A 71,779-nucleotide genomic window follows, 5' to 3' on the forward strand; every position below is an offset into this window, starting at 1 on the left:
GTTTTCCCTCAGAAAGAAACCAAGGTTTATCGAACCAGGAGGAGCCAAGAAGCACGTTGAAGGTTGATGGTGGTGAAATGTGATGCGGCGCAACACCAGGGATTCCGGCGCCAACGTGGAACCTGCACAACACAACCAAAGTACTTTGCCCCAACGAAACAGTGAGGTTGTCAATCTCACCGGCTTGCTGTAACAAAGGATTAACCGTATTGTGTGGAAGATGATTGTTTGCGAATAAAATAGTAAAACAAGTATTGCAGTAGATTGTATGCGATGTAAAGAATAGGACCGGGGTCCACAGTTCACTAGAGGTGTCTCTCCCATAAGATAAAAGCATGTTGGGTGAACAAATTACAGTCGGGCAATTGACAAATAGAAAAGGGCATAACAATGCATATACATGATATGATAAATATAGTGAGATTTAATTGGGCATTACGACAAAGTACATAGACCGCCATCCAACTGCATCTATGCCTAAAAAGTCCACCTTCAGGTTATCATCCGAACCCCTTTCAGTATTAAGTTGCAAAGCAACAGACAATTGCATTAAGTATGGTGCGTAATATAATCGACAACTACATCCTTAGACATAGAATCAATGTTTTATCCCTAGAGGCAACAGCACATCACAACCTTAGAACTTTCTGTCACTGTCCCAGGTGTCAATGAAGGCATGAACCCACTATCGAGCATAAATACTCCCTCTTGGAGTTAAGAGTAAAAACTTGGCCAGAGCCTCTACTAATAACGGAGAGCATGCAAGATCATAAACAACACACAAGTAATAGATTGATAATCACCATAACATAGTATTCTCTATCCATCGGATCCCGACAAACACAACATATAGTATTACAGATAGATGATCTTGATCATGTTAGGCAGCTCACAAGATCCAACAATGAAGCACAATTAGGAGAAGACGATCATCTAGCTACTGCTATGGACCCATAGTCCAGGGGTGAACTACTCACTCATCACTCCGGAGGCGATCATGGCGATGAAGAGTCCTCCGGGAGATGAATCCCCTCTCCGGCAGGGTGTCGGAGGCGATCTCCTGAATCCCCCGAGATGGGATTCGCGGCGGCGGCGTCTCCGGAAGGTTTTCCGTATCGTGGCTCTCGGTACTGGGGGTTTCGCGACGGAGGCTTTAAGTAGGCGAAAGGGCAAGTCAAGGGGCGGCACGAGGGCCCCACACACCAGGGCGGCGCGGGCCCAGCCCTGGCCGCGCGGCCCTGGCGTGGCGGCGCCTCGTCGCCCCACTTCGTTATCCTTTCGGTCTTCTGGAAGCTTCGTGCAAAAATAGGACCCTGGGCGTTGATTTCGTCCAATTCCGAGAATATTTCCTTACTAGGATTTCTGAAACCAAAAACAGCAGAAAACAAAGAATCGGCTCTTCGGCATCTTGTTAATAGGTTAGTTCCAGAAAATGCGTAAATACGACATATAATGTGCATAAAACATGTAGATATCATCAATAATGTAGCATGGAACATAAGAAAATATCGATACGTTGGAGACGTGTCACAAGCCCGTGAAAGACAGAGGCGGGAAGACAGAGGCGGGAAGAAATGGCGGGAAGACAGAGGCGGGAAGAACTGGCGAGAAGAGGGGGCGGGAAGACAGAGGCGGCCGAGAATTTGTATTATTAAGATTTTCAAATGAATTAGTTTTATTTTTCTGAATTTTTTGATATACTATTTGTATTTTTAAGATTTTAAAATGAATTAGTATTAATTTTCTGAATTTTTTGATATATTATTTGTATTTTTAAAATTTTGAAATGAATTAGTTTTAGTTTTTGAATTTTTTGATATATTATTTGTATTTTTAAGATTTTGAAATGAATTAGTTTTATTTTTCTGAATTTTTTGATATATTATTTGTATTTTTAAGATTCTGAAATGAATTAGTTTTATTTTTCTAAATTTATTGATATATTATTTGTATTTTTAAGATTTTGAAATGAATTAGTTTTATTTTTCTGAATTTTTTGATATATTATTTGTATTTTTAAGATTTTGAAATGAATTAGTTTTATTTTTTGAATTTTTTGATATATTATTTGTATTTTTATATTTTGAAATGAAAAGTATTTGGAAAAACACGCCAACCGTGACTAAAGGGTCCTTCCGCGCGGGAACCAATATTCCGGCGAAAAAAACCTTTAGTCGCGGTTGGTCTGGCGAACCGCGACTAAAGGTACCCCTTTAGTCGTGGTTGGTGACACCAACCGCGACTAAAGGTCGCCAACTATAAAAGGTCGCGGCGCAGAACCGCCGCGCATTCTTCTCCATCGCGCCGAACTCTTCGAAGACACAGACGCCTGACACCCTCCCTCGACGACGTCAGGCTGCCCTCGCCGCCCGCCCTCGACGACGACGACCGCGCCCTCGACGCCCTCCCTCGACGCCGCGAGCCCTCGTACGTCGCCGCCGTCGGCCGCCGTCCCTTCTTCTCACGCGTGCGCGTGTGCCGGTCGGCCGCGCGCCACCATGTGTCGCGCCGTCGTCGCCGGCACCGCTCTGCTCGCGGCCGCTCGCCGCGCTAAGATAGACAGGAGAGGGAGAGAGAGCGCGCCGCCGCCGCGCGCGCCGCACCGGCCGGCCAAGAGAGGGCGGCGGGATCACAGAGAGAGAGATGGGAAGGAGAGAGGCGTCGGCCGATTTTTTTCTTTTTTTTGTGTTTTTTGTTTTTGTTAATTTTAACTACTTAACAAAAAAATAACCTAATTAACAACAAAAATTAACTTAATTAACAACAAAAATTAACCTAAAAAAATTTGAATTAAAAAATTTGACTTCAAAAATTTGACTTAACAATTTTGACTTAAAAATTTTGACTTAACAATTTTGACTTGAATTTTTTGACTTAACAAAATTTTAAATTAAATTTTTTGACTTAACCACCGCGCGTATACGGAGGGGGCGGCGCACAACTTGGTGCGCCGCGCCCCCGGCCTCGTCGCCCCCTCCGTATACTCGCGGTGTTTTTTTTTATCGAGAGGGGGCGGCGAGGGAGGACCTGATGTTCCATGCTAGTTTTATGACAATACTTACATGTTTTGTTCACACTTTATATCATTTTTATGCATTTTCTGGAACTAACCTATTAACAAGATGCCAAAGTGTCAGTTCCTGTTTTCTGCTGTTTTTGGTTCCAGAAATCTTACACAGGAAATATTCTTGGAATTGGACGAAACGAATGCCCAAGGCCTTATTTTCCACGGAAGGTTCCAGAGCACCGAAGAGGGGCCAGAGGGGAGCCAAGGGGGCCCCACCCCACATGGCGGCGCGGCTAAGGGGGGGGGGCGCGCCCCCTATGGTGTTGGTCCCTCGGGACCCCTCCGAGGCTGCCCTTCCGCCTATATATATCCCCGTCGCGAAAACCCTAAATCAACCAGTCATATTCCACGAAGAGTTCCGTAGCCGCCGCCATCGCGAAGACAAGTTTCGGGGGACAGAATCTCTGTTCCGGCACGCCGCCGGGACGGGGAATTGCCCCCGGAGTCATCTCCATCGACACCACCGCCATCTTCATTGCCGTTGCTGTCTCCTATGATGAGGAGGGAGTAGTTCTCCCCCGAGGCTGAGGGCTCTACCGGTAGCTATGTGGTTCATCTCTCTCTCCCATGGTGTGATCTTTATGTGATCATGAGCTTTGTATCACTATTAATCTATGTGCTACTCTAGTGATGTTATTAAAGTAGTCTATTCCTCCTCCATGATGTAAAGTTGACAGTGTGTGCATCATGTAGTACTTGGCGTAGGTTATGATTGTGATCTCTTGTAGATTATGAAGTTAACTATTACTATGATAGTATTGATGCGATCTATTCCCCCTTTCATAGCTATTGTTGACAGTGTGTATGCTATGTTAGTACTCGGTCTAAATTGCAACGGTCTATTATGCACTCTAGAGGTTACTTTAATATGAACTCCGGATGTTGTGGAGCCTGTTTACTCCGGCTTGAGGTGTGCTCTTGTAGCCCTACACAATGAATGGTGTTTGTTATCCAACAAGAGAGTGTTTGAAAGTAGCACAAGTGAGGAGAAGTTATTTATTTATTATGTGATCATTGTTGAGAGTGTCCACTAGTGAAAGTATGATCCCTAGGCCTTGTTTCTAAACATTGAAACACCGTTTCCAACATGTTCTGCTACATGTTTGCTTGCTGCCATGTTTATTTCAGATTGTAATTACTACTTACAATCATCCATATTACTTGTATTTCACTATCTCTTCGCCGAACTAGTGCACCTATACATCTGACAAGTGTATTAGGTATGTTGGGGACACAAGAGACTTCTTGTATCTTAATTGCAGGGTTGCTTGAGAGGAATATCTTTGACCTCTACCTCCCTGAGAGTTCGATAAACCTTGGGTGATTCACTTAAGGGAAACTTGCTGCTGTTCTACAAACCTCTGCTCTTGGAGGCCCAACACTGTCTACAGGAATAGAAGCGTGCGTAGACATCAAGCTATTTTTCTGGCGCCGTTGCCGGGGAGGTAAGGTAAAAGGTATTCACATCCTCCGACTACTAAGCTATTTCCTAGCACTGTTGCTGGTGTGTGAGTGCTCGAAGCTATTTCCTTTAGATCCTGCAATTATATCTTTTTGTTTCTTGTTTTTATTTTCACTAGTTAGGCTTAATGGAAAACAACAACAAAATTAGAGATCTTTATGAACTTTATCTTGTATTAGGACATGATGTGTTTGAAGAGAGAATTAAAAAACCCATGGAACTTTGTTTGCAAAATAGTTGTAGCAATGTTATTAGCATGAACTCTTTGAACACTATTATTGCTAATGCTATGGAAGAATTTAAGCTTGGGGAGGTCGGTTTTGATGAAAATGATCTTTTTAGTCCCCCAAGTTTTGAGGAGAAAATTTACTTTGATGATACCTTGCCTCCCATTTATGATGATTATAATGATAGTGGTATTTTGGTGCCACCTACTATGGAGGATAAAGTTTATTATGATTATACCATGCCTGCAATTTATGAATATGATATTTTCAGTCCACCTACTAGGAGAAAATTAATTATGATTACAATTTGCCTCCTATATATGATGATTATGGTGATGAGAATAATAATGATGGCTATCTTATTGAATTTGCTCCCACTACAATTAATAGTAATGACTATGCTTATGTGGAGAGTAATAATTTTATGCATGTAGCTCGTGATAAGAATGTTTCATGTGATAGTTATATTGTCGAGTTTGTTCATGATGCTACTGAAAGTTATTATGAGAGAGGGAAACATGGTTATATGCATCTTAATAATATTAAGTTTCCCCTCTTTATGTTGAGAATATTGAAGTTGCGCTTGTGTTGCCTTTCTATGCTTGTTGCATTATGCTTACATGACTTGTTTATTTACAAGATTCCTTTTCATAGGAAGTGGGTTAGGCTTAAATGTGTTTTGAATTTGCTTCTTGATGCTCTCTTTTGCTTCAACTCTTATTTCTTGCAAGAGCATCATTAAAATTATTGAGCCCATCTTAATGGCTATAAAAAGAAAGCACTTCTTGGGAGATAACCCATGTTTTTATTTTGCTACTGTTTTGTTGTGTCTTGGAAGTTGTTACTACTGTAGCAACATCTCCTTATATTTATTTTATTGCATTATTGTGCCAAGTAAAGTCTCTAATAGAAGGTTGATACTAGATTTGGATTTCTGCGCAGAAACAGATTTGCTGTCTGTCACAAATCCGTGTTTTTATCTCTGTAGAAGAATCAAAAAAATCAGCCAAAAATCATGAATGATCCTCAGATATGTACGCAACTTTCATTAGTTTTGAGTTTTTCCATCTGAGCAAGTTAAGTGCCTCGGAAAAATTCGCCTTTACGGACTGTTCTGTTTTGACAGATTCTTCCTTTTATTTCACATTGCCTCTTTTACTGTGTTGAGTGGATTTCTTTGTTCCATTAACTTTCAGTAGCTTTGGAAAATGTCCAAAAGTGTTAAGAATGATTGTGTCCTCTCTGAACATGTGAATTTTTGATTATGCACTAACCCTCTAATGAGTTTATTTTGAGTTTGGCGTGGAGGAAGTTTTCAAGGGTCAAGAGAGGAGGATGATATAATGTGATCAAGAAGAGTGAAAAGTCTAAGCTTGGGGATGCCCCCGTGGTTCATCACTGCATATTTCAAGAAGACTCAAGCATCTAAGCTTGGGGATGCCCAAGGCATCCCCTTCTTCATCGACAACTTATCAGGTCACCTCTAGTGAAACTATATTTTTATTCCGTCACATCTTATGTACTTTACTTGGAGCGTCTGTTTGCTTTTATTTTTGTTTCTATTTGAATAAATTCAGATCCTAGCAATCCATGTGTGGGAGAGAGACACACTCCGCTTTTTCATTTGAACACTAGTGTTCTTCGCTTTTACTTTTAATGTTCAATGGCGAAAGTTGATCGCTTCACTTATTGTTATTTGGTTGGAAACAGAAAATGCTTCATATTGTCTTGAATAATTTGATACTTGGCAATTGTTTTGAGCTCTCATAGATCATGTTTAAGCTCTTGCATCATGTAGTTTAAATCTATTAGTGGAGAACTACTGTAGAGCTTGTTGAAATTTGGTTTGCATGATTGGTCTCTCTAAGGTCTAGATATTTTCTGGTAAAAGTGTTTGAACAACAAGGAAGACAGTGTAGAGTCTTATAATGCTTGCAATATGTTCTTATGTAAGTTTTGCTGTACCGGTTTATACTTGTGTTTTCTTCAAACAACCTTGCTAGCCAAAGCCTTGTACTGAGAGGGAATGCTTCTCATGCATCCAAACACCTTGAGCCAAAACCCATGCCATTTGTGTCCACCATAACTACCTATATGTGGTATTTTTCTGCCATTCCAAAGTAAATTGCTTGCGTGCTACCTTTAAAATGTCATTCCTTTGTCTTTACAATACATAGCTCATGGGAAAGTAGCCTAAAAAACTATTGTGGTGATGAATATGTTGCTATGTATCTTAGTTCCTATAAGTTGCTTGTTGAGCGGTAACCATGTTTCTGGGGACGCCATCAACTTTTTACTTTGTTGAATATCATGTGAGTTGCTATGCATGTTCGTCTTGTCTGAAGTAAGGGTGGGTTATCATGATTAAATGGTTTGAGTATGCATATTGTTAGAGAAGAACATTGGGCCGCCAACCAAAGCCATGTATAATGGTGGAAGTTTCAGCTTGGACATTAATCCTCAATCTCTTATGAGAATATTATCTGTTGTTGAATGCTTCAAGCATTAAAGAGGAGTCCATTATCTGTTTTCTATGTTGTCCCGGTATGGATGTCCTCAAGTTGAGATCTATCAAAACTGAGAAATCAAATGCGATCTATCTCCTAGGACCTTTTTACAGGTGGCATAGAGGTACCCCTTTGTGACACTTGGTTGAAACATATGTAATGTAATGATAATCCATGGAAATCCAAGCTAATTAGGACAAGGTGCGAGCACTATTGGTATTCGATGCATGAGGCTTGCAACTTATAAGAGGTTTTATGCATAACACATATGAATTATTACTACCGTTGACAAAATTGTTTTCAAGTTTTCAAAATAAAAAACTCTAGCACATGAGTAATCCCTGCTTCCCTCTGCGAAGGGCCTTTCTTTTACTTTATGTTGAGTCAGTTTACCTACTTCTATCTATCTTAGAAGCAAACACTTGTGTCAACTGTGTGCATTGATTCCTACATGTTTACTTATTGCACTTGTTATATTACTTTATGTTGACAACTATCCATGAGATATACATGTTACAATTTGAAAGCAACTGCTGAAACTTAATCATCCTTTGTGTTGCTTCGAAACCTCTTACTTTGAATCTATTGCTTTATGAGTTAGCTCTTATGCAAGTCTTTTTGATACTTGTATTGAAAGTACTATTCATGAAAAGTCTTTGCTATATGATTCAGTTGTTTAATCATCATCTTTACCATTGCTTTGAATCACTTCATTCATCTCATATGCTTTACAATAGTGTTGATCAAGATTATGTTGGTAGCATGTTGATACGTCTCCAACGTATCGATAATTTCTTATGTTCCATGCTACTTTATTGATGATACCTACATGTTTTATGCACATTATATGTCATATTTATGCATTTTCTGGAACTAACCTATTAACAAGATGCCGAAGAGCCGCTTGTCAAGTTTTCTGTTTTTGGTTTCAGAAATCCTAGTAAAGAAATATTCTCGGAATTGGACGAAACTTTCGCCCAGGGTCCTATTTTTGCACGAAGCTTCCAGAAGACCGAAGACCTAACGAAGTGGGGCCACGAGGAGGCCAGGGGGGTGGCCGGCGCGGCCCAGGCCCTGGCCGCGCCGACCTATCCCCTGGGCCCCTCGTGTGGCCCCTCGCGTTGACCCTCCGCCTACTTAAAGCTTCCGTCGCGAAACCCCCAGTACCGAGAGCCACGATACGGAAAACCTTACAGAGACGCCGCCGCCGCGAATCCCATCTCGGGGGATTCTGGAGATCGCCTCCGGCACCCTGCCGGAGAGGGGATTCATCTCCCGGAGGACTCTACACCGCCATGGTCGCCTCCGGAGTGATGAGTGAGTAGTTCACCCCTGGACCATGGGTCCATAGCAGTAGCTAGATGGTCGTCTTCTCCTTGTTGTGCTTCATTGTTGGATCTTGTGAGCTGCCTAACATGATCAAGATCATCTATCTGTAATACTATATGTTGTGTTTGTCGGGATCCGATGGATAGAGAGTACTATGATTATGGTGATTATCAATCTATTGTTCATGTGTTGTTTATGATCTTGCATGCTCTCCGTTATTAGTAGAGGCTCTGGCCAAGTTTTTACTCTTAACTCCAAGAGGGAGTATTTATGCTCGATAGTGGGTTCATGCCTCCATTGAATCTGGGACAGTGACAGAAAGTTCTAAGGTTGTGGATGTGCTGTTGCCACTAGGGATAAAACATTGATGCTATGTCTAAGGATGTAGTTGTTGATTACATTACGCACCATACTTAATGCAATTGTCTGTTGCTTTGCAACTTAATACTGGAGGGGGTTCGGACGATAACCTGAAGGTGGACTTTTTAGGCATAGATGCAGTTGGATGGCGGTCTATGTTCTTTGTCGTAATGCCCGGATTAAATCTCACTATATTTACCATATCATGTATATGCATTGTTATGCCTTTCTCTATTTGTCAATTGCCCGACTGTAATTTGTTCACCCAACATGCTTTATCTTATGGGAGAGACACCTCTAGTGAACTGTGGACCCCGGTCCTATTCTTTACATAGCATACAATCTAATTGTTTTACTGTTTTCTTTGCAAACATCTTCCACTCGATACGTTTAATCCTTTGTTACAGCAAGCCGGTGAGATTGACAACCTCACTGTTTCGTTGGGACAAAGTATTTGGGTTGTGTTGTGCAGGTTCCTAGTTGGCGCCGGAATCCCTGGTGTTGCGCCGCATCACATTTCGCGACCATCAACCTTCAACGTGCTTCTTGGCTCCTCCTGGTTCGATTAAACCTTGGTTTCTTTCTGAGGGAAAACTTGCTACTGTGCGCATCATACCTTCCTCTTGGGGTTCCCAACGAACGTGTGAGTTACACGCCATCAAGCTCTTTTTCTGGCGCCGTTGCCGGGGAGATCAAGACACGCTGCAAGGGGAGTCTCCACTTCTCAATCTCTTTACTTTGTTTTTGTCTTGCTTTATTTTATTTACTACTTTGTTTGCTGCACTAAATCAAAATACAAAAAAATTAGTTGCTAGTTTTACTTTATTTACTGTCTTGCTCTCTGTATCGAAAACACAAAAAAATTAGTTACTTGCATTTACTTTATCTAGTTTGTTTTATTTACCGTTGCTAAAATGGCCAACCCTGAAAATACTAAATTGTGTGACTTCACAAATGCAAATAATAATGATTTCCTATGCACACCTATTGCTCCACCTGCTACTACAGCAGAATTCTTTGAAATAAAACCTGCTTTACTGAATTTGGTTATGAGAGAACAATTTTCTGGTGCTAGTTCTGATGATGCTGCTGCCCATCTCAATAATTTTGTTGAACTTTGTGAAATGCAAAAGTATAAAGATGTAGATGGTGATATTATTAAATTGAAAGTGTTTCCTTTCTCATTAAGAGGAAGAGCTAAAGATTGGTTGCTATCTTTGCCTAAGAATAGTATTGATTCATGGACTAAATGCAAGGATGCTTTTATTGGTAGATATTATCCTCCCGCTAAAATTATATCTTTGAGAAGTAGCATAATGAATTTTAAACAATTAGATACTGAACATGTTGCTCAAGCTTGGGAGAGAATGAAAACTTTGGTAAAGAATTGCCCAACCCATGGACTGACTACTTGGATGATTATCCAAACCTTCTATGCAGGACTAAATTTTTCTTCGCGGAATTTATTGGATTCAGCTGCTGGAGGTACCTTTATGTCCATCACATTGGGGGCGGCTACAAAACTTCTTGATGATATGATGATAAATTACTCTGAGTGGCACACGGAAAGAGCTCCACAAGGTAAGAAGGTAAATTCTGTTGAGGAAACCTCTTCCTTGAGTGATAAGATTGATGTGATTATGTCTATGCTTGTGAATGGTAGATCTAATGTTGATCCAAATAATGTTCCTTTAGCTTCATTAGTTGCTCAAGAAGAAAATGTTGATGTGAATTTCATTAAAAATAATAATTTCAACAACAATGCTTATAGGAACAACTCTGGTAATAACTATAGGCCATATCCTTCTGCTAATGGTAATGGTTATGGTAATTCTTATGGGAATTCTTACAATAATAATAGGAATGTACCCTCTGGTCTTGAAGCCATGCTTAAAGAATTTATTAGTACACAAACTGCTTTTAACAAATCTGTTGAGGAAAAGCTTGATAAAATTGATACTATTGCTTCTAGAGTTGATAGACTTGCCTCTGATGTTAATCTTTTAAAATTGAAAGTTATGCCTAATAATGATATTGATAATAAGATTACTACTACAGCAAATGCCATCCAAGTTAGAATTAATGAGAATATAAGATTAATGGCTGAACTACGTGCTAGGTGGGATAGAGAAGAAAATGAAAAACTAGCTAAAGAGAATAATGTAGCTAAAGTTTGGACTATTACCACCACTAGTAATGCTAATTCTTCACATGTTGCTGCACCTCCTACTATCAATGGTAAAATAATTGGTGTTGGCAATGTTTCTACTCCTAGTGCAAAGCGCACAAAACTGCCTGAAATTGCTAAAACTGCTGAAACTGCTTGTGATAAAACTGCTGAAATTTTTTCCAACCTTGGGAACAATGATCCCATTGCTGTAGCTCATAATGATTTAGATTTTGATGATTGCCACATCTCTGAAGTTATAAAGTTCTTGCAAAAACTTGCTAAAAGTCCTAATGCTAGTGCTATAAATTTAGCCTTTACAAAACATATTACAAATGCTCTCATAAAAGCTAGAGAGGATAAACTAAAACTTGAAACTTCTATTCCTAGAAAGTTAGAAGATGGTTGGGAGCCCATCATTAAAATGAAATTCAATGACTTTGAATGTAATGCTTTATGTGATCTTGGTGCAAGTATTTCTGTTATGCCTAAAAAGATTTATGATATGCTTGACTTGCCACCATTGAAGAATTGTTATTTGGATGTTAATCTTGCCGATAATGTTAAAAAGAAACCTTTGGGGAGGATTGATAATGTGCATATTACGGTTAACAATAACCTTGTCCCCGTTGATTTTGTTGTCTTGGATATTGAATGCAATGCATCTTGTCCTATTGTGTTGGGAAGACCTTTTCTTCGAACTGTTGGTGCTGTTATTGATATGAGGGAAGGTAATATTAAATATCAATTTCCTCTCAAGAAAGGTATGGAACACTTCCCTAGAAAGAGAATGAAGTTGCCTTTTGATTCTATTATTAGAACAAGCTATGATGTTGATGCTTCTACTCTCGATGTTACTTGATTTGCACTTTCTGCGCCTAGCTGAAAGGCGTTAAAGAAAAGCGCTTATGGGAGACAACCCATGTTTTTACCAACAGCAATTTTTTGTTTTGTTGAGTCTTGGAAGTTGTTTACTACTGTAGCAACCTCTCCTTATCATGTTTTTGTGCCAAGTAAAGTTTCTATGTCAAAGTTGATGTTATATTTGGGATCGCTGCGCAGAAACAGCATTGCTGTCTGTCACGAATCTGGGCATAATTCTCTGTAGAAAATTCGAAAAAACCTGCCAATTTACGAGCGTGATCCTCAGATATGTACGCAACTTTCATTAGTTTTGAGTTTTTCCATTTGAGCAAGTCTGGTGCCATTTATAAATTCGTCTTTACGGACTGTTCTGTTTTGACAGATTCTGCCTTTTATTTCGCATTGCCTCTTTTGCTATGTTGGATTTATTTCTTTGATCCATTAATGTCCAGTAGCATTATGCAATGTCCAGAAGTGAAAATAATGATTGTGTCACCTCTGAATGAGTGAATTATTAATGATGCACTAACCCTCTAATGAGTTTGCTTGAAGTTTGGTGTGAAGGAAGTTTTCAAGGGTCAAGAGAGGAGTATGATATACTATGATCAAGAGGAGTGAAAGCTCTAAGCTTGGGGATGCCCCCGTGGTTCACCCCTGCATATTTTAAGAAGACTCAAGCGTCTAAGCTTGGGGATGCCCAAGGCATCCCCTTCTTCATCGACAACATCATCAGGTTCCTCCCCTGAAACTATATTTTTATTCAGTCACATCTGGTGTTCTTTACTTGGAGCGTCGGTTTGTTTTCGTTTTTGTTTTTGTTTGAATAAGATGGATCCTAGCATTCACTTTGTGGGAGAGAGACACGCTCCGCTGTTGCATATGGACACATGTGTCCTTAGGCTTTACTCATAATGTTCAAGGCGAAGTTTCTTCTTCGTTAATTTGTTATATGGTTGGAATTGGAAAATGCTACATGTAGTAATTCTAAAATGTCTTGGATAATGTGATACTTTGCAATTGTTGTGCTCATGTTTAAGCTCTTGCATCATATGCTTTGCACCCATTAATGAAGAAATACATAGAGCTTGCTAAAATTTGATTTGCATATTTGGTTTCTCTAAGGTCTAGATAATATCTAGTATTGAGTTTTGAACAACAAGGAAGACAGTGTGGAGTCTTATAATGTTTACAATATGTCTTTTATGTGAGTTTTGCTGCACTTGTTCATCCTTGAGTTTGCTTCAAATAACCTTGCTAGCCTAAACCTTGTATCGAGAGGGAATACTTCTCATGCATCCAAAATCCTTGAGCCAACTACTATGCCATTTGTGTCCACCATACCTACCTACTACATGGTATTTCTCCGCCATTCCAAAGTAAATTGCTTGAGTGCTACCTTTAAAATTCCATCATTCACCTTTGCAATATATAGCTCATGGGACAAAATAGCCTTAAAAACTATCGTAGTATTGAATATGTACTTATGCACTTTATATTTTATTAAGTTGCCTGTTGTGCGATAACCATGCTTCTGGGGAACGCCATCAACTATTGTTGAATATCATGTGAGTTGCTATGCATGTCCGTCTTGTCTGAAGGTCTATCATTTTAGTGGTTGGAGCATGCAAAATTGTTAGAGAAGAACATTGGGCCGCTAACTAAAGCCATGAACCATGGTGGAAGTTTCAGTTTTGGACATATATCCTCAATCTCATATGAGAATAATAACTTTGCTACATGCTTATGCATTTAAGAGGAGTCCATTATCTGTTGTCCATGTTGTCCCGGTATGGATGTCTAAGTTGAGAATAATCAAAAGCGAGAAATCCGAAATGCGAGCATTCTCCTTGGACCTTTGTACAGGCGGCATGGAGGTACCCCTTTGTGACACTTGGTTGAAACATGGCATGCGAAGACCCGGTAGTCCAAGTTAAGTAGGACGAGGTGCGGGCACTATTAGTATACTATGCGTGAGGCTTGCAACTTGTAAGATATAATTTTCATAACTCATATGCTTTATTACTACCGTTGACAAAATTGTTTCATGTTTTCAAAATAAAAGCTCTAGCACAAATACAGCAATCGATGCTTTCCTCTTTGAAGGACCTTTCTTTTACTTTTATTGTTGAGTCAGTTTACCTATCTCCTTCCACCTTAAGAAGCAAACACTTGTGTGAACTGTGCATTGATTCCTACATACTTGCATATTGCACTTATTATATTACTTTATGTTGACAATATCCATGAGATATACATGTTACAAGTTGAAAGCAACCGCTGAAACTTAATCTTCTTATGTGTTGCTTCAACACCTTTACTTTGATTTATTGCTTTATGAGTTAACTCTTATGCAAGACTTATTGATGCTTGTTTTGAAGTACTATTCATGAAAAGTCTTTGCTATATGATTCAGTTGTTTACTCATGTCATTACCTTTGCTTTGATCGCTGCATTCATTACATATGTTTACAAATAGTATGATCAAGATTATGATGGCATGTCACTTCAGAAATTATCTTTGTTATCGTTTTACCTGCTCGGGACGAGCAGAACTAAGCTTGGGGATGCTGATACGTCTCCAACGTATCGATAATTTCTTATGTTCCATGCTACTTTATTGATGATACCTACATGTTTTATGCACATTATATGTCATATTTATGCATTTTCTGGAACTAACCTATTAACAAGATGCCGAAGAGCCGATTCTGTTGTTTCTGCTGTTTTTGGTTTCAGAAATCCTAGTAACGAAATATTCTCGGAATTGGACGAAACTTTCGCCTGTGGTCCTATTTTGGCACGAAGCTTCCAGAAGACCGAAGACCTAACGAAGTGGGGCCACGAGGAGGCCAGGGGGGTGGCCGGCGCGGCCCAGGCCCTGGCCGCGCCGACCTATCCCCTGGGCCCCTCGTGTGGCCCCTCGCGTTGACCCTCCGCCTACTTAAAGCTTCCGTCGCGAAACCCCCAGTACCGAGAGCCACGATACGGAAAACCTTACAGAGACGCCGCCGCCGCGAATCCCATCTCGGGGGATTCTGGAGATCGCCTCCGGCACCCTGCCGGAGAGGGGATTCATCTCCCGGAGGACTCTACACCGCCATGGTCGCCTCCGGAGTGATGAGTGAGTAGTTCACCCCTGGACCATGGGTCCATAGCAGTAGCTAGATGGTCGTCTTCTCCTTGTTGTGCTTCATTGTTGGATCTTGTGAGCTGCCTAACATGATCAAGATCATCTATCTGTAATACTATATGTTGTGTTTGTCGGGATCCGATGGATAGAGAGTACTATGATTATGGTGATTATCAATCTATTGTTCATGTGTTGTTTATGATCTTGCATGCTCTCCGTTATTAGTAGAGGCTCTGGCCAAGTTTTTACTCTTAACTCCAAGAGGGAGTATTTATGCTCGATAGTGGGTTCATGCCTCCATTGAATCTGGGACAGTGACAGAAAGTTCTAAGGTTGTGGATGTGCTGTTGCCACTAGGGATAAAACATTGATGCTATGTCTAAGGATGTAGTTGTTGATTACATTACGCACCATACTTAATGCAATTGTCTGTTGCTTTGCAACTTAATACTGGAGGGGGTTCGGACGATAACCTGAAGGTGGACTTTTTAGGCATAGATGCAGTTGGATGGCGGTCTATGTTCTTTGTCGTAATGCCCGGATTAAATCTCACTATATTTACCATATCATGTATATGCATTGTTATGCCTTTCTCTATTTGTCAATTGCCCGACTGTAATTTGTTCACCCAACATGCTTTATCTTATGGGAGAGACACCTCTAGTGAACTGTGGACCCTGGTCCTATTCTTTACATAGCATACAATCTACTTGTTTTACTGTTTTCTTTGCAAACATCTTCCACTCGATACGTTTAATCCTTTGTTACAGCAAGCCGGTGATATTGACAACCTCACTGTTTCGTTGGGACAAAGTATTTGGGTTGTGTTGTGCAGGTTCCTAGTTGGCGCCGGAATCCCTGGTGTTGCGCCGCATCACATTTCGCGACCATCAACCTTCAACGTGCTTCTTGGCTCCTCCTGGTTCGATTAAACCTTGGTTTCTTTCTGAGGGAAAACTTGCTACTGTGCGCATCATACCTTCCTCTTGGGGTTCCCAACGAACGTGTGAGTTACACGCCATCACATGTCACTTCAGAAATTATCCTTGTTATCGTTTACCTACTCGAGGGCGAGTAGGAACTAAGCTTGGGGATGCTTGATACGTCTCCAACGTATCTATAATTTCTGATGTTCCATGCTAGTTTTATGACAATACTTACATGTTTTGTTCACACTTTATATCATTTTTATGCATTTTCCGGAACTAACCTATTAACAAGATGCCGAAGTGCCAGTTCCTGTTTTCTGTTGTTTTTGGTTCCAGAAATCTTACACAGGAAATATTCTCGGAATTGGACGAAACGAAAGCCCAAGTCCTTATTTTCCACGGAAGGTTCCAGAGCACCGAAGAGGGGCCAGAGGGGAACCAAGGGGGCCCCACCCCACATGGCGGCGCGGCCAAGGGGGTGCCCTTCCGCCTATATATACTCCCCGTCGCGAAAACCCTAAATCAACCAGTCATATTCCACGAAGAGTTCCATAGCCGCCGCCATCGCGAAGACAAGTTTCGGGGGACAGAATCTCTGTTCCGGCACGCTGCCGGGACGGGGAATTTCCCCCGGAGTCATCTCCATCGACACCACCGCCATCTTCATCACCGTTGCTGTCTCCTATGATGAGGAGGGAGTAGTTCTCCCCCGAGGCTGAGGGCTCTACCGGTAGCTATGTGGTTCATCTCTCTCTCCCATGGTGTGATCTTTATGTGATCATGAGCTTTGTATCACTATTAATCTATGTGCTACTCTAGTGATGTTATTAAAGTAGTCTATTCCTCCTCCATGATGTAAAGTTGACAGTGTGTGCATCATGTAGTACTTGGCGTAGGTTATGATTGTGATCTCTTGTAGATTATGAAGTTAACTATTACTATGATAGTATTGATGCGATCTATTCCCCCTTTCATAGCTATTGTTGACAGTGTGTATGCTATGTTAGTACTCGGTCTAAATTGCAACGGTCTATTATGCACTCTAGAGGTTACTTTAATATGAACTCCGGATGTTGTGGAGCTTGTTTACTCCGGCTTGAGGTGTGCTCTTGTAGCCCTACACAATGAATGGTGTTTGTTATCCAACAAGAGAGTGTTTGAAAGTAGCAGAAGTGAGGAGAAGTTATTTATTTATTATGTGATCATTGTTGAGAGTGTCCACTAGTGAAAGTATGATCCCTAGGCCTTGTTTCTAAATATTGAAACACCGTTTCCAACAAGTTCTGCTACATGTTTGCTTGCTGCCATCTTTATTTCAGATTGCAATTACTACTTACAATCATCCATATTACTTGTATTTCACTATCTCTTCGCCGAACTAGTGCACCTATACATCTGACAAGTGTATTAGGTGTGTTGGGGACACAAGAGACTTCTTGTATCTTAATTGCAGGGTTGCTTAAGAGGAATATCTTTGACCTCTACCTCCCTGAGTTTCATAAACCTTGGGTGATTCACTTAAGGGAAACTTGTTGCTGTTCTACAAACCTCTGCTCTTGGAGGCCCAACACTGTCTACAAGAATAGAAGCGTGCGTAGACATCAGGCCCCTATGTGTGTTGTCCTCGGCACCGCCACCGCCCTTTCGCCACCGCCCCCTTTCACCACCGCCCTTTCGCCATCGCCCCCTTTCGCCACCGCCACCGCCCCCTTCTTTACTTAATTAATTAGTTTTTACTACATGTTTTCAGGAGTGACATATGGCGGACGATAGAGCCGACCCGATTAGGGCAAACTATGATGTGGATGCTGAAGAACATATAATGGGCATCATAAACTGCGATATTCCTTATGTGCCGGCCGAAGAAGATGAAGAAGAGGATGTCTCTTCTTATCTGAACCTTGACGATGAAGGTGAAGGTCATCAACAAGGTGATGACGAAGGAACGAACATTGTCGATGGAGATCAACCGTCGACAAACGACGATCTCGAATTGGAAGTAGCAACCACCTCCGGCGAGGTATATATATACATTGAGCCTCTGGTGATACAAACTTACTGATTTGAATAAATATGTATTAACGCGCGCGACTCTCTTTCTTTTTTTAGCCCTCGGCCGGATCGTCCAAAAATTCGAGTACGACAAAGCGTGGCAAAACAAAGACGATGAAATAAGGAGAAACATATACCATCGATGTTGTCAGTGCAACCGGCAGGCCGCTGGAGCCCAAAGAGCATTATACAAATTTTATCAACCAATGCGGAGTCGTTGTTAGAGACAACGTCCCGATCACCGTCCAGGAATGGAATGAGCCAAAGAAGGCACGTGTTGGTTTCAGTTTTGTCCACAAGAGAACGAAAAAGGATTGCTGGAGAAAGCTTATGGACCATTTCATTCTACCTCCGGAATTCAACAAAGTCGATGAATTCGGTAACGAGATTCCGGATGGACGTAAGAGGAGGAGGCTAGTCAAAGAGTTCGCTCTTCAGAAGATGGCCGAAGCATTCTGGAACTACAAGAAAAATTTAGCCCGTGACTATGTCAACCAGAACAAGAATCCGGATTTCAATGGACAATATGAGAAACTGAAAGATGATTGGCCAGAATTTGTGAGGCAAAAGAAATCGGAGCATTTCAAGGAAATATCAAAAAAAATAAGGAAAATGCGGCTAAGAAAGAGTACAATCATATTATGGGGCCAGGAGGATACCGCCTTTCGGAGCCTAAGTGGGAGAAGATGGAGAACGACCTGAGGGGGCGAGGAATCCCTCTAGGTACAGAGGGATGGGACCCACGGGCCAAAAGCTGGTGGTACGGGCATGGGGGATCGCTAGACCCGGAAACAGGGGTGTGTGTTCACCGAAAGAAATCGTTTAAACCCACCCAAGACCTTATTGACGCAATGACCAAAGCTCAAGAGGGGAAGATCAAGTTCAACAGAGAGAACGATGCGCTGACATATGTCCTCGAGAATCGTGAACACCCATGACGTGTACGAGGCAAAGGCGCCATTCCGTGGTCCGTCGGGTTTTCCCAGGACGATGACCCGTACGGTTACAGAAGCCATAAGAGAAAGACGGATCGGGAAGCAGATCATGTGGAGCAGTTGGCATCGGAACTCCATGAGGTGAAGCAGATGGTGTATGAACTAGCAAAAGAAAGATCGGATGCAGGGCCGCATGAAGATCATGCAAAGGATGTCGGAAGCCAGCAGCGGAGAAGCAGCGTGGCTTCCACGGATGCCCCGGCTGGTGCTAATGCACTCTTGCTGGCCCCGGCTGATGCTAATGCACCCTTCACCTCGGCTGGTGCTACGGAGCCTCACTACCCCGTGGATGATGTAAAGGCGATGAAAGAATGTGATTTGCATTATCCAGTGGGGAACATTTCCACGAATGTAGCTATCGGTAGTGCTTTACCCTGTACACCTGGAGCACTCCACCACAACAACCCCATTCAAGATGGCTATGCTCGTGTCACGGTGGAAAACATAGTCCAAGGGTTTGAGGACCTGGAGATTTACTATGCTACACCCGAAGGGGAGAAAAGACTTGGAGATGTCAAACGCCAGTTCATTCAATGGAAAAAGAAGTACATAGTGTTTCCAGGCGAGGCGCCAAGGCAAACAAGTCCACCCCCCCTCCGGTGGTGGTGGTGGTGGCGGTGGTGGTGGTGGTGGTTGTTCACCTACACCTCCTTCACGTCAGCCGACGCCGCCACCCAATCCACCTCCGGCGGGTAAGCAGCCGCCGCCCCCAGTCCGCCTCTGGCGGGTACGCCGCCCCCAATCCACCTCCGGCGAAGAAGCAGAAGCAGTCGGGCAGCAAGGCAACCTCCTCCTGGACTATTAACCCGGACCCTTATGTACCTAAGACCACAAAGGTACCGGAGCCATCACTGAAGCCTCTCATCCCGAGACCTTGGGAACGTAGTGTCGAGGAAACCAACGCGGCCGCGGCTGCTCACCATGAGAAATAAAAGGTGGATATGAAGGCGAAAAGAGAGCCTGAGCCCAAGTCAGTATTTACTGAGAAGGAAAAGAAGTGGGCTAAGTCATTTTTGACGACACCGTCCCAAGTCGAGAAGAATATGCCTGACGACTATGGACGTGAACTTCGTAGGCAAGCAGAAATATTGGCAGAGAAGAAAGCCTTGGCGGAGAAGGAGAAGAAAGCCTTGGAGGAGAAGAAAGAAGAAAGTAAAAAAAGCGGGAAACAAGTTGCCCAGCTCGGGGAACAGAATAAACAATCGATCCCCCCGCTCATAGTGAAAGCCGCCGATCCGGATGCTATGACATTGTCCTTCAGAGCCGATATGGATATGGACCTTGAACTAATGGACCCCACTATCATAGCAGTTGCGGCAGAACAGGGAATGACTGTAACGGGTGCCAAAGAAAAAGCGGCCGAGTTCTGTATGACTCTTCGTGCAGTGTTAGGCCTTGAGGATGCGCCAATGAGTGAGGTAGCATTTACATATGTGCCGAATGGGCCTCTCGTCGAGCCTGTGCAGGAAGAGGATCTACCAGCACAAATGCGAAATCTGCTACGTTGGTACAATGGTTTCATAAAAAATAAGGCCGGTAAAGAATATATTTATGCGGAAGTTAGACATGAGCATCACTTCAAATATTACTATGTACAAGTTCATATGTGTGAATTGTTCCAGCTGTTCAATCTGCGCGAGCTCGACAAATCTATCCTGAGTTGCTACGTTCTGTAAGTGATTTATTTCTACCTCATCTCGTTCATTGCCTGCACTATATATATTGTCCTAACTATATTGTTGTGTACGCTATTATGCAGAATGAAGATTGGGGAATGCAAAAAAAGGAACATCCATGATGTTGTGTTCATTGACCCACATATCGTTAATGGATATGTGTTAGAAAGATTCCCCCGCGACGTGGACAAAGACCTGTGGGATTTTCTTACAAAGCAGCAACTCAAAAGTCAAATTCTATTTCCTTACCATTTTGGGTGAGTGTTTCTGTCTTGAGCACATTCTCTTTTGTTTACTCCATGCATGGTATGTCTAATCGATGACTTATGCATGACTGTGCATGTATCGTGTCCGCAGGTTCCACTGGATTCTGCTAATAATTGAATTTCACACCTCCAGAGTTCTCATCATGAACTCTCTGAATATGGATTCAAAGCTTTGGGTCAACATGAGAAATATGCTGCAGAAGTAATTATTTTCAATCATTTGAGCTTTATATCGATCGGTCTCTTTCGTTCATTTCCTAATATCAAGTAACTAATAACTCCTTTGTTCCTTTAATTTTCTTTGCCCTGTAGGGTTTGGAGACGGTTCTCATATGAAATGGTCGGTGAATTCAAACATAAGCTAGAATTTAGAAGGTTACTTAATGTGGATATTCAGCCACCGGGGACCAATCTATGTGAATACTATGTTTGTGAGTTCATCCGGAGACACACCTCTGAGCGGAAGCCGTCGGATAGCAATGTGCGGAGGAATAACTTGCGGAAGACGCTTAGTCCAGAAGCTCGTTTCCGACCAATTCAAGAGGAATTAGCAGGATTTTTGGTGAGGGAAGTCCTCCATCCTAAAGGAGAACACTATTACGAGGACGAAGAACTTCTGATGCCGTAAATTGTGTATGGAAACTTGTTCGAAGTTGTATATGGTCATCCGAGATTGGATATATATTGTATATTCCTCTGGAATTCTTCTTGTTTCTATGAAATTGTACATTCATATGCATGTATATAGTAGCGTAGAATATGTGTACTGAAACTTCTTCAAAATTAAAATAAAACACTAAAAAGAAACCAGATTTATGGGGGGGGGGGCTAAAACCCTACACCTGCGGAGGCCTTTAGTCGCGGTTGGCCAGGCGAACCGCGACTAAACGTCCTCTACCCCGACGGACGCTGGCGCCCACGTGGACGGGCCTTTAGTCGCGGTTCGTAAGCAACCGCGACTAAAGGGGGGACCTTTTGTCGCGCTTAATTGGTTCCGGTTGCGCAACCGCGACTAATGGCAGTTGCGAACCGCGACTAAAGGCCATTTTTCTATCAGTGAGTATTATTTTAACTAAATCTCAAAAAAATATTATTTTTAACTGTTAGATCTATAATTTTAGTAGGGAAGATTTTAAAAATTACATATATTTTGTGAGAATAAATTAGGTCATATTTGACAGGTACGTGTCCCCGTCCCGTAGGAAAAACTAAAAGGAGTCGAGAGGCTTCCTAAAAAAAGAGTGTGGAGGCAATGATTACTTATAGTATCAGTCTCCAAAAATTTTTTTTTTAGCCTCAACCCCTGTTTTATAAATTACAGGGATATTCACACCCGCAGGTGGATCTACTAGCCAAACTAATCGGTCAATGTCACTGTGAACAGCAAACCTCTTAGATGAACAATCCAAGTGAACCAACGAGGAGGAGAAGGTAGTACGACTACACCTAATTGACGTTATGTCTAGACTCTACATCCTCTACGCGTTTAACTTGAAGTAATCATGTGATTTTTATGATATTATTTTGCATGGGAGAAATTTTAACTTGTGCTAGTGACCTAGTGTAGCCACACCCGTCCTCCAATAGATTCTAGACACAACAATATATGAAGGCATACATCTCCTTCTTGGTCGAGTCATGGTGGAGTTAGTTTCACATTTTAAAAAAAGCTGATCATGGTCAGTCGGAACTAAGAGAGTGCATGACTGTTGATAGCGTGACTGGAAAAAAAATTCGAGTATCAGCGAGCTGGTGGTTTATGGTACTTTGAGAAAAGTCATGAACTGATGCTGGTGAGAATGATGTGCGTGGTGCTTTGGGCATAACTATTGAACTTATGCAAGTGAAAGCGATGGCCGAGAAAAAGATAGTTTCACACCCTATCTTGTGGTGATCCAGCGTACCACTGCATGGTGTAGTACACAAGTCGTTGATATAACACAAATAAAACACCGTTTCACTCATATTACATCCCTCAGAGTGGTACAACAGAAACATATGCAAGGCATGTCTATAGAAGGATACATGAACTGTTTACAGAAGATCATCACAGCCCCCTACTGTACAATGAGGTAAAACTTCAAATAAAGCTCCAGAAGAACGACTCGTAGTCTAACTTATTGCTAACCCTAGCTTAGAAGCTACTTGGCTGGCTATAGAACTCTAGCTACTTAGGTGCTAGGATTAGAGAAAGGTTCCCTTCTAGTACTAGTCTAAGTTTCCACTCTAGCTGATGCAGAAGTTGACTCCATTGACTTCTTTGATTGTATTCTTCATCTTGTTGCAGTTGACTTCTTTGTCTTCGAGTTCCACGGTAGTTCCTCCTTCGGTGACTCCATAGCTAAGCATGGGATTTAAAAGTGGGATGAGTACGAGCGTACTCAGCAAATTCATATTAGGAAATAGGTGTATCATGCACTAGCTACAGCCATAGACCAGAAAGTCGTAGGCAAATGCAAGTTTTTGTAAACATTTCTTCAAAAGGTTTATTTTATTCTGAAAACTATGTCCGTCAGTCTTCACAGGTTGACTAGAACTTCATGGAGTTCCTTTCCTGTTGCGTTCGTAGTTCCCTTCCTGGAACAGGGAGTGACAGCCACAATTTGATACACTCTGCAGAGGTGCGTTACTTTTCCCATAAGAGACCTTATCCTTGTTGCGAACCAGGCGTTAACTTTCTCGTCCACACTTCCTTGGTGTGAGGCCAGGTGTAAGATCCAAGCCCACACCGCCTTCTCCGCGACCCTGTAAACCCACCCTTTTGTCCATCCATACACCCCCGGTAGACATCTCCCGATCATACGGCTTTACCCCCGGTGTACTATGAACAATCCTTCATAGACGGTAGAGCCTCTCATCCACACAGATGGGGATTTTAAAGGATTTCTCAACCTACTGCAGTGTTATCTCCGACACCCAGCCAGGCTCTATCAAGTCCGTTGGCGTGCAGGAGGGAAAAGATACAGCTGGCTTCCCCAGAGACATTATAGATCTTATGGTTAACACGATATATACGGCGCTAGAATCACTGGACGGCATTGGTACTTAATTCTAGGTTAATAAACCCCGTGCAATGGAACCTCCACCATATCAACACATACCATGGTTCCATTGCGCACCACATAGTCATATTCATAATTGTAAAATAATACTTTGCTTTTCGATGCATGAGTGATAAGTATAGTACTTTGCATATAGTTTGATAAAAATAATCAAATGACATGAGCAAGCGATGAACTTGCTTTTCTTGACTGCAAGATTATGCAGGCAAAAGCTTCGATACGTGAGAACTCTAAATTTTGAAATACCATCATTGTCCGGTAAGGACAATGTTTAAAGAACAGGCAAAGATGCTATAATGCATAGTATGAGATGCAATCGTTCCGAGCGTAACCTAACCTCGATGATTTAGGATTGATAAGTTGTAAAGATTTCTTTAGGGTGTGTTGCACTTTTAGGATGGTTCTCAAACAAGGTTCTTATTAAGTTTGGTGATATTAAGATCATAAGCAAGTAATATGATGCAACATAACAAGCATACACACAAAGGATAGTAGTGTAATAAAATGTAAAGAACAGTTGTCAATTTTAAGTTCTACAGGACATGGTTGATGATTACTTATATTATACTTCAAAAGAATAACTTTTGAAGAACATGTTGATTAAGATTTAATAAGTATTTCAAATAAGAACTATGGTTTCTATGGTTTGATTGACAGTTGTACTTCAAAGAATAACTTTTGAAGAACATGTTAAATAAGAATAAGAACTACTATACATAGGAGCTATGGCTTTCTAGGGTTTACTATTGGATTCATTTAGTTCTCTAATAGGAATTAGTTGGGTTCTTAAATAGAATTGGTCTATATGTAGCAAGTATTAGCAGGTTTATTACTATGGTTGATTATGGGTATCATATCAAAATAAGATGGTCAAGGTGTTGCTATGAGTTAGGGTTTACTATGGATTCACATTTTCTTCACTAAGTAATCACTAATAGTTTCTAAGCTAAGTGGTTTATTACTTTCTAAGTAGGGTTTAGTGGAATAGGAGCATGTCATGTGAATTACTACCTAAGGTTGGTACTAGGGTTCATCATTATGGTTCTACTAGGGTTTGATGGTTGAGGTTGATCCTAATGGTGTGGTATATAGGAATAGTGATCAATGGGGATAACATGTGGTAATAAGCTAGGGTTTATACCTAGGTGGCACTAATTGGATTATATAGGTGTTAACCAAAAATAAAGACATGAAATAATGGTCATATGTAAAGTGATGTTGTTTTATTTTAGGAGATCATGATCATGCATGCATTTGTTTCTAACTAGGGTTCTATAGGTATAGATGAAGTTAATATAATCATATGGACTAAACCCCTAGGGTTTTAGGATTGTAACTATTAAGGATGAACACATAAAATAATGGGTTCAAGGTCTTACTTATATTGAAACGAGGGTTTCTAAATTATGGTACAACTCTTAAAATGATAATTGACAATAGAGATGTGGTCACTAATTACTTTGAAACAAAATTAATAATGGTTTTAGCATTTTATTAATTTTCACAAGAATTAATAAGTAGGGTAATTCCTATTTAGGTTTAATTAAAAGCTAGGGTTTAACAATGGTTATTAAGTTTTAAAATAATTAAATTGTTAACTAAAGATGTTTAGGTAAACAAGTTTTGAACTACCAAAACAATATTAGCCTTTAGTATCTTCTTGATTTATTATCATTTAAAGAAAAATAGAAAATAACAATTTGCAAATTATGGTTTATGAATTATCACTAATATTTAAGTGGATGCAATTATGATAAAGAAAAATAATCTTAACATTTTATTTAGTTACTGAATAGCTATTATTTGTTTTTGCGAAACTTAAATAATTATTGAATTCAAATTGTGTTTTAAAACAAATGAAATGGCATAATTAATAAGGTTAAAAAAATAAGTGAATTTTTACTTTGACACACATTTTCATTTTATATTTTATTTGAATAGATTTTATTTTTGTGAGCATTTTGATATATTATTTATATTTTTCTGAGTTAAAATGAATTTTATCTATTTCTGTAAAAGTTTCTGATATTTACTGGTTTTTAAATTAAACATAAAATGCTATTTGTACCTATTCAGATCTAGCCGCAGAGACAAACAGGTGGGCCGGTTGACTGATTCAATTGCCACGCGGGCAACGACCAGTCAACAAAGCTGAGGTGGCGGTGCCACGTCGTTCTCGCCGGAGGGAACGTCGGTGACGCTCCGGCGAGCGACGGAGTGGCCGCTAGGGACCCCAGAGACATCCTAACTAAGTGCGTTCGAACCAATACACGATGCTGAGCAAACGAGCGTGAATGCCACCACCCAATGGTCACCGGAGCATCGCCGGTGAACATGTCTGCGGCGGCGGGCTCCGGCCAACTAGCGATTGCGAGCTATAGACAGATCTAGGAAGCGAGAGTATGTGCTATAGACGCGTATGCTCACCCTGAATACGATGGCGTGATCGGCTCCGGCGATCGTCGACGGGGACGACGACGATTGGAGATTCCCTGGCGAACTGTTGCGGAAGGTATCGATGAAATTGCACCGATTCGTAGCTCCCCTGGACGATTGCTTGTGCTCAGATGCTCCTCTTGACGAAGCGCTCCTCCTCGACCACGCGTCGGAGGCTGAGGTGGTCCCCTCCGCCGTGTTCTTGATCGACGTCGGTGACAGAGAGTGGATGATTGTGGAAGACAGAGATGGATTGAGGGGAAATGGAAGGGTAGTGAAGAACTAGGGTTCTACTGCGAAGCTACTGGTAGCTTTATAGAGCTCGGCGAGGCTTCTACCGTAACTTCACCGGCGGCAGTGGCTCAGATGCATCAACGACGGTGAGGTGTGCTAGGGCACGTATCTTGGCGCTAAATGATAGGACGGACGCGAGAGAGATTGGGCGCGGTTCTGAGATGGTCTGCGACGTCTAGGGTCGTCCTTATCGCCATCGAGGTCGTGGCCTACTGGCTTCCCAGCGCTGTCGTGCTCGGAGACGATGACGACGGAGCTTTACTCCTCGCACGATTTTTAAAGATAACGAAACGGTATTTGGTTCGGGTTGGGCTGCTCCTGGTCCTTTGCTGGGCTAGTTTGGTGGGCTGCTGCTGGATGGCTTCATGGGCTGCGACGGCCTGCCAAGTCAGTCTCTCTCTTCTCTATTTTATGTTTCCTTTTCTATTTTCTGTTTTTATATTTTGGTTTGAATTTGTTATTTGAATTCAAATTTGAATTCTATTTTGTTTTGCAGGTTCTAATATATTTGAATATCAAAACAATTTGATAATACCACCTACTGTATTGTTTGGTTTATAAACAACCATTTATAATTGATTTATTTTGTGTTCTTATGAGACACAATTCCAAATTCAAAATAGTTATAATTCTAAAGTTCAACTAAATTGCTTTTAAATTTAGAAATCAAATCTTTTTGAATGATTTGGAATGTAGAACATGTGCATGGTAAACACTTTATAATTTTCTAGTGCTTAACCGTAGTGATTACTCACATATAATTTAATTATGGCTACAGTTTAACAAATGGTAAAGGGTATGGAATTGGTTCATGATTTTATGTGTATGATAGTTCTTAGGGTTTAAGAAAAGTGGTTGGCTTAACTCTATGTTAACTAATCTTGCTTAGCAAATTTCTAACTTGAATTATTTAAAATAGATCCTAAGCTCATCATGATCAACTCAATTACTAAGGTGATTCTATTTTATAAAACACTATTTGATTTGGTCCACTAAACAAGTTACTTGAAGGCAAAATAGAATTGGATAATGGTTTCACTCTAATCACTTAAATAGAATTTGAGCTTAAGTATAACTGGCTTGGTTTATACTTGTGATCCCTGATACACAAGTTAGGACTTATTATTTTATGTGGAGTGGATCCCATATGAAATGGTTTAGGGTTTTGCATAAGCTTTATTAAATTGAAACACAAATAGGCATGAGGTATGGAAGGGTTCTATTTATGATCCAAAGTGATCCTTGGATTGGAATTCAGATGTGGTCTAGGGTTTTAGTGGTGATCACCCATGTGATACACAACTAGGATTATGATATGGGCATAAGCTTTGGTTATGTTTCACTAATAGAACATGGCTCTCACATCCAAGATTAAAGGTTGGTTTGAACAAGTAAGATTTAATACTACTCTAATATTCTCTAAGATAGACATAGCTATGGTTAGCATCTATAATCTCTTTCACTTCTAAATGTCTTGGAATAGCCTAAGGTCCTACTCAAGAGATGATGATATGATCCTCTGAATATATGGTTTGCCTATGGATTCTACCTTGGTATCTTATGTAGCTTGTTCTTCTGGAAATCTGATGAACCTGCATCTTGTGGTATGCCTCCGCCTCCTAGCTTCTTCATCTTGATCCTAGCTAATGCACATGGAAGGTCTCAAGGTTTTGGTTTCCTTCTAGCATGGTACAAGATGACCAAATGGATGAAGGGTGTGGCTCCTTTTATAGGCTTGGGCAAGCTCTAGTATCATGACACATAGGTGGGTGACTCTTGTTTTAGTTTGATGAGTAAGGTGCTTGGTTGTCATGCCCTAATCCATAGCAATCCTTTGAGCATGAGGTGGCAAAGCTTGGGATTCAAGTCATGTAGATATTTTCATCCTATGTGGCATGATCATTATCCTCTCATATGATTTATCTTTGGATAGCCAAGTGGCATTTGGTACTAAATATATTGTGGATAGTGCACCACATCATATATGATTGGATTTATGTTATAATATTGGTCAAAAAGTCAAGGTTGAGGGTTATTTCTCAATTTTGGATAGTTGGTGTTTGAATTCACCAAGGCATGATCATATGAGTTTCAAAACACTCATAGTTAGTTTTATTCAAATAGTTTGAACTATAATTCGTAATGTAAATGGATTTAGTTTTATGATATTCCATATATTTAATAAGTTATGATTGAAATAAGAATGTGTGGCTTTTATGCACTTTAAACCCTGTGGTTTACCTTATTTAGAAGTGAATTAAATTACACACAAAGGTAGTTGCTAACTTTTAAGTATTATTAAGTTAGGGTTTGATTCTTAAAGAATGTGTTGTTGTAAGGAATGCCATGTTGAGATCCTTTATAAGATCTTGTAATTGATCCTTACTTCAGGTGTTGTTTGTTGTAAATCTACTTTCATTTGATATGGCCCATAGATCAAATCATCTCTACCCAAAACAGGGTTTTAGCAAATATCACAATGAAGTTTATAGCGCTTGACTTGATGATCTACTTCAATTACAGCAAGTCAAGTGAAACTTCAGTTACTGTGGTAAGTTTTATTTAAAAGCGCGAAAATTTTCCGGATTTTCTATGCATGAATGCAATGCACACTTTGGTGTTCTCTCATTTTATTGCCTCTAAACCTGGGATATTACATATACTTGGTGTGCTTGTGGTCGCAACTGTGACCAGTTGCTTTGCTCTATTGTGCCCTAGGTCTAGTTTGCTTAAGTTGTTTTCCCTTTGTGAGATCTTTTGTGTAGATTCCTCTGATTGAAGTTCATCGCTTACCATGCAAAATGTTCTACAACGAATTGTTTAAATATTAATGTAATACGATGGAACAACAAATTATATATCCAAATAGGAAGGCAGCGACCAGTTAAACTTTCATATGAATATACATTAGGATACTAGAAACCACATAACACGTCTAAAACTCTATCTCCCAACTACGACAGATATGGTCATATCATTAATACTACATGACTCAGTAGTGGTGGACGGCTCTTCATTTCCTACCCTAACATTGAAGTACGCCGGTTGCATGGGCTCGACAAGGATCATAGTGTCACTACTCAGCATTGATTTAACATCTGTCATGGTTGGTCGATCTTCTGCATTCTCTTGTACACACAACAATGCTATGTTAATGTACCTCATCATCTTCACCAAGTTAATTTTGGGAAGCAATGTTGCATCAACGATATCAGCCCACCTTCCTTCTTCCCACAATTGCCACGCCTGTTTGCAATTTTGAGGTTGTATTATATCATCGAGTTTGTAAAAAATGTAGGGTGCATGAAAAATTAAAGAAAAAACATGTTTAAATTCTTATGTGTATGTTCATGATCTCACATATCCAAGAAGGTTGATGAAATCTCCACATTGTTTGCTTCCCGAATTCCGTATCCCGCTAAGTATCTCGAACATAATAACACCAAAGCTGAAGACGTCGGATTTAATAGAGAAGATGCCCTCTGAAGCATACTCAGGCGCCATATAGCCACTAAAATGATATATGATAAATGTCAAAATTATTTTATATACTGATTTTATAATATAAATATTTATAGTAGAAATTGCTGAAACTTACTATGTACCAACCACTCTTCTTGTGATGTTTCCTTCATTGTTATTTGAGGTGAATATTTTTGCTAGCCCAAAGTCTGAAATCTTTGGATTCATTTCGTTGTCCAAGAGAATATTGCTTGGTTTAAGATCTCGATGTATGACACGCAGACGGGAGTGCTTATGTAGGTAAAGAAGTCCATGCGATATTCCTTCAATTATTGCTATGATATTGGACCAATCTAGTAAAGCTCTTGTCTTTTCATCTGCACATTTTCAGTTATATAGTAATGTAACAGAAGAAAAAAGGATGCAAAATGATGAAGTACAAGTCGGTTGCCGAGGGAGTACACTATACTAATGGGTCTAACAGAAACAAAATGTCTGGGTCAATCCTTAGCAATTCTGATGTGCTGATAAAGAGTATGTAGATTCAGTTCAGAAATGCAAATACCAAAGATGAAGAAATCCAAGCTTTTGTTTGGCAAGTATTCATAAACCAATATTTTCTCCTCTTCCTGAGAGCAACATCCCATGAGCCTAACCAAATTACTATGCTGGAGTTTGGCTATGAGTTGGACTTCATTTTTGAACTCTGTGAAACCTTGTCCTGAATGTGAAGCAAGTCTCTTCACTGCTATATCCAATCCATCAGGAAGCTTGCCCTGGAAAAAAAAATGTTTTCAAAAGTAAGGCTCTTCCAGTTCGCACCCAAATCCTCTAGGTTGGGGCTTCGCTTCCCCTTAACAAAAAATATCAGGTAGGTTGGTCATAAGAACCTAGTCTTATTAATTGATTCAGTTGATAATAACTATAATCCATTCAATCATGTTAGCAGCCTAAAGTAGTTCCTAATAAAATATAAACATAACACAGACACACACATACACTAATTTACCTTGTAGACAGCACCAAATCCACCTTGTCCAAGTTTGTTTTCTTCTGAAAAATTATTTGTCGCCTCTAGTAGCTGTTCAAAGTCAAACACGGAGAAGTCTGAATTTTTCCCTTGCCAAACTAGTTGTTCCTCTCGTGCCGAATCCTCAAAACGCCTTGATCCTTGTAGTCTCAGCACTTTGCCTGAATATATGATTGAGGCCATGTGTAATTTCTCTTGAATGATAGTTACATTATCTTGATATAGAACTACGAGTATATTAGTTGGAGGTGGATATTGGAATCAGAAACAAATTAGCATACCTTTTCTTTGCTTCTTGAGCCGACGAGAGTATAAGAAGACGCACAGAAATGCTACTGCAGCTAGAGGAACTAGAACTATGGGAATTGCCCACAGCTTGCTCATACGCCCTGACATATATGGTAACCAAGCGTGAAAATAATGATGATAAGGCAGAAATTGCAAGCAGAAGTCAGGTTAACGGATTTACTCTTGTGTTCACTCGGAATCGGAGGTAGTGGCGACGGCGGCCCGAGAATTAGCATGGGTTGGCCTTGGTAGAACTGCGACGCATCGTATCTGAAATTACACCGTATAAAACTCATCTGCCCACCCATGCGAAGGGCCATGGTGGAGTTGACCATGCCGAGGAGGCGACGGAGGCACGCCAGACAGTCGCCGGCGGATAGGTCCGGCGTGCACTGCGCCAGGGAGTACACCTTCGGAAAGTTGGTGCCGCTGTCCACGACCCCCGTGGCGAACCGCCTCGGTGCTGCACTGGCCTTCTCCACGGTCCCCAGCAGCAGGTCGTGGATGAGGCCAGCGATGAGGGGCACGTCGCCGGTGACGTTCTTGACGTTCCATCTTTCCAAGCGCAGAACACCGTCGTCGATTTCGCCAAGGATGTCGGTGGCGTTGTAGACGATGGTGCAGTCGGCGTAGTAGAAGCCGGCCCCGTAGCACTGCACGCCAGGTGGCGTAGCGTTGGAGATAATTTCGAACTTGTTGGCGATGCAGTTGGCACTGGTGGAGTCATCGAGGATGTCACCGCGGCAGAGGGCGAGCGCGTAGACAACGTCGGGAGCCTGGCCGACGATGGCGGTGGCGAAGTGTACCGGGGATGAGGAGGTTTTGTTGGGGAGGGTGGCGGCCACGGCCTTGACGTTGTCGCAGAATACGGCGAACTGGGCGGCCGCCTGGAAGGGCGTGAGGCTGCTCAGTAGGAGCAGCAGAATGATCGCCATATGGCTAGAAGTGCTTCTTGTTCTTCTTCTCGCATTCAAGATGATAACTCGGTTACTGCCTTTATCTAGGTCTATCACCAGACCACCATCCCTCACCTGTAATTTCATTTTATCGAAACTTTTTTTTTCAGGTGATTTCTTCCCTGGTCAACATGAAACGATCAAGCATAACCAAGCATGCTTAATTTCTCGAATCATTCTTGACCTCACGTGGTCTTCGGTAAGTCGCATGCCATCTAGCTAGGGTAGAACAGTTCGGTGGATTTTCTTCGTTTTTCTTTCGAATCAAAACTAAAACGCGCTTCTATTTTGTCAGGAGCTTTGATATTTTCTTCTTTAGCAATGTTATCTGCACAAGTTTTTCCATTTGTCTTTGTAAGTATGTTCCTGGCCGTCCGATATAAGCAAGTTTTTCCAGTTTCATCTTTCAGAATGGACCAATGCTAGCATCGTCCGGTGTCGATCACTTTCCTGTGAACAACACATGTACTAGCAACAAATAATTTCCACACAACGTCTTGACTAGGGCACTGTGAATTGCAAAGACACCATTTGGCGTGACGTGGCCACGACAACTAATTATGTGTTCGTCTCTAGCGCTGGAGCTGGTGGTTCCACCATACAATCTTAATGCTAGCATTGTCCGGTGTCGATCGCTTTCCTGTGAACAACACATGTACTAGCAACAAATAATTTCCACACAACGGCTTGACTAGGGCACTGTGAATTGCAAAGAAACCATTTGGCGTGGCGTGGCCACGACAACTAATTATGTGTTCGTCTCTTGCGCCGGAGCTGGTTTCCACCATACAATCTTAATCAGTCACCATCCTGATCGACTCGTCGCATACTAGTTAATACTAGATCTTTTTTTTTCTTTTCAAATGGTCCCTTTGCAAGTATAGGTTTATTTTTGTTTACAATTAGCTCACCGATCGTGCCGCTCGGTTTTACAAGTATAGGTTTAACTAGCTAGGTGGTCGCAAGGTACGTGTTGTCTCCAACCATGTCAAGAAATTTCAGTACGTGTTATTAAATTTTGATTGTTTGTTTGGAAGACCGTATCTGAATTTCATGCTCTGCGATACTCCAGAGGTAGTTGATCTCGTATTTTAGTTTTTTAAAAAGGTTAAGTGCACTTTTAGTGATCCCTCAAATGTTACAGAAGTTTAACTTTAGTACCTCGTCTTTATTTTGGTCTAATCGTGCCCTCAAACACTTAATAAATTCTAATTATTGTCTCTAACAACAGTTTATTGATGACTGATTGGTTTCTGGACGGATTAAACCATGTAACATAAGCTCATCTAGCTTGGGGTTTGGTCATGGAATTAGAATTACGCTTGTTCGACAGCACAATCATGATCAGTATCTTGTTTATCGTAGGAACCCTAGCTCTTGTGCCAAATATCTCGCGGCGGTAGTTTCACTTCAATGGATTGTATGTGCAAACTGAACCTTGGTTAACAGTCCAACCCGAACTGCCTCCCTAGGGTGACCTGCTCGGAGAGCCTCTCATCCACATTAAACTCCCTTGCAGAGAGGAGGTGCTCCAGGTGCTAAGCAGCGCACCTGTGTGCGGCGGCACGGCCCCTCGTAAGGTGTGGAGGCCCTCGCCGACACATGGCGTTGACGCTAAGGCTCCAAATGACCAACACACCAGAGCAGTGATGCGTGCAATTAACACACGTCCGTTGGGAACCCCAAGAGGAAGGTGTGATGCAGACAGTAGCAAGTCTTCCCTCAGAAAGAAACCAAGGTTTATCGAACCAGGAGGAGCCAAGAAGCACGTTGAAGGTTGATGGCGGCGAAATGTAATGCGGCGCAACACCAGGGATTCCGGCGCCAACGTGGAACCTGCACAACACAACCAAAGTACTTTGCCCCAACGTAACAGTGAGGTTGTCAATCTCACCGGCTTGCTGTGAACAAGAGATTAACCGTATTGTGTGGAAGATGATTGTTTGCGAAGAACAGTAAAGAACAAGTATTGCAGTAGATTGTATTTCAGATGTAAAGATGGACCGGGATCCACAGTTCACTAGAGGTGTCTCTCCCATAAGATAAATAGCATGTTGGGTGAAGAAATTACAGTTGGGCAATTGACAAATAAAGAAGGCATAACAATGCACATACAAATATCATGATGAGTACTATGAGATTTAATCAGGGCATTACGACAAAGTACATAGACCGCCATCCAGCATGCATCTATGCCTAAAAAGTCCACTTTCAGGTTATCATCCGAACCCCTTCCAGTATTAAGTTGCAAGCAACAGACAATTGCATTAAGTATGGTGCGTAATGTAATCAACAACTACATCCTTGGACATAGCATCAATGTTTTATCCCTAGTGGCAACAGCACATCCACAACCTTAGAACTTTCTGTCACTGTCCCAGATTTAATGGAGGCATGAACCCACTATCGAGCATAAATACTCCCTCTTGGAGTCACAAGTATCAACTTGGCCAGAGCCTCTACTAGCAACGGAGAGCATGCAAGAACATAAACAACTCATATATGATAGATTGAAAATCAACTTGACATAGTATTCAATATCCATCGGATCCCAACAAACACAACATGTAGGATTACAAAGAAACGATCTTGATCATGATAGGCAGCTCACAAGATCGAGCATGATAGCACAATTAGGAGAAGACGATCATCTAGCTACTGCTATGGATCCATGGTCCAGGGGTGAACTACTCACACATCAATCCGGAGGCGATCATGGCGATGAAGAGACCTCCGGGAGATGATTCCCCTCTCCGGCAGGGTGCCGGAGGCGATCTCCTGAATCCCCCGAGATGGGATTGGCGGCGGCTGCGTCTCTGGAAGGTTTTCCGTATCGTGGCTCTCGGTACTGGGGGTTTCGCGACGAAGGCTATATGTAGGTGGAAGGGTAGGTCAGGGGGCGACACGAGGGCCCCACACAACAGGCCGGCGCGGCCAAGGCCCAGGCCGCGCCGCCCTAGCGTGTGGCCGCCTCGTGGCCCCACTTCGTATCTCCTCCGGTCTTCTGGAAGCTTCGTGGAAAAATAGGCCCCTGGGCGTTGATTTCGTCCAATTCCGAGAATATTTCCTTACTAGGGTTTCTGAAACCAAAAACAACAGAAAAACAGCAACTGGCTCTTCGGCATCTCGTCAATAGGTTAGTGCCGGAAAATGCATAATAACGACATATAATGTGTATAAAACATGTGAGTATCATCATAAAAGTAGCATGGAACATAAGAAATTATATATACGTTTGGGACGTATCAAGCATCCCCAAGCTTAGTTCCTACTCGCCCTCGAGTAGGTAAACGATAACAAAGATAATTTCTGAAGTGACATGCTATCATAATCTTGATCATACTATTGTAAAGCACATGAGATGAATGCAGCGATTTGAAGCAATGATGAAGATAATGAGTAAACAAATGAATCATATAACAAAGACTTTTCATGAATAATACTTTCAAGACAAGCATCAATAAGTCTTGCATAAGAGTTAAATCATAAGCAATAAATTCTTAGTAGAAAGCTTTGAAACAACACAAAGGAAGATATAAGTTTCAGCGGTTGCTTTCAACTTCAACATGTATATCTCATGGATAATTGTCAACACAAAGTAATATAACAAGTGCAATAGGTAAACATGTAAGAATCAATGCACACAGTTTACACAAGTGTTTGCTTCTAAGATAGAAAGAATAGGTAAACTGACTCAACAATAGAGTAGAAGATAGGCCCTTCGCAGAGGGAAGCATGGATTACTATTTTTGTGCTAGAGCTTTTCATTTTGAAAACATCAAGAGAGTATAAAAGTAAAATTTTGAGAGGTGTTTGTTGTTTTCAACGAATGGTAGTGGGCACTCTAACCCCCTTGCCAGACAAACCTTCAAAGAGCGGCTCCCATTTTATTTTTATTTTTGGGTGGCACTCCTTCCAACCTTTGCTTTCACAAACCATGGCTAACCGAATCCTCGGGTGCCTGCCAACAATCTCATACCATGAAGGAGTGCCCTTTTATTTTAGTTTTATTATGATGACACTCCTCCCCACCTTTGCTTTCTCAAGCCATGGCTAACCGAATCCTTCGGGTGCCGTCCAACAATCACATACCATGGAGGAGTGTCTATTTTTGTAATATTATGAAGGTTAATTAATTTGGGACTGGGAATCCCATTGCCAGCTCTTTTTTGCAAAATTATTGGATAATCGGATGAAGCCACTAGTCCATTGGTGAAAGTTGCCCAACAAGATTGAAAGATAAACATCACATACTTCCTCATGAGCTATAAAACATTGATACAAATCAGAGGTGATAAATTTTGAATTGTTTAAAGGTAGCACTCAAGCAATATACTTTGGAATGGCGGAGAAATACCATGTAGTAGGTAGGTATGGTGGACACAAATGGCATAGTGGTTGGCTCAAGGGTTTGGATGCACGAGAAGTATTTTCTCTCGGTACAAGGCTTTGGCTAGCAAGGTTGTTTGAAGCAAACACAAGTATGAAATGGTGCAGCAAGACTCACATATAAACATATTGTAAGCATTATAAGACTTTACATCGTCTCCTTGTTGTTCAAACACCTCAACCAGAAAATATCTAGACTTAGAGAGACCAATCATGCAAACCAAATTTTAACAAGCTCTATGTAGTTATTCATTAATGGGTGCAAAGTACATGATGCAAGAGCTTAAACAAGATCTATATGAGCATAATAATTGCCAAGTATCACATTATTCAAGACATTATACCAATTACCACATGCGGCATTTTCCGTTTCCAACCATATATCAATGAATGAGGTAGTTTAACTTTCGCAATGAACATTAAAGATAAAGCTAAGAACACATGTGTTCATACGAAACAGCGGAGCGTAATATCTCCAATATAAAGGATTGTGGGATCCGACTTTATTCAAACAAAACAAAAACTAAAGCAAACAGACGCTCCAAGCAAAGTACATAAGATGTGACGGAATAAAAATATAGTTTCACTAGAAGAACCTGATAATGTTGTCGATGAAGAAGGGAATGCCTTGGGCATCCCCAAGCTTAGACGCTTGAGTCTTCTTAAAATATGCAGGGATGAACGACGGGGGCATCCCCAAGCTTAGACTCTTCACTCTTCTTGATCATAGTATATCATCCTCCTCTCTTGACCCTTGAAAACTTCCTTCACACCAAACTTCAAGCAAATTCATTAGAGGGTTAGTGCATAATAAAAATCCACATGTTCAGAGGTGACACAATCATTCTTAACACTTCTGGACATTGCACAAAGCTACTGGACATTAATGGAACAAAGAAACTCATCCAACATAGCAAAAGAGGCAATGCGAAATAAAAGGCAGCTGTCAAAAACAGAACAGTCCGTAAAGACGAATTTTACAAGGGCACTAGACTTGCTCAGATGGAAAAACTCAAAACTAATGAAAGTTGCGTACATATCTGAGGATCACGCTCGTAAATTTTCAGATTTTTCTGAGTTACCTACAGAAACTTCTGCGCGAATTCGTGACAGACAGCAATGCTGTTTCTGCGCAGCAATCCAAATCTAGCATCAACTCTACCATAGAGACTTTACTTGGCACAAAAACATGATAAGGAGAGGTTGCTACAGTAGTAAACAACTTCCAAGATTCAAATATAAAACAAAGTACTGTAGTAAAAACATGGGTTGTCTCCCATAAGCGTTTTTCTTTAACGCCTTTCAGCTAGGCGCAGAAAGTGTGAATCAAGTATTATCAAGAGATGAAGCATCAACATTATTACCAGGGATGTTGGGAGTTTTATCAATTTTAGGCCTATAATAATTCTTTGGTTTAGGCACCTTAGAGACATACATGAATTTTTGCTCTTTACCCTCATAAGCTTTCTCCTTATATTTAAGAGAAGAAAAAGTTGAACCCAAGGTTCCCATAGCCTTGTCAAGTTCGCCAATCCTATTGATTTGATTATCATGGTCAACACAAGTTCCTAAGACACTAATTTTTTCATCAATTCCTCCTAGGGATTTATCAAGTTCATCAGTTTTATCAAGTAACATTTCCAATTTAGTTTCAACACTTGGAAATTTTTTCTCTATGGCTTCCAACTTTTTCATGACGTCCTCAAGAGAGATTTCAATTTTAGTTTCGTTAACAGGTGGTATTCCAACTAGACTCTCAATGATGCAACTAGCTTCTAAAGCAGGAGTACCTAGGAAATTACCCCCCGAAAGAGTATCAAGAACATACCTATTCCAACTAGATATACCAACATAAAAATTCCTAAGTAGGATAATAGTGGAGTGTTTCTTAGTGCACCTATGATGAGCATCACTAATTCTATACCAAGAATCTTTAAAACTTTCTCCACCTTGTTGTTTAAACGAACGAACTTCAACTTCAGGATTACTCATTTTAGCAGTAGTAAATAAAACAAACTAGATAAAGTAAATGCAAGTAACTAATTTTTTTGTGTTTTTGATATAGAGAGCAAGACAGTAAATAAAGTAAAGCTAGCAACTAATTTTTTTTGTGTTTTGTTTAAGTGCAGCAAACAAAGTAGCAAATAAAATAAAGCAAGACAAAAACAAAGTAAAGAGATTGGAAGTGGAGACTCCCCTTGCAGCGTGTCTTGATCTCCCCGGCAACGGCGCCAGATAATATGCTTGATGCGTGCAATTAACACACGTTTGTTGGGAACCCCAAGAGGAAGGTGTGATGCAGACAGTAGCAAGTCTTCCCTCAGAAAGAAACCAAGGTTTATCGAACCAGGAGGAGCCAAGAAGCACGTTGAAGGTTGATGGCAGTGAAATGTAATGCGGCGCAACACCAGGGATTCCGGCGCCAACATGGAACCTGCACAACACAACCAAAGTACTTTGCCCCAACGTAACAGTGAGGTTGTCAATCTCACCGGCTTGTTGTGAACAAAGGATTAACCGTATTGTGTGGAAGATGATTGTTTGCGAAGAACAGTAAAGAACAAGTATTGCAGTAGATTGTATTTCAGATGTAAAGATGGACCGGGGTCCACAGTTCACTAGAGGTGTCTCTCCCATAAGATAAATAGCATGTTGGGTGAACAAATTACAGTTGGGCAATTGACAAATAAAGAAGGCATAACAATGCACATACAAATATCATGATGAGTACTATGAGATTTAATCAGGGCATTACGACAAAGTACATAGACCGCCATCCAGCATGCATCTATGCCTAAAAAGTCCACTTTCAGGTTATCATCCGAACCCCTTCCGGTATTAAGTTGCAAGCAACAGACAATTGCATTAAGTATGGTGCGTAATGTAATCAACAACTACATCCTTGGACATAGCATCAATGTTTTATCCCTAGTGGCAACAGCACATCCACAACCTTAGAACTTTCTCACATCAGTCCTGCATTTAATGGAGGCATGAACCCACTATCGAGCATAAATACTCCCTCTTGGAGTCACAAGTATCAACTTGGCCAGAGCCTCTACTAGCAACGGAGAGCATGCAAGAACATAAACAACTCATATATGATAGATTGATAATCAACTTGACATAGTATTCAATATCCATCGGATCCCAACAAACACAACATGTAGGATTACAAAGAAACGATCTTGATCATGATAGGCAGCTCACAAGATCGAGCATGATAGCACAATTAGGAGAAGACGACCATCTAGCTACTGCTATGGACCCATGGTCCAGGGGTGAACTACTCACACATCAATCCGGAGGCGATCATGGCGATGAAGAGACCTCCGGGAGATGATTCCCCTCTCCGGCAGGGTGCCAGAGGCGATCTCCTGAATCCCCCGAGATGGGATTGGCGGCGGCTGCGTCTCTGGAAGGTTTTCCGTATCGTGGCTCTCGGTACTGGGGGGTTTCGCGACGAAGGCTATATGTAGGCGGAAGGGTAGGTCAGGGGGCGACACGAGGGCCCCACACAACAGGCCGGCGCGGCCAAGGCCCAGGCCGCGCCGCCCTAGCGTGTGGCCGCCTCGTGGCCCCACTTCGTATCTCCTCCGGTCTTCTGGAAGCTTCGTGGAAAAATAGGCCCCTGGGCGTTGATTTCGTCCAATTCCGAGAATATTTCCTTACTAGGATTTCTGAAACCGAAAACAGCAGAAAAACAACAACTGGCTCTTCGGCATCTCGTCAATAGGTTAGTGCCGGAAAATGCATAATAACGACATATAATGTGTATAAAACATGTGAGTATCATCATAAAAGTAGCATGGAACATAAGAAATTATAGATACGTTTGGGACGTATCAAGCAGCAATCGTCGTCAAAGGTGAGGCCCATAGATCAGAAGAGCCATGCTTGAACACGAAAAGCGACTGGATACCAGGATATCCACGGGACACACAACTCCACGCGTCCTCCGCTGGTACTACTGTGTTGTACCACCGTAGTGGAGAGAGAGAGAGAGAGAGAGAGAGAGAGAGAGAGAGAGAGAGAGAGAGAGAGAGAGAGAGAGGGAGGGGGAGAGAGAGAGAGAGCGAGGGAGGGAGGGAGGGAGGGAGGGAGGGGGAGGGAGGGAGGGGGAGAGGGAGAGAGGGAGGGAGAGAGGGAGAGGGAGAGGGAGAGGGAGAGAGGGAGAGAGGGAGAGGGAGAGGGGGAGGGGGAGAGGGAGAGGGAGATGAGAGAGAGAGAGAGAGAGAGAGAGAGAGAGAGAGAGCTTATTCTAACTTTAAGATATAGTCGCTGCCTCACCGTCTTCAATTGAAAAAAAAAACTAAACATGGAACAGGAACCGTCTCGCCAGCGAGGGGTTGTGGTTCACCGCACACCTCTAAGGCCCCAAGGCGCCCGGAGGCGCAGCGGACCGACAGCTTCGCCGGTGAGAGGGGCGGAACCCTAGATGGATTTTACAGCTGCCTCACAATCGCCTTTGTCCCCTATCTTGTACGTACCAGTATACCTTCTTCAAGCAGGTTTAGACCAAAATAGAGTTGAGGGGTTAAAGTTGGCCATTCACAACAACTGAGGGACCAAAATGCACGGTAACCTTTTAAAAATGTATTTTAGTTTCCTGGCCCGCCAATATCATGACCTAATGTTTGGTGGTGTGATCAAGGATAATTACAGCGGAAAGAATTTTCGGAGACTCTTGCAAAATTCAGTACATTACAAAATTAGGATCCAATGCTGCCCAGGTGTCACTTCTCAGTGTACAACACATTAAATGTAATTTCTTTGCAACGTCTAGACTAGGGCACTCATTAATTGTGAACAAATAATCTATAATGATGTGACCAGCAACTAACTATGGGTGTTTGTCTCTAGCCCCTGAGGGCAGGGCCGGCCATCCCCAGATAATGACAAAGAAGCGACCAAAGACCTTGGAAAGGAATGTTGGAAGAATTTTGTCCACGGCACGAATACAATCGCCAGATCCTCCAATTGCCACTGGCAAACAAGTGATCACACCAGGAGTTGAGTGGTGGGGCCGTGCCTGAGGGCTTCGACAGGATGGTGGTCACGATGTTGCTGGCCGCCGGTGGTCCTTGAAGTAGCCCTTGCCGTTCTGCTCCGTCTCCAGGCCCAACACCCTGCAGAGCAAGTAGGGGAATGCGGTTTTCAGAAACGATCTTGTAACGCGGCATGGATTCAGGTGATTCGGAACAAGGACGCAAGGCGCGTGCGTACCGAACCAAGCTGAAAGTGTGGATGCCCGTGGTCTCGTGCTTGACGGTGAGATGAGACAGCGCTCGTTGCCCTCGCCGTATGTGGTGATGTGCTTGTTGTGCCTCAGGTTGAGCTTCTGGATGGCAGCCACGATGGCTTCGAACGAACCCACCGTCTTTTCTCATCGACTCGGTACTGAATGCAACCCAGCAGCAATCAGCAAAGTAACACGTTAAGATGAACAAAACGCCTCAAGGCTCAAGCAATTCAAGAATCTTGATGTTACCTGTAGTTTGTGTGAGCACCAGCACCACTCAAGTCTACTGGGATGGGCTTGAGGTCGACTCCAGGTCTCCAGCAATCTCAGCTGAAGAAAGTGGGAGGATAACATTCAGTCACAAGGATATGATGACAATAAGATCATATGGATATGGCTATTTCAGACCATCTTCCAGATTGATTGATATTGATACCTCAAGAATGTAGCAAGCAACCCACATGTCACCAGCAGAAACGCCAACACTTCTGCGTCAAAGAAAAAAATGCCAGCACTTGGGCCATCTTGGAACTCTCACTGAAAAGTGGTCATAATTTTTTTGCGATTGTCAAAAAGACAGCATTTTACCAAGATACAAAGAATAGTAATTTATCTCACCTGTCCTAGGATGATCTCGCGGTTGGTGCCACTGTTGTTGCCCGCAAAGAGGCAGCAATACTAAGGACCCTACACAACACAGTTGAGATCAGTAGGGTTGATTATATACTTAATGCCAAAAACCAATCGATAAAACGTATAAATGAGTACCTGAGAACCAGCGAACCCACCAATGGGCTAGCCGAGAGGCCGGTTGATACCCGTCTCTAGGAGGGTGCGCCCCTGCTCAACGCCACAGTGGAAGAATATCCATGAGAAGGTAGCAGATGCCTGCTCATCGCCGGAACACATTGTGATAAATCTTTGAAGCTGAGACAATGAAAAGTTGCTGGAATCCTTCTCAGCCTGGATTGGTTTCCTCCACTATCTCACATATTGTTCAGTTAGCTAGTTTGGATTGGAAGCGCGTAAGGAACTTGGACGAAAATTCTCCATCCAGGTAGTAAATCTGACCCATAACACTCTCTACATATAGCTCCTGCGGGCATGAAAGAGCTATATATGCATCTGGTTGAACCGCTGGCAAGTTTGGTAGTTTGGTGCACATTTTTGTTGTGTGATGTAAATGCATGAGGTTTTGATGTCCATGTGCAGTTAGCATGAGCCAATAAAAGTGTAATTTTATGTGCCTTAAAGCATGCCTATCTTGCCTTTATCATGAGATTCTCCATTGTTTCCAGCTCCAGGCAGATCACGAGTTTCTTGTCTCTCTAAAAGTTGCAGTCTGGCCTAAATAGTGGGGAAACAAAGGAGTCCAAACATTTGTAAACTGTAACACGAAAGAGAGTTGTTCCAACGTGTAAAATGTGTGGCAGTCATTCACTAACCGTGTTTCAAAAAAATTGCTTCGCTGGCAGAAAATGTAGAATGATCTATTTTCTTTGAAATCTGATCGAGTACTTATGAAGGTATCAGGGAGCAAACGTGCATACATGTAACTTTGTGATCAGATGCATACTTATGAAGGTATACTGATGGGCTTTGTTCCAGAGTGGGATAATAGCTTTCACAGTTTTTACTCTAATAACAGCAACAAAAAACAAACATTGAACCACCAAACATCAGGAAAGATGCAAAGTTTCACAGCAAAAATATTATCAGATTAACTCACTGCACCACTTGAAATACATAGTTCAAGAAGACCTAACAAAAGGAGATCCCCAATAAGTTCTTGACGATTTGCTAGATAATTCACAAAGCAGACGAGCATCTAATAAGGTAATGTAAGGTTACTTGGCTTCCTTTATTACAAAGAAATGTCTAAGAACTGTTGCTCTCCTTAATCCACACTAAGAACATGTACTATAACCATGTTGATAAAACAAATGGAAAAAAGGACAAGCAACCAGCTCCTCCAGATATCCATCGTTATTGTTTAGATGACCATATTGTCACCCTGGGTGCGCATCAGGAAGATGGATCCAGCAAACAAACCAGCAGCCTTTAGCACCTTCTGCAAATGAAAAAACAATAACAAGGTTAGTAAGATGAAGATGTTGTCTAAACAACAATGGTACTAAATCACTATAAACCATAAGTAGTTGATCCAAAATTCTTTGAACCAATCACAATACTGCCAAGATAATAATTAGCAATAACTTCAAGTCCTTTTGCACCCCAGAAGAAATAAGGATTCATATTTTGTGACCAAGAAGAGTAGATGGGACATAATCTTTACTATTAAATTGCAATAGGTGACTGGCTGGTGTCACAAACGGGCCAAACAGTTTATCACCACCGGCCTATTTTAAATTCCCATAGAGGCCCAGTTTGCACCAGTACAAAGCCCTATTATCTGAGTAGGTTTCTATCACATCCGTTTCTATCTGCTAAAAAAAGCACGTCCGTTTATGTAACTTGAATCTGGACAAGTCTATTTGCTTTCCGTTTATTTCGATGGTACACAGCTTGTCCCTTCAGCCTAGTGCACATCCGTTTCTGTAACAATCTGGACAAGTTTATTTGCTTTCCGTTCATTTCGATGGTACACAGCGTGTCCCTTCAGCCTACTTTTTCTTATCCAAGTAGCATTGAGTCTGGCCGGTCGGACATCCTACATACGAAACGAAAGTCATAATTCAAGGCAACCCATATAGAAACCGATGAAACTAGATCCTATCCGGACTGGAAGTTGTTTATATATAACTCACGTCCAACAAGCCGAACGAGTGATCGACCCTTCATAACAAAAACAATTTTGCTTGAACACGAGACGTGTACTCCGTACCTCAACTTCCATGATCGCTTCCTCGTCACAGTCCAATGAAGAGTCATGCAGTAGCAAGCCTATCAATCCATCGCTATATGTTGCCTAGGTACATCGATTGATCCATAAAAAAGGCCCGCTCTCCCAAGCTTCCCAGATCGCCGCCCCCTGGACTCCCTGTCGTTGCCTCGTTGGTCGAGCTTCCTGGGACCAGCGGCCAGACATGAGCGATCCACAACCGACAGCTCATCGCGGTTTGCCGCCGCCACTCGGTATTGTCCTGCCGTTCCGCCAAGAGGTTTGATGTTGCCATCGTTGCTCCGTAGTGTGGCGTAACCAGAAGCCAGCTGAGGACAGTGATGGCGCAGCGAGGATGTAGGCAAGGGCTGGAATTGTAGGGCTCTTCCAAGTTCCGACATGATATTGCCATATTGATTGGCACCGTCACACCGAGACGGCCGACCATCATCTCTGGGTCACTGGATGATGCAGGGAAAGGGCTGGAGCCATGGCCACGATTTCTCCATCTTGGTTGGAACTTGGAACTAGCGTATGGAGCCGGCAGACTATGCTTTATGGATGCTTTTGATGATCCAGTTTACAGCGCATCTATCTTAGTTGTACGATCAATCCATCCTCCTGCCCGAGGCCACGAAAATCCCTCGGATATAACCAGATGGAGCTTTAAGAAGGCCGAGCTCAAGGGCCCAGTCTCAGGCTATCATCCGAAATTTTATTAGGTTTCAGAAATTTTGGTCAAACGTGTTTTTTCTCTTGGGTTGGGGTTCAGGGATGGCCCCAACAGGAATTCACGAAGAGCAACGTCGTGCCGCTTTCTCTGAGGAAGAAAGCTCTGATGGTTGGCCACAAATTTAGATGGCCAAATTATTTTTGCTGGTGCTAGGAACATCAATCCGGCGAGATATCTCTGTCCCTAGGAACCTGATGCTTACGTGTGCTTACGGGCGAGGTGAAACACAAGCAGGAGATCGAGAAAATAATAACATGCAGAAAATGTTGCGCTTGTCTGGAGCATCAAGGCGGTTGGTATTCTACGAGTTGGTACAATTGTTTATGAAAATGTTGCTTACAATAGCTACTATGCTACCGAATCTTCAATTTGCATGTGTATTAAAAAATAGCCATTATACTACTCCCAGTAGTACTGATTTAACATGAAATTTATAAAAAATAATCGACACTTATTTTTGGATTGGAGGAGTACTATAGATTTAAAACAAATGTCTAGGCAATCCTCTATTTCTGTATTTTTGTACTGTTAATTATTGTTTTCTCATATCGTTCTAGCTTTTCACGATTTTCTTCCGCGTTTAACAAAATACATGTACTATATCAGTATATAAAAACAAGAGAAAAAATACCCAACGTCTAAAAATAAGTCTCTCACTTAGAAATAGAAGTGAGACACCTATTTTTAGACAGATGGAGTAATAGTCGTGGCAACGCACGAGCATTCAGCTAGTAAATATATAAAGGTTCAATTGCCACACCTAATTTACATTTCAGAGTCGGTATCCACCATGGCAGAAATTTAATGTCAAGCATAACTCAAGTTAGGAGGATTGACCAGCAAAAAAAGATTCACTGTCACGCATAAATTTGGTAGCTCTCAGGTATAAATTTAAAAGATACACAGGATCACTTCCATGCATAATTTAACCAACTCTCTTCAGAAGGCAAGTAAGCAATTCATCAGCGGAGGAACCAAGGTTGTCGACCTAGATTGACTGACCAATCCTATCAATTCTTGAACTATCCTATGACGAGTCATGGTACTGGGGCTCTAGAATGATCAGACGAATTGCGAAACCACCCAGTTTTATTCAGCATCACGGTTCTGGCAACGCTTGGGAGTAACGCACATCAGGAAACAGAGTTGAACACAATGGAACATAGAGGTGGATATATCGACCAGGAGCTGTAGAAATAACGCCACAATGGAACATAGACGTGGATATATCGACCAGGAGCTGCAGAAATAACGCCACAGCCGTAGCTGTGCACGACCTAGCAGGTCAGTAGATGTATTAAATTACTAGTAACAACGCCACAGAACACTATCTGCAACCAGGGGCACACACACAGTAATCACCTTACAGAAAGCCAGGTACTAGAAATTCTACATCGATAGCAAGCGCCACGCCCTAATTGTACCACCATCTCTCAAAGCAGCAGCTTGACAACAAGCTGGCCGGAAGCACAACCTAACGCAACAATCAAAAGAGCGGTGACCAACCTAGCTATGCAAACCAAAATTTATTCTGCATCCGTAACAGCTCGCGAAATACTAGGATCCTAGCAGGCAACCATACAGCAGCACCGCCGGAAGAACATGGTACCGTAAATTAATCAAGTAGGCGACGCATAAATAGCTAGATCGATGGGGGCATAAAACTGAGAGGAGAGGGGGAAAGAGAGATGCTGACATAGTTGAGCGCCCAGTTCTCCTCGTTGTGGTACTGCGAGTCCCAGAAGGCCTTGATCTTGTCCAGCGCCGCCGCCATGTCCTCCGCTCTCTCTGATTCTCCGGCGAGTTCTAGCAGCTAGGGTTTGTCTTCGCGTGGCTGCGGCTGGATGGATACGCGTTGAGCTTTTGATGCGCAGCCCTTATATGGGTCTACTGGGCTTTTCATTTCAGGCCCGCGTGCACTCGTATTTGGGCCGAAAGAAGAGCAAAAGAAATGGCAAAAAAGAAATCCGACTCCGCTGGGGATCGAACCCAGAATCTCTGGTTTCGTAGACCAGCGCCTTATCCATTGGGCCACGGAGTCACTTGATGACACAGATCAATTTAGAAGTAATGTATACGTTAAACGTGTTAATGCATCATATCGTAAGTAAGATCCGTGAGTGCTGCAGAAATCGCCACGTCTCCCGCTTGGATAAATCAGGCAGAGGCCACACTGCCCACACATCATCTCTACCACTTCTCCTGGGAAGGGAACCTTGCACGTCGCCAAGCAGAGAACCATTAGTAGGTACCAGAGCATAGGAAAGGATCCATCGCGACGTACTCGACAACAGCTACCTAGCGGAGGCAATGGCGTCACTCCTGTCGCCGAACACCGTCGGCGCGACCACGGCGAGGCCGAACACCAGCATCAGGAGAGGCCGTGTCACCGCCATGGCCACCAAGGGCCCCAAGCCCAGCTCCGGCACAAAAAGGTCATCGGTAAGCTCCTAGCGCCCGCCTTTACTTTCCACACGTGTCCAAGAACGCGCGGGCGGCCGGCCGGCGATACTGAGCGACGCGCGTCTGTGGCGCATGCAGGGCACGGTGACGGTGTTCCCGGTGTCGGTGGGGAGGCCGGCGGGCCCGCCGCGGCCGGGCACGACCAAGGGGTCGGCGCCGGTGAAGCTGCTGACGAACGTGCAGAAGCTGCGGCTGCTGACCAAGGCGGAGAAAGCCGGCCTGCTGTCGGCGGCGGAGCGCGCGGGGCTGTCGCTGTCGGCGGTGGAGCGGCTCGGGCTGCTCTCCAAGGCGGAGGAGCTCGGGGTGCTGTCGGCCGCCACCGACCCAGGCACCCCCGGCGCGCTGCAGGGCCTCGCGCTGCTGCTGCTCGCCGCCGGCCCCGCCGTCGTCTTCCTCGTCCCCGAGCAGTACCCCTGGGAGGTCGCGCTCCAGGCCGTCGCCGCGCTCGTCTGCGTCGCCGGGGGGTCCGCCGCGTTCGCCGCATCCAATTTCGTGTCCAGGCTCCAGGGCTCCTCCGGCTGATCGGTCTCCGCTCTGCTTATGCGGTTTTGGCGCGTTTCCAGCATCAGTAATCAGTAATGTTGCCTAGAGTTAATCTACTTGTGTAAAGATGGGTTGATATATAGTACGATGCAACCACTTCCAATTGGTTTTCGCTGATGTACAATGTGCTAGAAGTTGAAGGATTCACACTTGCTCAAAATAATGAAGGATTCAGAGGTGCTTAGAATCATGAAGGATTCGGACCTGCTTAAAAGTTAAAATCATGAATGATTCAGATGATTCTTCGGACGGCCAGACCGTTAATATGCAAAACTTTTTGGGCTGTGGCTGTGGGAGACGATTATTTTTTGCCATTTTCAGAGGGATGCCCGAAATATGTTAAAGTTTCAGTTCATGTTTTTGGATGGGGTTTAGATCATTTGGGGCAAATAATAATTCATGTATGAGGTTCCGCTGTGATCCCTTGTGGTCGTGGTGAAAATTATCGATGTTAAGCTCAGACAACAAAAGTCCAAACAACAAGTTGTTTTCAATATAGTAAATGTTTATTTTGTACGTTCTAGCTTTTTGGCCAATTTTATCTAATTATGAGACCTTGGTCGGCTAGCTAAATCGTTGATATGAGAACACTTGAGTACAAAACCACAAACCAACAAACTCTTTATTAAACAAAATAACAATTTTGCATTTCTTTTACTAATTCCATGATGTGTAAGTCAACTTACTGAGAAATAACATTTCCTAAGCAATATGATCATATCAAATCAGATTTTTCTTAATAGAAACTAGGTTTGTTTGCCTAATTATCAAACCTATAGTGTTCAGCCAATCTTATACATGGTTGTCGCAGCTTGTACTTTAAAATTGAGATTGTGAGATTTGTCACGCCTCGAGGCCAAGCCTAGACAAGACAGCTGCCGCACGCCTATAAACCGAGAGGCTTATACGCGTGCAAGGCTCAAAAAAGGCAAGCTTAAACCAGCACAGTGAATTACGAGAAGCTCAAATATATCATTTTACAAGTTTATTTACAATTACAGAAGAAAAATTACAACTAGATTCTCTAAGTCATTTCCCACCCGCTGGTTTAGCCTAACCTTTCAAAGACAAGGTCTTCCACTAACAACGTCTGCGTCTAAAAAACATGGGGGAGTTGGATGAGTACGATAAATCATATTTGGCGCACCGATTATAAACAAACATATAATTTGTAAAATAGATATGCTTTTCTGAAAACGGGTTATTAAATAGTTAATTAGTTTAAAGACACGGTGTCACACATGAAAGTAACCTTCCCGACCCGGAAGTCATGGGGTGAAATTTCACATGTTTACACTATGCACAGGCGGTACCGATAGCCTCGACCAGCACCACATAGGTGCTAGAAGAGCAGAGCCATTTATTCCACATTTCCACTAGAACCCGGACACGTAGACATACTGATGTTGATCCTTCCTACGGATCCATCTCGACACTTCCCAAAACAGGGTCGTTCCCAATGTAGAACTCAGAGAACTTTGACTGGTACAATATATTTACCCTTCGTAGCACCAAGTTTTCTCTTATAAAAACAATTATTTTCTCAGTTGATCACTTTCCAGTGATACTATTTCTAATGCCAGGCTCGTGTATGTGGCTCCAGCGGATCTGGATCCGTCACCGTATACCAACACCAGCACATTAGTTCACGAATATTTCAGCAGAATGATCGTTTTCTCTACCAAATGTTGTATCACACATTTTAACAGCAAAACTTCTACAAAATTATATGAGAGAGAGTATAAAGCAGCTTCCCTCGGGTATACCCGTAGCTATGGAATAATATTAGCTCGATCAACTCGACTTTTCTCGTAATATGATAAGATGCATCTATATATATACGCCAGCTCGGCCTTCTGTGAAGGTTACGCCACCCTCTGTTATGGTTGATTGGCGGTCTTCCGGCACCGTTGACTCTTCTGGTCGAATGGCGACCCTTCTATTTCCTCCTGGCCAGCGATACGAAAGGAAGGCAGTGCCTCTTCATCGCGACGTCCAAGGTTCTCCTTGGAAGCTTCATCGCCCCAAGTGGCATTGTTCCTGGTGGCAGCGAGGTGCTCGTGAGGAAGAAGATATTTGCCTGATTGCTTTATCCATTAGGTGTTCGAGGTCCTCTTTGCAAAAGGCAGGAATCGATTTGTAATTTCCTGATTCCCTTGGGTCTTTCTGTAAGGTTTATCCTAATATAAGAGCGGCCAGGGGCCTTTGAGGCCCTTCTTGTGTTAATAAAATGCCAGCTGAATCACCACTCTCATGGCTCTAACTTCTCACCGTCACGGTTCGATGTCGGTTTGATGTTGCCCTCGCCGTCACGATGGCAGCCCATGCTTGGATGCAAGAGGTCGGCAGCGGGAACTTGAAGGGTCGGAGGAGGGTGCTATCCTCGCTACCTCGTCGTGGCGGGGAGAAGAGGGGCGGAGAGGAGGAGAAGGAGAGCGAATGGGCAGGGGTGGCGGCGGCTAGCCAGGATATTGGGCGGAGGGAGGAGAAACATGGTATGAAATTGGCACGGCTAGGGTTTTCCAAGACCTAGCTCTAGGCCTACCCAATCATCAGGTGACATGTGGACTAATCTGTGGAGACAAAACAAGGCGCTTGGCCAGCCCTTACCCAACACACAACTATCGTGGATAGCCCCGAAGCTCTCTTCGTGGGGGCACCATTTGCAACTTTAGATGCCCATTCTATTGCTATACCAATAAAATCCTATTAGGACGGGTTAGGTTTCATTGCTTTGACGAAATAGTTTTGATGATTTGGCAAAGCTAACTTACAAATCGAATTTGCAAACAAGATTAGAAAGACAAGAACTAATGGCAAACTAACATCATAAACAAATATGAATAGCTTGTTATAAGGTTTTAGGTTAACACAAACTTTACCTACTACAGAACATGTAAACATACAAGGTCAGCCAAAACACATAATGAGATATGCATATGCAAGAAATAACTCCTCGCTGGGCCAAACCAAAAAAAAAATTCAACACGGTCACTACAAATGGATCAATTAAGTCCAAATCAACATGGTTGATATCCCAGAAACCAAACACCACTTGAAACCTTATTGGCTAGGCTCTAGCTGAAGTTACAGAGCTTGATAAGGGCTAAGCCCAGGGATGTGCCCGATCTTCACGGATTTGAAGGGATACGTGGGGGTAGGTGGATGGACGCGATGAACACGTGGGGGAAACGCGGGGATACAACACACACACGCACACAATTCGAGTTTTCCCTCGTTGGCTCGAAACACCAACTCGATAGAGATTGCAGGAAAAGACCTTCCGGTAGAAGTCCCGCAAAGAGATCGACAAATCAAAGCTCGGGAGATCTAGAAGGGCGAAAAGACCTGAAGGTTTGATAGAAGTGCTAGCAAAAGACCAAATAAGGTAGAAGTGCAAGCAAAAGATCAAACAAACGGTAGAAGTCGCCAAAGAGATCTTCACGAGTTGATAAGGAGCCCGGGTGGGGATACAAGATCATAGATCTAGGTAAGGTTCCCACAAGGGTGAGCTAAGCTCAGGTTTTCTTTCAAATCAAGTCTAATCTCAGATCTGAGCCAACTAGGCTATTTATAGGTAGGGGTGAAGAGTTAAGTTACATGCTGAAAAGTGCTGTTGTGCTGAAGTTCGCGGTGGCGGAAGTTCCGGTCATCTTGGGCGGAAGTTCCGGTCCTGGGGGCCGGAAGTTCCGGCCGGGCCGGAAGTTCCGGCCAAGTTCCGAAATTAGCCCGTTTCCTTGCAGTAACATCCAGGGGCGATTTGACGGACTTTCGGAACTTGGGCGGAACTTGGGCGGAAGTTCCGACCGGGCGGAAGTTCCGGTCCCTCGGGGCGGAAGTTCCGGTCCGATGCTTTTTCCTCGCTACCGGAGGGCATCTTGGGGGCATCTTGGAGGAATCTGGCCGGAAGTTCCGGTCCTGGGGGGCGGAAGTTCCGGCCTGGGCGCTGTAGCTCCATCTTCATCGTTTCCAGCTCTCTCTCCAACGTCTTGGTCTCCATGGCTTGTGTCTTGGTCGATGTACCTGATTGAACATAGGGTATTCGCATGAAGTAGCAAGCCATCCAAGGGGGTGTCAAAGTCATAGGTAGAGAGGAGCGAATTCACCTCTTGGCGTAGTGCTTGGGCTCGAGCTCGTGTCATTGGACCACGAGGAGGGCTTGTCGGTCTTGATGTAGTGTCGACCTTGGGTGGGGCTGCATCATCTCCCCCCCCCTTGGGAAAGAGTCGTCCTCGACTCGATGTTCTCCTCATCTCCATGGTATGGTGAGAGGTCGGACACATTGAACGTGTTGCTCACCAAGTACTTGGATGTTGGTATGTCGACGACGTAGGCGTTGTCGTTGATGCGCTTGAGGACCTTGAATGGACCATCACCTCGGGGCTTGAGCTTGGAGTTTCTTTCTTGAGGGAAGCGGTCCTTGCGAAGGTGTATCCACACTAGGTCGCCTTCATTGAAGATCCGTGCTTTTTTCTTCAAGTTTAGTCTTGTGGCTTGACGGAGAACTTGTTGCTCGATCGTTGCCCTTGTGTCTTCATGGAGTTTCTTCATGTATTGTGCTCGCTTGTCGATGTCTATGTTCACTTGCTCATGTAGCGGAAGAGGAAGAAGGTCGATCGCCGTAGGTGGTTCAAACCCATAGACGACCATGAATGGGCTTCTCGATGTTGTAGAGTGCTTGGCGCGGTTGTAGGCAAACTCCGCATGTGGGATGCAATCTTCCCATGCTTTCAAATTCTTCTTGACAAGGACTCGTAGTAGCGTGGATAGGCTTCGGTTCACCACTTCGGTTTGTCCATCGGTTTGGGGGTGCGAGGATGATGAGAACAAAAGCTTGACGTTGAACTTGGCCATTAGTGTCTTCCAAAGATAGCTCATGAACTTGACATCTCGGTCGGAGACAATGCTTCTTGGTACACCGTGGAGTCTCACAATTTCCCTAAAAAACAAGGAGGCAATGTGTGAAGCATCATCCGTTCGGGAGCATGGTATAAAGTGAGCCATTTTTGAGAATCTATCAACTACCACAAAGATTGAATCATGACCATATTTAGTTCGAGGTAATCCTAGTACAAAGTCCATGCTTATATCGGACCAAGGAGCATAGGGAATAGGCAACTGTGTATAAAGACCATAAGAGTTGGAGGTGGACTTAGCTTGTAAACATGTCGTGCAACGGTTGCATAGGCGCTCCACATCACGCTTCATTCGTGGCCAATAGTAATGGGTGGAGAGCATAGAGAGTGTCTTGTCACGTCCAAAGTGACCCATGAGACCACCACCATGCGATTCTTGTAAGAGCAAAAGGCGAAGCGAGGACATTGGGACACAAAGTTTGTTGCCCTTAAACAAGAATCCTTGGTGCAAATAGAAATCATCGATGCCCTTTTCAATGGAACACTTTGCAAAAATTGGGCCAAAGAAAGTATCGGAGGCATATTGTTCTTTGATTTCATCAAGACCCAACACATGGAAATCCAAACGAGTGAGTAAAAGGGTGAGTTTGCGGGAAAGGGCATCCGCAACGACATTGTCCTTGCCCTTCTTGTATTTGATTACATATGGAAAGGACTCAATGAACTCAACCCATTTTGCATGTCTTTTGTTCAAAGTGTGTTGGCTTTTCAAATACTTCAAAGATTCATGATCGGAGTGAATAATGAACTCTCTTGGCCAAAGATAATGTTGCCAAACTTCAAGAACACGAACCAAAGCGTAAAGTTCCTTGTCATAAATAGGATAGTTGAGGCGTGCGCCGTCCAACTTCTCACTATAATATGCCACGGGTTTTCCATTTTGCATGAGGACACCACCGATTCCAAGGCCACTCGCGTCACATTCTATCTCAAATGTTTTAGCAAAATCGGGAAGAACAAGTAGTGGTGCCTCGGTGAGTCTCTTTTTCAATTCATCAAAAGCTTTTTGTTGTGCTTTGCCCCAAACAAACGGAACATTCTTTTTTGTAAGCTCGTTTAAAGGGCAAGCGATGGTGCTAAAATCTTTCACAAAGCGGCGGTAAAATCCGGCGAGTCCATGGAAGCTTCGAACTTGACCAACATTTGTGGGAGTGGGCCAATTGTGGATGGCCTCAACTTTGGAAGCATCAACTTCAATCCCGTTGGCGGAAACCACAAAACCAAGAAAAACCAATTTGTTTTGAGCAAAGGCGCATTTTGGGAGGTTGGCATAGAGCTTCTCGTGGCGTAGTATGCATAAGACTTCTCTCACATGGTGAACATGGTCCTCGAGATTCTTGCTATAGACGAGAATGTCATCAAAGTAAACAACCACGCTCTTGCCAATGAGTGGTCTCAAAATGTGATTCATAAGACGCATGAAAGTCGAAGGAGCATTAGAAAGACCAAATGGCATGACAAGCCATTCATATAGACCAAGCTTGGTCTTGAATGTCGTCTTCCATTCATCACCAATTGCCATGCGAATTTGGTGGTAGCCACTACGCAAATCAATCTTAGAGAAAATGGTGGCACCACTCAATTCATCAAGCATGTCGTCTAAACGCGGAATGGGATGGCGATAACGGACGGTAATGGCATTGATGGGGCGACAATCCATACACATCCGTTGCGTCTCATCCGGTTTAGGCACAAGAATCACGGGAACGGCGCAAGGGCTAAGGCTTTCTCGAACGTACCCTTTGGCGAGGAGGTCTTGTATTTGGCGTTGAATCTCCTTTGTGTCTTCGGGGTTGGTGCGGTAGGCGGCTCGGTTTGGAAGGGGAGCGCCGGGTATGAGGTCGATGCGGTGCTCGATGCCCCGAAGCGGTGGTAGTCCATGAGGTAGCTCGTCGGGGAAGACGTCTTGGAATTCCTTCAAAAGAGACAACAAAGACGAAGGAATGTTGGTTAAGTCGTTAGTCTCCGCCGAGGGGCCCTTGCAAATGAGCACGTAGTGTAGGGTGGTGGATGGGTTGTGGTGCACTTCTCTCATCTCACTCTTGGTAGCTAGGAGAACACTCTTCATCTCACTCACATATGGTTTGTGGCGCTCACTCTCTTTTTGGTGGATCACTCTCTCACCTCTCAACTCACTAGTGATAGTGGCTTCCTTAGCCCTCGCTAAAGCCTTTGCATTGTCCGCAATTACTTGGCTAGGAGTCATTGGGCGTAGGATGTAGGTCTTGTCGTTGACCTTGAAGCTATAGGCATTTGTGTAGCCATCATGGTTGGCTTTCTTGTCATATTGCCAAGGGCGACCAAGTAACATGTGGCACACCGTCATAGGCACGACGTCACAATCAATGGTGTCTTCATAAGCGCCAATCTTGAAGGATATCGTGACGGTGTGTTGGATCTTCACATTTCCATTGTCGCTTAGCCATTGCACATGGTAGGGATGGGGTGTTTCCGGAGCGGGAGGTTGAGCTTGGTGCATAGTTCGGTGCTTGCAAGATTGTGGCAACTCCCTCCATCGATGATAACCTTTATTGACTTGCCATTGATTCCGGCTCTTGTTTGGAAGATATTGCACCTTTGGTCTTCATTTGGAAGTGCATGGGTTGTCAACACTTTGGTCACCACAAGAGAAGGGCTTGCATCATGCACACATAGGACTTGCTCTTGGTCTTCCAAGTCATCTTCTTCATGAGAGGTTGCGGCTTGTACCAAGGCTTCATATTCACCTTCACTCAAGTACTCCACATCTCCATCATCTCGAGTGATCATAACTCTTGTGTTCTTGCATTCAAAGGATTTATGTCCTTGAGCACCACACTTGAAGCAAGTGATGTTACTAGATCCGGTGGAAGCTTTGGAGGACATGGTTGATTGCTCCGGCTTGAAGCTTGTTGTCTTGATGGCACTTCTTGCTTGCTTTGGAGGATCCTTGGAGGCAAGTGTACTTGTGTTCTTGGTGCTTGAGGAGGCATTCATTGCATTTCTTGCGGTGAAGAAGGTCTTTGTCTTTGCACTTGCTAGGTCTTCTCGCACTTGGCGCTCGGCCCTTGTTGCTTGGTGGAGTAACTCAACCATGTTTTTGTAAGGCAAGAATTCCACTATTCTCTTGACGGGGATGTTCAAGCCATTCAAGAATCTTGCCATAGTTTGCTCTTCTCGCTCATCCACATTTGCACTCATCATGGTCATGTGCATCTCCTTGTAATATTCCTCAACGGACTTGTAGCTTTGCTTGAGTTGAGTGAGCTTGTTGAAGAGGTCGCGCTTGTGGTGAGTTGGTACAAAGCGGGTGTGCATGACTTCTTGCATCTCTTCCCATGTGTCAATGGGTGCTAAGTCTTCCTTCTCACGCTTCTTGTTTACCTCTTCCCACCAAACATTTGCATATCCTTCAAACTCACGTGATGCCATGGCAACTTTCTTTGCTTCGGAGAAGTTGTGGATGCGGAATATCTTATCAACCTTGAGGACCCAAGACAAGTATGCGTCGGGATCTTCCTCTCCTTGGAACTTGGGCATGGTGAATTTTAGCTTCCCAAAGATTTCTTCCTCATTGCGGTCATTGCGTCTAGGAGGTGGTCTTTCTTGACCATGAGCTTGACGTTGTTGAGGTTGAGGTTGTGGACCTTGAGCATCTTCATTGTTGTTTCTTTGTTGTTGAGGAGGAGGTGGTCTTCCATGACCTTCATCTTGATCATCATTGTTGTTGCGTTGATGAGGCCTCACACTTTCTTCACTTGATGCTTGGTGATGATTTGAGTCTTCCTCCATCTCAACATCTCGTGCTTGATGAGGTGGTCTTCTACCATGAGGGCGATCATCATGATGACGACGGTTGTCTTGACCTTGACGGCGTGGTGCCCTATCACGAGGAGGTTGATCAACATTGATGATGCGGCGGTCTTGGTTCACTTCTTGTTCGGCATTATGGTGGTGCCTTTGAGCATTGGCCACTTGAGATGGGCGAGGTTGCCCTTGATGATGACGTGCCTCTTGCTCTTGGCGGAGCCTTTCTTGCTCACGTGCATGAAGGAGATCTTGATCATGACGAAGACGTTGTTGTTCCTCTTGGAATTGAGCATGGAGGTGTTCTTGTTGAAGGCGTTCTTCTTCAAGGCGTAGACGTTCTTGGACAAGTCGAAGTCGTGCTTGCTCCGCTTCTTGAGCTTGTTGTTGAAGCACTTGAGCATCCACATTATGGTGGCGTGGATCTTGATTGGAATCATGATGCAACGATGTAGGAGCTCGTGACCTTGAGCTATGAGAGCGTGAAGACCTTGAATGGTGTCTTCTATCTTCTTGACGGTTGAGTGTATGGAGGATGTTGTCCAACGCCGTCTTCATTTCTCTTGTTTCTTGACCTTGTATGGCGAGTGTTGCCTTCAACTCATTGCCTTGAGTTTCAATCTTCTCATTGAGTTCTTGAACTTGATTGTTGAGGTCAATCCTTTGCACTTGAGCTCTTTCTTCATAGCGGACATTGGTATCCTTGAGCATGGCTTCAAATTGATTGAGCTTGGCGTGGACGGCTTGAGTAGCTATCCAATGTTGGTGCCGCGTCATCGGTAGTTGGTTCCCTTCTCCACTAGACATGGTTACAACTAAAACAAGAACTATGTGGTGGGTGGTTAGGAAAGACTACCAAAAGTGTCAAAACTTGCAAACCAAAATCGAAAAGGTGTTTCAAGTCGAGGAACAACCGATATGTATGCACACACACAAAACAAAACTCTATATGGTGTTAGGTATGGATGTGGAAAGCCAAATGGAAGAACCAAACGAAGAGTCTATTGTCAAAAGTGGGTAAAATCCAAAGGTCACAAGTCAAAGGCGGTGATCACAAAAGGCATACACAAGGTGGAACACACACGTGGGAAAAAATGGGGTTAGCGCGACGGAAAATGAGCACGAACAAAATTGGTCCTAACGAAGACTACTAGCTCGGTGTCACGCTAACGCAAGAGAGACCGTGGCTTGGTTGCAAAATTGAGAAGCAACAAGATTTGCGCAAGACGCCTCTCTTCTCTTTTCTCTCTTTTGCTTATAAGCTTTGGACTCTTTTGTGTATAGGTGTCACTCACACTCTTTTTCTTTTTCTTTTTCTCCTTTTTTTGTATGCTTAGAAGCTTTCTTTTTCTCACTATCTATGTAAGTATGTCACACTTCTTTTGCCTATCTTTTCACAACGAGCTTGCTTCGTAGCTTTGCTCAACACACGCACACCCTCACGGTCGGGACGCTTGCGCAATGCTTCACAACACTAGAAAGCCACTCTCGATAGGAATGGTACGCAAAGGAAGCTAGGGCTACAAGTTAGGGGGCAAGTTATACCACTTGATGATGGTGGCCGACGATGTTGAACTTGCTATGGTGGAAGGTGTCAAATGAACCGCTTGGATCCTCGGGGTGCCGTCGTCGTTGTTGATGTTGCGGAAGCTTGTGGTAGCTGAAATGGCACACACAACGAAGTCCAAACACAAGGGGTTAGTGCCAAAACGAAAAACGAAGAATGCTGTCAAAAATTCGGCCAGGCGGAACTTCCGGTCCTGAGGGGCGGAACTTCCGGTCCCGGGCGGAACTTCCGGTTCGGCCGGGCGGAACTTCCGGTCGCAATCAGATCTGCGTGCTGTTCTTCGATTTGGGCGGAAATCCGGGCCGAAAATCTTCGAATTCGTGGAAAATTTGGCACTAGAAGCTGTGGCAAGGTGGGGGAATTGCAGATCAACACCAAAGGCAAGTTTCTATTGGACTAAAACCACCAAAAACTCAACAAATCGCGAGATCCAACCAAGGCCAATTTGGGGCTATTTTTTGGGAAAAAATTTTGGAAAATTTTTTGGGCGAAATTGGTGGAATTGGTGGGTGTGGGGGTCAAATCCGTGGCAACCAAGGAGCTCTTGATACCATATGATAAGGGCTAAGCCCAGGGATGTGCCCGATCTTCACGGATTTGAAGGGATACGTGGGGGTAGGTGGATGGACGCGATGAACACGTGGGGGAAACGCGGGGATACAACACACACACGCACACAATTCGAGTTTTCCCTCGTTGGCTCGAAACACCAACTCGATAGAGATTGCAGGAAAAGACCTTCCGGTAGAAGTCCCGCAAAGAGATCGACAAATCAAAGCTCGGGAGATCTAGAAGGACGAAAAGACCGGAAGGTTTGATAGAAGTGCTAGCAAAAGACCAAATAAGGTAGAAGTGCAAGCAAAAGATCAAACAAACGGTAGAAGTCGCCAAAGAGATCTTCACGAGTTGATAAGGAGCCCGGGTGGGGATACAAGATCATAGATCTAGGTAAGGTTCCCACAAGGGTGAGCTAAGCTCAGGTTTTCTTTCAAATCAAGTCTAATCTCAGATCTGAGCCAACTAGGCTATTTATAGGTAGGGGGCGAAGAGTTAAGTTACATGCTGAAAAGTGCTGTTGTGCTGAAGTTCGCGGTGGCGGAAGTTCCGGTCATCTTGGGCGGAAGTTCCGGTCCTGGGGGCCGGAAGTTCCGGCCGGGCCGGAAGTTCCGGCCAAGTTCCGGCCAAGTTCCGAAATTAGCCCGTTTCCTTGCAGTAACATCCAGGGGCGATTTGACGGACTTTCGGAACTTGGGCGGAACTTGGGCGGAAGTTCCGACCGGGCGGAAGTTCCGGTCCCTCGGGGCGGAAGTTCCGGTCCGATGCTTTTTCCTGCGCGCTGGAGGGCATCTTGGGGGCATCTTGGAGGAATCTGGCCGGAAGTTCCGGTCCTGGGGGGCGGAAGTTCCGGCCTGGGCGCTGTAGCTCCATCTTCATCGTTTCCAGCTCTCTCTCCAACGTCTTGGTCTCCATGGCTTGTGTCTTGGTCGATGTACCTGATTGAACATAGGGTATTCGCATGAAGTAGCAAGCCATCCAAGGGGGTGTCAAAGTCATAGGTAGAGAGGAGCGAATTCACCTCTTGGCGTAGTGCTTGGGCTCGAGCTCGTGTCATTGGACCACGAGGAGGGCTTGTCGGTCTTGATGTAGTGTCGACCTTGGGTGGGGCTGCATCAGAGCTAGTTTACACTTGCCATTGATATGTTGAAGCATCAAGCCAGGAATCGAGAAACATCCACTGTATGATTTATCATCTTCGACTGCAGGTCTGCAACTACCAATGTTGGTTATTCCTCGGGTTCTCACTCAGATTGTGTATGGCGCTTTGCCGCATACACTATTGCTGTTGCAGTATATCAGTAAATTAACTATCCACACAGATAAGTTCACCCGCAAATTAACTATCCACCCGTAAATGGCTATCAGCTAATATAAGCTTAAGAAAGATTGCAATTTAGATATACAAGAGTTAGTCATAATTTGTACAAAACACAAAATGAGATAGGCAAGAACAGTACTTCAGAAGAGCAAACGCAGTTTAACATCTGCGTATGACAGGATCAGCTAAGTCCAAATCGCGGACATGGTCGATATCTAAACGGCCACGCAGACATCTATCAGTTGTAAACTGAAACTGGGCACCTCTCGAAGCCCTGTTATCCAACTGAAGTTTCTTCTGTTCTTTTGAAATGAACTCCTCGTCGGTACAGTTAACCTCAAATACCATTAACTCCAGTAATTTAGCGTTGAGTACAAAGAATGTGGCGAAGTTAACTTCAGACCAGAGGCCAACGTAAGTTGATATCACTATTGTCTTTAGACGAATATCAAAACATTTGATAAGCTCCCGGTGTTTACGACGCCACAAATTATTTTCCCTTGTTGACCAACGCTGTAAAGAACACAGACAAGTATAAAATTAACAAGTTCAACATTGAGTAGATCAAAATGAGTACCAGTGATGGAGCGTCACCTGAATGTACAGCTTCTCCAAGCACGGAAAGCATCTCATCAACTCAATAAGTACATCCAAACTAAGAGGCTCCATACGGAGGGCTAAAATCTTGACATTGCGCACCACCATTGCCAGGCCATGAACGTGCAATCCCTTTATCACACATGGATTGTTGGAGTTAACCTTGTTGTATAGGCTTAGTCTCATGTTTATTTCAGTTTGCTTTGAGTCGTACATGCATAGTAGACTAGAGTGTGAGTGCACGGCAGGTTGAGCCATGCCAAGTTGTGTGTGTCGCATGGCACCGTGCATAGGTTTGTAGTGGCACTAATATGTGTATGTGCCATTGCATTAATGATAGTCTGCTGTGTGCATGGATAGATGAACGGCATGAAGCAGCAGCTGCGTAGAGTCCAAGCGGCCAAGTCTTACGGGAGGAAGAAGCGGGCATATTCAGTTGCGGCATGCGAGCTGATCTCCAAAGACGTGGGAGTGACTCAAGCTATGCGTGCTAGTGCTAGTAGTGGAGATATTAGTGGATCAGTTAGTTAGCTAGTGGCTTGTCGCATGCAAAATGCGGGCGTGCATGTGCTGCTAAGTTGTGTTGGTCTGGCTATTTAAGCCTTGTAATCAGGTTGTTTCAGATAAGAGAATAAGAGAGAAAAGGCACAAGTGCATGTGCAGAAAAGAGCTCTGTGTGTTACTCTGTGTCCGTGTGAGTTCTTCCACCTCTGCCAAACCTCTCACTTGGTATCAGAGCCGGATGGCGCTTGTCCCGTACGGTGCCGGGGGGAGCTCGTTGTCGCTGCCAATGCCGATGCTCACGTCGACGAACTACACCGTCTGGGCTATCAAGGTGGAGGCGAACCTGGACGCTGCGGGCGTTTGGGAGGCGGTGTCCCCTGCGGATGGCGCGGCGGTGGACGTGAACAAGAACAAGGCGGCAAGGGCGCAGCTCCTCGGCGCGCTGTCGGAGGACATCCTCATGCAGGTGTCCGCGAAGAAGACGGCGAAGGAGGTGTGGGACAGCCTCAAGATGAGGTTCGTCGGCGCTGATCGCGTCAAGGCGGCGCGGCTCTCCACTTTCCGTGGTGAGTTCGACAAGCTGTACATGGCGGAGGGGGAGCTGCTCGACGACTACGCCGGCAAGATCAGCGGCATGGCGGCAAGGTACGCGAGCCTTGGATCGACGCTCGACGACGCCGCCATGGTGAAGAAGCTCCTCGACACCGTGCCCGAGCGCTTGTACCCTGCGGTGGCCGGGATCGAGCAGTTCTGCGACCCGGAGACGATGGCGTTCGAGGAGGCGCTGGGCAGGCTCAAGGCGTTCGAGGAACGTTCACGGCGGCGCGCCCAGGCTGGCGGCGAACGGAGTGACAGCCAGCTCCTCCTCACGGAGCAGGAGTGGCGTGCCCGCGACCGCAATGGCACCGGCAACGGCGGCAAGAAGAAGAACACCTTCGACATCCGCAAGGTGCGCTGCTACAACTGCCAAGACTATGGGCATTTCTCGCGGGACTGCACCGAGCCAAGGAAGGAGCGGGCGCATCTTGCCGTCGCCGACCTCGACGAGCATCCAGCGCTCCTCTGAAGGTCCTCATGGAGTTCCAAAATAAAAGACAACAAGGTTAAGGGAGTGATTGTTGGAGTTAACCTTGTTGTATAGGCTTAGTCTCATGTTTATTTCAGTTTGCTTTGAGTCGTACATGCATAGTAGACTAGAGTGTGAGTGCACGGCAGGTTGAGCCATGCCAAGTTGTGTGTGTCGCATGGCACCGTGCATGGGTGAATAGCCCAGATGCGACATCGTTGAGTTGAATTGGAAGCACAGCGACGTTTTTCACAAGAATAGCTAGCATGCGACACTCGTTGCCTGTCCAAATAGCTGCAGTGCGACACTCGGCTTGGATCATCGTTAGCAGTTAAATTAGGATGTGGGGTCCACAACTTATCCAGCTCAGCTACGGCGTGTCCACCTGCAGGGCCGGACCCGCCACATATCCACGTCATGACGTGGGACCCACAACTCGCAGCACAAAACAGAGCCGGCGCAGCGCAGATCCATCCCAGCGACATTCCGACCGTTAGAGCTTCGCTCCCCCCTTCTTCTCCGGCGGCGCGGCAAGGCGAGCGGTCGATGTCGAGCTCCACCTCCGCCTCCCACTCCCGATGGCCGCAATACGGTCCAGTGGAGATGACTAGGTGCCCAGATTGCCCCCGTACCGCGCTCCTATCACGGCGTGTCACAATGAGCGACAAGCATGGCAATCTTGGACGCGAGTATGTGAAATGCGAGGGCAAGCCAGAGCTGGGGAAGGTGAGATCTGAGTAATCCCGCTTCCAAATTTCCTGTAGTTTTGTCCAATTTCTGTTTTTTCTACCGATTTGTGATTTTGGGAACTAATTTGGGAATTAGGGTTCATGTTTCGATTTGGGAATTAGGGTTCATGTTTCGGCAATTGGTTTCAGGAATTGCCGAGTTGCAACCATTTCGAGTGGTTGGATGAGTACATCAAGAGGATTGGAAAGGAAGGCGCATCCCCGCGGGTCACCTTACTGTCGGCGGTGGAGCAATCTGCATCGGCCAATGTTGGGAATGGGGCAGAAGTGCGGGCAGCCGAGTTGCAGGAGTTGAAGCAGATCAAGAAGCAGCTAAAGAAACTTGTCGATCTAAAGAAGCAGAACAATTTGATCGCCGGGCTATTTTATTTTTGTGCAATTTGTCTCTGTTTTGTTTATCTCTTGATCATTAGTCGTTAGATAACGCAGTCAATATTAGATTGATAAACTCCATCCATTGTAATCATATTGGCATTGTAATCGTAATTTCTCCCTATTTTGTTTTTTTTGTCGTTCTAACTATGTAGCCCAATTTATCCATTTTAGCAAAAGCTATCAAATCGCCTTTAATCAAGATGCAAAAAAGAAAAACCTCAAAATCAAAATGTATCCACTGCCCAAGAGTGGGTTTAGCTCAAAGTCGAGGAGCAAAGCTTTGTGTGAAAATTTGAGGGTTTGAAATGAATTTTGCAAACCTAACTAGGCTGGTACGGGCCAGGCCCAATTTTTTATGGAAAGGCCAGGCCCAAAAAGAGCGTAGCCAGGCCGAACGATGACACGCGGTAAAAAAATGCATACGGTCCAAAGTAACGTGACTGGCACGGGCCAGGCCCAATTTTGTTTCTCATTTCACTCCTTTTTAGATTATTGCACTTAGTTTGGACTCTATATTTTTTCTTGTTTGGCTAGCCCAAAGATTATTGCACTTATGTTATTTGAGACTCCCTCACACGATTACAACATGGATAAAAACATGGATTAAAAAGATGGATTAAAACATGGATTAAAAGATGGCATGGATAATCATACGATACATCAAGTAGATAATAAAGTGGGGCATATATGCCCAAGCAAAGCAACGTCCATCACACGGTACAAACGAAATAGAAATAGATAATAAAAACTAGTAAAAAAAGACACGACGACTTGGCTCCTCCTTGCATTGACTGACTTGGCTCCTTCTCCACTTGGCTACTCCTTGGGTCATCCCGGCTCACTCCTCCTCCTCCTGGCGGCAGGCTGGTAGTGGAAGTTGTAGGGGAGTGAGTGCATGTTCCCCGGAGATGGGAAGATCGCGTAGAAGTCGGTGAAGATGTTGTATGCTGTGAATGCGATAAACTCGCATCCACACCAAAACACCTTCCCAAGGAGTAAGTAAGCATCGTGGGGGTTGGTGAAGCGCACGGTAATGCCGATCTCGAAGGCTACGTAGGGTTCGAGCACGAACATGGGCGGCGCGCGGCGAGGACGGTTGAGGTGGCGGTAGCCTGCAGAGAGGAAGAACTCCGCAAGTTCATGTCGGGTCCTCCATCTCGACCAAGCCCACACGCGGAGCTGGTCCTCGACGATCACTCCCGCCGGGTACTCACGCTCTGGGTAGATCTGAGGGAGACGGTAGGTTGGGCGGCTGTACGCCATGGTGGTAGAACCCGTGGTAGATCTGAGAGAAGGGAAGGAGGAGTGGTGCGCTGGGGTGTGTGAAAGAAGAGGAAGAGGGGTGCCCTTAATATAGCGTGAGAAGAGGAAGAGGAAGAGGAAGTGGGTGGATCGGAGCGTGTGAGAGAGAAGAGGAAGAGGAAGTGGGTGTTTACGTGTGAAAAAGGGGTGTTTACGTGTCAAAAAAGGTGTGTCTACGTGTCAAAAAAAAGGTGTGTTTACGTGTCAAAAAAAGGTGTGTTTACATTGCACTTGAAATGATGCTACCTAATTTGATTTTAAAGGAAATGCACAAATGAAATGGTTAGTGCACAAATTACATTTCAAAGAAAATTGAAATGATGCTACTAAATTTGATTTTAAAGAAAAATGCACAAATGAAATGGTTAGTGCACAAATTACATTTCAAAGAAAATTGAAATGATGCTACCAAATTTGATTTTAAAGAAAAATGCACAAATGAAATGGTTAGTGCACAAATTACATTTCAAAGAAAATTGAAATGATGCTACCAAATTTGATTTTAAAGAAAAATGCACAAATGAAATGGTTAGTGCACAAATTACATTTCAAAGAAAATTGAAATGATGCTACCAAATTTGATTTTAAAGAAAAATGCACAAATGAAATGGTTAGTGCACAAATTACATTTCAAAGAAAACTTGATATTTGTTTGTGATATAATTACTGAAACTTGATACAAATGACATGGTTAGTGCAATACAAATAGTAAGGACAAAAGCAGGGCTGAAATCGCCCGTGACCATTGGTATCTTGTATGAAGGATGTTACCGTTGGTATCTTGTATTAATCAAATAAATGGTAAGGACAAAAGCAAGGCTGAAATCGCTGCTCTGCTGCGACGTTGTCATCAATAGCTATGCTGCGACGTTGAGTGTAGAGAAAATGGTTAGGCTGCGACGGCTGCATGAGGCATGCATGTCAAAAGTGGCCACGGGCGACCTGGTCGAGGGCTGCTGAGCTCGCACGCTGCTGCACGCTCGGTGTCTCGTGCATGGCGCATGCAGACAGTGCTTTGGCAGTGCCCATTACTACACGGCAACCTTGGCCCAATGGACAAAACGGTGACCTCTATTATCCGCTCTGGATCGCCCACGGAAAATAAACGCCGCCGAATCAGATTGCGTAACGATGCCTCACATGGATCGCCCACGGAATCCTTCTAGAAGACACAATCGCACGGACGGGGTTCGACGTTGGCGTCTACATCGACGGTTCAGATGCTTATCCGGCCTCCCACGGATCGCCCATCGCCGCCGCGTCGCTTCTAGAATAACAGATCCAACGGACGGAGTACATCGGTAGGGTTAGATCGACGGACTAAAAGGTCGTTAGGGTTAGCCCGGTCAACGTTTGGGGTTTTGAGGGGTTTTGGCCTCGCCAACGGGTTTTCACCAACTTTGACCGTGTATATCTCGTTTCAAAAAAATCAAAAAAATATGAAACCTTCGCACATAGTCATGCCATGTGACCTAGTTACGAGGAAAATTCATAAACATGATGTACGACAATTTTTACAAAAAAACCTTCACAAAATGAACAACCTCACTGAGGTTGCGTAGAGAGTTCAAAGAGAGAGTTGAGGGTTTGGGGTTTTGAAAATGCAAAAAATCAAAAAACCTCACCCTAGCTTCATTTAAGAGTGACTAAGAAGGATCTGAAGTTAGTTTTCAAATATCATGTTTTAAAGTTGTTTTTTTTCATTATTTTGTATTAAAGCATTTATTTTCAAAAATAATTAAATAATATGAAAATGAAGTCAAAAAAAGTGAGACTTCGTAGTGGTACTATATAAGTAGAATAAATGCTAAGGAAAATTATTTGGATGATTTGAGCAAGGTCGAAAAAAGATGCTTAGAAATGGGGTCGTTTACCTAGCTTTTGAGCCCTTTCCTACCACATTTTCGGTGACGATGAGTTGTGGTTCACAAATGGTCTAGGATTGATGAACTAACGTGCATAGTACTACATAAAGCATTGAAACATCACAGAACAAACCAATCAACTCGAAAATATGTTTTCAAATTCAAATTGGAATGTCAATTCAAATTCAAATTTGAATCCGGATCTAATTCAAATAGACATCACAGAAGTTTCCTTAGCAATAAACTACAACAAATTTATTATTACATCAAAGTTCACCAAACATCAATTATCACATCCAAAGTTATTATTACAACTCTATTTCTTTCGCCTCCTCTTGTCGCTTGATTTGCTCACCTTCTTTGAACTGCTTGGTTCCACATCATATAATTGGTTGATGCTCTTGGTTTTCTTACCACAACTAATTGGCCCCCCAAGCACAACCTTTCGGCCTTCAATTTCAGACTTAACCAAACAAATAAGTGGCAAGTCTATATCCAAATGAGCTTCAGACTCAACCAAATCTTCTTGAAGTTGTTCAGGTGGCAAATCAACATCCAAATGAGGTTCAGACTCAACCAAAACCTCTTCAACTTGTTCAGGTGGCAAATCAACATCCAAATGAGCTTCAGACTGAACCAAAACCTGTTCAACTTGTTCAGGTGGCAACTCAACATCCAAATGAGGTTCAGATCGAACCAAAACCTGTTCAACTTGTTCAGGGGCAACTCAAGATACAATTGAGCTTCGCATTGCACCTGATTACCACTTACCAAGATCTGAACATTTCTCTTCTTCCTACAGCCTTTGACTCTGGGTTTTTTTGTTGGCCAGCATTCATCAACAACAATAGGTGGGCCTTTTTCTCCACGCTTCCTTCTGAAAAACAGAGCAGCATGTCATATGATTAGTAACTAAAACAAACAGCAATAACAAGCATGTCAAAAATATAAAATTTAACATACTTAGGCCTTTCCGGAGTGTAACGACATTTGGGGGAACCAATTCTATGCCCAAGTTCCTCACACAGTTTGCATCTATTTTTGTTGCCTTTTTGGGACCTTTTAGGTTTATCAGCTTTATCTTTTTTCCCCTTTTTGCTACTCCCACCTTTCTCAAACCATGCTTTGAATCTACTGTTTTGGCCTGCTCGCCTTTATTTTTGTGATGGGAGGACACATGGAAAATTGAATATCCACTTCCGGCCATTGAGATCGGTCTCACAAAGCTGTAATTGTAGTTGCATATGCTGCCCTTAATTTTGCTACTGAGTAATATTCATGCAAATATGGGTGCATGTTTAACCTGGGTTTTGAGGCCAAAAAAAGTATGGCATGCTCACATGGCTTCCCGGTGTGTTGCCACTCTTGACAAGTGCATTCTTTCAACTCAATGTCCACAACATGCCTTTTTGTACTCTTGGTATCTCTGACTTCAGCTCCCCACAATGAAGCTTTATCAACTGACAAATGTGAAAGCTTCCTGCTCCTGTTGACCACCTGTTGTACCACCGCAGAAGCTTATCACCTTGAAGTAGAGCACCAATTCTGCTTCTTAATTCCCACAGACGCATCATCAACAGCCTGATTTGGTCAACCAAGTCATGCACAGGCAAGTCTTTCAACTCCTTCACCCTGTTGTTGAAACTTTCAGCCAAATTGTTGTTTATATGATCACATTTGATGGCAGTATTGAAATCTGCCCTATACCATAGAAGAGAATGATAGGTGTTCAGCCATGTAGCAAACTCAGGGCATCTTTGTCATTATCTTACCAAGGTGATATGAATGTGTCTCATTTGGTGTAAGCTCTTGCCGCTGGCCACATACGCCCAAATTCATCTCCTCCGAACTTTTTTATCAAATTCATCCACAAATGGCCGAAGCACTCCCTCTTCTCAAGCATGGGGAAAACATTGTTCACCGCATTTTCCAATCCTTTACATGCATCCGTATGAATGGCCAAGGGTGAAACTGACCAATGCATCTCTTCAACCGCATCATGAACCATGTCCATGATGCCTCCGACTGATCGAAACAAACCAATAGCAACAGGGAACATCCAGTTGTGTCCATCTAGTGCATTGCATGCCGCCAATTGGCCATTCCACTTTCCAGTCAAAAAAGATGAGTCAATGCTCAAATATGGACGGCACCCGCTTTGAATCCATCAATGCAAGGCTTAAAACACATAAAAAACTTGGAGAAATATACCTTGCCATCCTCTGATACCTCTGTATCTATCTCCACCACACTACCAGGTGACCTCTTTTCCACCTCAGCTTTAAAATTGAACAGCATCCTAAATGTATTTGCCCAATCACCATATAATGATTTCATCGCCCTTTGTTTTGCCTTCCACACCGTGGTATATTTCAAAGACAATGGGGTACTGCTTTTCCAAGTCAACTTTAAGTTTCTTTGCGGTAGTGTTAGGTGTCTTGGCTAAAATAGGAGTAATTTTTTCAGTAACCCAAAGTTGAGATGTCATGCTTGATACTCTGTGAACAGGTAATACAAGTATGTTCATGTGGTATTTGATTTACCCTAATGGTAGTACCATCAGTTGGCGTCTAGCAGATATGTACCACTTGCAAGGATTGGCACTCCCATCAAAACCTTTGCACCTTGCATAAAACTTGCTTCTCACAGTCCAAAGAGTCTTGGCATCAAACTCAGCTTTGACCGCATAAGTCTTAAAACACATTCTAAACTCATCCATATTTGGGAACAATTTCCCAACTTCAATTACAGTGGTTTTCTTTATCATACAAATTCACCAGTTCATCGGCATGTGCATCATCTACTTCATCTGCTGCATCTTGCATTAACTCGGGATCAACATCTTCATGCATTGACCCAGCCCAGTTCCGTTAGCATTAGCAGGCATCTCAGATTCATCCTTGTCTTTCTCCTTATCTTTGTCATCTACAGAATGCCATACATTCTTGCCATCTCAATGTCACTCATTGGTGCAATGACTAAATCGATGCGCTCCTCTAGCTCTACCGCATTCCAATCAATCGTAACTACATTTGCAGCACCATGACACACCTCTTGTGCAGCTGCATCAGATCTCGAATATAACCGACACTTCAGTAACTATGGGCATAATCTGCCTTTGTGAAGCCCATTCATCATCTGCAATTTGTGCAGCCAACTTGGAGGCCACATATCCAACTTTGGAATCAGATTTGCGATCAACAATTTCTGCATAAAAGGTTGCATGTTTGCTAGTCCAACCATCTCTCCGATCAATTTCAGTAACCAAATCATCTCCATCTTCAATTCTAACATACTCGCCCTTCCAATCGTCGAACCTTAAAGGACAATTCTTGCTCTGACCCCAAACTACACTCTCCCCTATTTTCTCCACCCAATTCTTCACTGCCTTCTCCTCCATTGACTGTAGTTCTTGAGCATCCATCTCTGAAAATTCAACCTCAAATTTTACAAATGTATCTTTGTCGATGTTTCTGACGCTACCATCACCTAGAATGGCCTTCGAAGGAAACAATTGCACTGTAATTTCGAACGTGCGCCGACTGCGCCCCCTGTTTGTCAATCGGACAGTACACAGTGAGCTGCGGGAACCATGAGCTGCACACCCCCATCATCGAGCCCCAAATTGATATCAAAAGTCGAAATGAGCTAAAGAGAAGGGCATTACCGATCTAAATCTGCCTCTTCTCGCTCCATCTTCTTCTTTCAGCCCACACGCAACGATCCCCTGTTTCAAATCGGCGGAAATCAGCGGGCAGATCCCTCAAATTAAGACGGCGAGGAACAAGACTAGGCCTGCAAAATGGCTCACCGCATTCGCACTGCCAAATCTCCGCCCGATGCACCGCCGCCACTGGAAAGCTTCACCGCCACCACCTGAAAGCTCCGCCGCCGCCGCCGTCGGAAAAAAACAGAACGCGGTGCGTCGTCTAAAATGGGTTTGACTTGGCACCTGACTGGGTCCCACTATCTAAGAGAACATTGGGTCCCACTGTATTTGTTAAGACAAGGTTAAGACTTAAACGACCGTTTTCTGACCATGGCTATTTCCACGCGCCGAGACGTCGCATGTGAGCTATTCTTATGAAAAACGTCGCTGTGCTTCCAATTCAGCTCAACGATGTCGCATCTGGGCTATTCACCCCACCGTGCATAGGTTTGTAGTGGCACTAATATGTGTATGTGCCATTGCATTAATGATAGTCTGCTGTGTGCATGGATAGATGAACGGCATGAAGCAGCAGCTGCGTAGAGTCCAAGCGGCCAAGTCTTACGGGAGGAAGAAGCGGGCATATTCAGTTGCGGCATGCGAGCTGATCTCCAAAGACGTGGGAGTGACTCAAGCTATGCGTGCTAGTGCTAGTAGTGGAGATATTAGTGGATCAGTTAGTTAGCTAGTGGCTTG

At 43.6% G+C, this 71,779-nt stretch overlaps 3 protein-coding genes, 1 long non-coding RNA gene, 1 other non-coding gene and 1 pseudogene across 5 annotated transcripts; 1 reads left to right on the top strand and 5 right to left on the bottom strand.

Annotated features, from left to right (window-relative positions):
- Positions 1 to 29,707: 29,707 nt before the first annotated feature.
- On the bottom strand, positions 29,708 to 32,634 carry LOC127299133 (cysteine-rich receptor-like protein kinase 4). Its single transcript, XM_051329048.2, has 7 exons — positions 31,785 to 32,634; positions 31,597 to 31,704; positions 31,295 to 31,476; positions 30,851 to 31,061; positions 30,422 to 30,662; positions 30,184 to 30,334; positions 29,708 to 30,069 (listed from the first exon to the last, which is right to left on the bottom strand). Exons 1-7 carry the CDS (start codon positions 32,536 to 32,538, stop codon positions 29,767 to 29,769), a joined length of 1,950 nt encoding a protein of 649 aa, XP_051185008.1. The 5' UTR covers positions 32,539 to 32,634; the 3' UTR covers positions 29,708 to 29,766.
- An 8,973-nt stretch (positions 32,635 to 41,607) lies between these two features.
- LOC127304618 (uncharacterized) lies at positions 41,608 to 42,444 on the bottom strand. Its single transcript, XR_007853458.2, has 2 exons — positions 42,175 to 42,444; positions 41,608 to 42,077 (listed from the first exon to the last, which is right to left on the bottom strand). It is a non-coding gene; the product is annotated as an uncharacterized lncRNA (long non-coding RNA).
- Positions 42,445 to 43,902: 1,458 nt separating this feature from the next.
- LOC127299135 (mitochondrial import receptor subunit TOM5 homolog) lies at positions 43,903 to 47,626 on the bottom strand. The gene is made up of 2 exons (XM_051329049.2): positions 47,462 to 47,626; positions 43,903 to 44,261 (listed from the first exon to the last, which is right to left on the bottom strand). Exons 1-2 carry the CDS (start codon positions 47,537 to 47,539, stop codon positions 44,184 to 44,186), a joined length of 156 nt encoding a protein of 51 aa, XP_051185009.1. The 5' UTR covers positions 47,540 to 47,626; the 3' UTR covers positions 43,903 to 44,183.
- Positions 47,627 to 47,733: 107 nt separating this feature from the next.
- On the bottom strand, positions 47,734 to 47,806 carry TRNAR-ACG (transfer RNA arginine (anticodon ACG)). Its single transcript has one exon. It is a non-coding gene; the product is annotated as a tRNA-Arg (tRNA).
- A 140-nt stretch (positions 47,807 to 47,946) lies between these two features.
- On the top strand, positions 47,947 to 48,817 carry LOC127299136 (uncharacterized). The gene is made up of 2 exons (XM_051329050.2): positions 47,947 to 48,207; positions 48,307 to 48,817. The coding sequence occupies exons 1-2, from the start codon at positions 48,076 to 48,078 to the stop codon at positions 48,748 to 48,750; spliced, it is 576 nt and encodes a 191-aa protein (XP_051185010.1). The 5' UTR covers positions 47,947 to 48,075; the 3' UTR covers positions 48,751 to 48,817.
- A 12,235-nt stretch (positions 48,818 to 61,052) lies between these two features.
- The window catches only part of LOC127299137 (F-box/FBD/LRR-repeat protein At3g52680-like), an 11,919-nt pseudogene continuing 1,192 nt past the window's right edge, over positions 61,053 to 71,779 (bottom strand).

Source organism: Lolium perenne, chromosome 5 (assembly GCF_019359855.2).
Source record: "Lolium perenne isolate Kyuss_39 chromosome 5, Kyuss_2.0, whole genome shotgun sequence".
NCBI classification, from domain to species: Eukaryota; Viridiplantae; Streptophyta; class Magnoliopsida; order Poales; family Poaceae; genus Lolium; species Lolium perenne.

Excerpts from the sequence above, each read along its gene's own strand:
- LOC127299136 (XM_051329050.2), top strand. The coding sequence starts at position 48,076 with ATGGCGTCACTCCTGTCGCCGAACACCGTCGGCGCGACCACGGCGAGG. Across the intron at positions 48,208-48,306 it reads CCGGCACAAAAAGGTCATCG|GGCACGGTGACGGTGTTCCC; the intron begins GTAAGCTCCTAG and ends TGGCGCATGCAG.
- LOC127299135 (XM_051329049.2), bottom strand. The coding sequence starts at position 47,539 with ATGGCGGCGGCGCTGGACAAGATCAAGGCCTTCTGGGACTCGCAGTAC. Across the intron at positions 44,262-47,461 it reads AGAACTGGGCGCTCAACTAT|AAGGTGCTAAAGGCTGCTGG; the intron begins GTCAGCATCTCT and ends TTTCATTTGCAG.
- LOC127299133 (XM_051329048.2), bottom strand. The coding sequence starts at position 32,538 with ATGGCGATCATTCTGCTGCTCCTACTGAGCAGCCTCACGCCCTTCCAG. Across the intron at positions 31,705-31,784 it reads GATTCCGAGTGAACACAAGA|GGCGTATGAGCAAGCTGTGG; the intron begins GTAAATCCGTTA and ends CATATATGTCAG. Across the intron at positions 30,663-30,850 it reads CTTGGATTTCTTCATCTTTG|ATGAAAAGACAAGAGCTTTA; the intron begins GTATTTGCATTT and ends GAAAATGTGCAG.